The following is a 70,472-nucleotide window of genomic DNA, read 5'->3' on the forward strand; positions in this document are numbered from 1 at the left end:
TCCTCTCCCTCTCCCTCCCCCTTCATATCCCTCTCTCCCTCCCTCTCCCTCTCCTATCCTCCCCTCCCTCCCTCTCTCCCTCTCCCTCCCCTCCCCACCTCTCGACTCCCTGTTCTGCTGTCGGCAGCAGGCGGCCGGCGATGCCACTGATCGTGCCCGTCCTCTGTGAGATCGATCTCTTTGTCGCCGTGACACGGTACGATGGAAAACACCGCTATGGCCCGGCCGGACGCCCTCGGCCCCTCCCCGGCCGGCCGTGGGTCTCTGAGGTCCCGGCGCGGCCCGCCGGCTGAGGGCTCGGTGCGGTCTATTAGATGAACATCTGCTGTTTACACACAACCGGCTCATTTCGGGGCCGGTAGCGTTCGGCTCATGAATATGCGAGTAGCGCGTCGGACACCTGTGTAGTGTGTGTATCCGGAGGAGCCGATATTAGCGGAGGAGGATCGGCTGATTGGGATTTTGGCTGATTTAGTGGGGCCTATGGAATATAAATGGCTGGCATTCGCGGAAAATGAGAATCTGAACACTAACTGAGTGCCTTTTTCGGCAGTTATTTATGTTGTATCCGCATTTACATGTCGGAACTCATTCTGACGTCACCTAAGTAAGAAAATTTGTGAACTCGATTTGGTTCGTATATTTGATGCGTTGTTGTTATTGCGTTACGTAGCGAAAAGACAGTGATGCTTCTATACAGAACTAGGTAATAAAGGACCGCTCCTAATACTTCAATTTAGGAGAGGGGGATGGGGGGGGGGAATTTGCGGAACTGGCCAGTGCTTCACCCGTACAGTTGTATTGCTCCCATTGTCGTTTCGTTCAGTTCATGTGTCATATGCCTCAACGTGTTTGATAAATCTATCACCTTTTTCGCTCCGCATTGCGGCCACCCGCCCGGCTCCCAGCCCGTCTCACCCTCCCCCTCCTCTCGGCACAGAACGGTGAGCTGAAGCTGGCCGATTTCGGCCTGGCGCGCGCGTTCGGCATCCCGGTCAAGTGTTACTCGGCAGAGGTGGTGACGCTCTGGTACCGGCCGCCCGACGTGCTGTTCGGAGCCAAACTCTACTCGACCAGCATCGACATGTGGTCGGCTGGTTGCATATTCGCCGGTGAGCGGGAACGCTGGTCAGGGATGCTGTCTGGGGCGGGAGGGGTTGGTAGGGGATACTGCACCGGGCGGGGACCAAACTGTACTCCACTAGTATCGACATGTGGTCGGCCGGCTGCATATTCGCCGGTGAGCCCCGTCCCGCGCTGGTCAGGAGTCAGGATTCAGGAACGCCTTCTGGGGCGGTAGGGCTCGCTGCGTTCGGCGCTGGCTGGTCAGGACTGATTTCTGGGACAATGTGCTGGGTTTGGCGGATGGGAGGTGCGGGGATGTGACGGGGAATCCGTGAGAACGCGCATTAGCTCGGTTATGCTGACTAAGTATGTTACTTTTTTGTTATTACTGTTGACGTCATTATGACATCCCTGTGGTCCCATATACCTGGTGATCATAGGCTGGTCGCGTTTTTAGGCCTTAGTAATGACATTACCATGACATCACTGTCACCCCTCAGAGCTGGCGAACGCGGGCCGTCCGCTGTTCCCGGGCGCGGACGTGGACGACCAGCTGAAGCGGATCTTCAAGCTGCTGGGCACGCCTACCGAGGAAACGTGGCCGGGTCTGACGGCGCTGCCCGAGTACAAGCCGTTCCCGCTCTACCAGCCCACCATGCCGCTCTCGCAGGTGGTGCCCAAGCTGAACAGCAAGGCGCGCGACCTGCTCCAGGTACGGACCAGCGCCGGCGCCGGCGCGGTGGTGTAATCGGGTGACCTTACAACACTCATTGGTAATGGAAATGGTGATTGAATATGTGCAATATCCTGCCCCTCAGCTCAGCCGGAAAATCATGGGATTGCCCATGCTGATAATCTAGTGGACTCGAGATCCGGCATTCTATTTACGAGATTACTGTCGGAGATGGTTTACGTGAGCTAGTTCCGCAGCCAGTTGAAATCGGTGAATAATACGGAATGTCTCCATCAATATGGGCAATTTTAAGTTTGACTTATCAATTCTCCCGACGAAGCGGATTTCGATATCGGACGAAGGAGGCCGGGACTTGTGTAATAAGCTGTGTTAAGCTGGCATCAACTTCGTCGGTTCTTCCATTAAAAGGAAGTTAAGCTCGTAAGAAAATATAAGCGCCTTCCTTGATGAAAATCGCTCGTTCCAATCAAATGGGTGCGGCTCTTTCTCTGGGTGGTCGGCTACAGGCATATAGTTTTTTTTTTTTTTTAGGAAGGTTTGGCTCTTTTGTTGGAGGGATGGAACGAAGTGCATGCGCTAGTTGTATTGGTGCCTTTTGTCATATTAGTCAGCATTTTAAGGACTTAATAAAGCATGGCTAATTGCATTTGATACCTATCGACATAAAAGTAACAAGAACGTTGATTTATAATTGAAGATAATGCTAATAAATTCTAAAATAACCCTGGGCATTAAAATCACGCCAATCACTTATAGTCATTGCGTTTATTCGACGCATGCTTGCCCGTTCTCTACGTTCCGCTTATCAATATCGTAGTATTCTCAGGTAGCGTCTGTGGTCGTTAAATCTCCTTTCCTGGGCAGGTGACAGTGTTATTTTCCTGCTCCTCATAATTTCAAATAAATGCGCCCGATGCGTTAGCGCACCGCCTCATTTGTTTTTGACGCCGGACCATTTCACTGCGGTGGGCTAAAAGCGGTCTCTCGGAATCCCTGATGATGACTCGGGGGATTCCAGCACGCGACAACACGGCTGTAACGGGGTACCGGTTCAGCTCGTCAGTGGCTCTTCGCCCGTGGAGTGGCCGTCAGTGGGGAGGTGCGACCAGCCACCACCGTGTTACAGGAGATGGGGGACACATGAAAGGAGAGCGATGTGTATAACTGTTCCCTGAAGAGTTATCAACGTGTTGACGCTATAACGAACTAATTTCTATCGAAAATGCCGTAACTCTGCCATCGTTTTAGCTACTTTTGTTTTAACCCACTTTGTGGGGCGTTGTTGTCACGTTTTGGTAACGAGTTTTTGCAGCCGGTCCGACCGAAGTAATTGGAGTGTCGTATACTGTTAGTGCCGGCGTGTCTTAGCCCGTCTCGGGGGAGTGGTCGGCGCAAACTTTGCCTAGTTTCAGCAGCTGCTTGTACTCGGCCGCAGACTCGGTCCGCTCGAGTTGGGTTTCTTCTAGCGCGTGTGTCTGTGTCTGACCTTTGGGCGCGGCAGGGCCGCCGGCCGGTCTGTTTTCTGTCTCCCCGCTGGCCGCTGACCCAGTAATCGTTGGGGCTTTGACCCGCCCCTCGGCCATGTCTCAACTCCCGGGCAGAGTGAGCAGCGCTCAGACCAGTGCCTTCAACGCACAATATTGCCCTCCTGTGCCTGGAAAGACCCCTCTCATTGTCTGTAGTTTATGCTGCCTTTTATGGTGCCTGCCCTGAAATACTGCCTGTTTTTTAGCGACCGCTGTGGCCTGCTGTGCAACTCTTGACCTGCATGTGATCTGTGATTTACATTTTACCAGTGACCTTTCTGTATGTGACAGTGGCCTGATGTAGGTATATGACCCGTGACCTGCTGTGCGTTATCTGTTGTGTGGGACCCATGACTTGACCGCCGACCTCTGGCCCGTTTCAGCGGCTGCTGGTCTGTAACCCCTCGCTGCGAATCAGCGCCGATGACGCGCTGGCCCACGTCTTCTTCTCTGATCTCAGCCCGGCCCTGAAGGCGGCCTAAGTCCTGTACCGTCGGCGCCGCCCCCAGGTCAGGTCAGGTCGCCGACACCGCGCGCTAATTCTACATATATGACTGTATTCGCCCCCCGCGGGGCACCCATTTCCGATGTGATTGCGTTATTACGCTGGCTGTTTTATGTTCGTCTCCTGCCCTCGGTCGGCAGGCGTCCGGTGTCATGTCGCTCGCATATTTGTAGACATCCTGTACATGTAATACATACTCAGGCGTTTTGCCGGACACTGATATATTTCTCTCCGTGCGGCGCGGCGGGCGGTCGTCCGGCGCTCTGTGGCGTGTGGGCGGATGAGGTGTGCCGCTCAGCGGAGGGGAAGAGGGAGTCGTCCCACACTCACCGGGTATCTTACGGAGCAGCGCAGATCTCACTGAGTACCCGCGGCCACTGCCGGCTCGGCACCGATGGGGCTGACTCGAACGGGAGCGCTCCATGACGGGGGCCCAGTCCCGGCGGGCGCTCGTACGTAACACGTCGTGGCGATGCTCCTGTTGTCCCATTTCACGTCGCGGTACCCCGAGGGTCGCCGCTTTTACACTTTTTGACCGTCGTACACCAAAGACGCGCGTTGTGTGTCACCTGAAGAATGCGGCATGACCCATGAAACGGATGCGTGCCATGTAACCCGTCCCGTGAGTTCCTGACCACTCGTCGCTCGGTCCTGTCCCGATATCGCTGTCACGCTCCTGTCGTTCCTTTGGACTTTATTGTCGCACATAGCTACGTTCTTCACTTGTTCGCTGCGGTAGCATATTACGCGTGCCACTCACGGGCTTTTGGCTGACTCATGGGTCGACATTCATATATTCTTATGCCTTACATCATCGTTCTAATTTTAACGTCGATTTCAACACTGCGGGCCGCAGCATCGAGCGGTTGAACTCCAATCAATTGTGGCGAATGCTGCCGCGGAATGCGTTGTCGACAACAAACGAGATGTGCCCGGTAACCCTGACACCTGATGGAACGCGCGCTATGGGGATAAAACATAAAACATAAAACAGCCAGTACAATCCATGTCAGGTGCCGATCCGCCTGTAAATACCCTGTTTCCTCTCGGTCCACACATTGATGCGTACACTGAACAGTGTGACACGATGATGGAGACCGCGCGGCACTGACGCACGGGCGCCGCCGCAGCTCGCCAAACACAGACACTTAGCGCGATCGGCCGGCGCCGGACGCGGCCGCTGGCGTGACGGCCGATCGTGACGCCGGTACCGTCACGTCACGTCACGCACGGGTCCGGAGAGGCGGGCTGTTGACCTGTGGTGACTGCGCCGGACGCGGCCGTGTCCCGGGCCGCCGCGGGAGAGACGGGCTCTGGAACGGAGTTAGACGGTCAGAGGGGCGCGTCCCAACCGCTGAGGGAGTTAGACGAACAGAGGGGCGTCCCAACCACTGACTGAGGGAGACGGTCAGAGGGGCGTCCCTACCCTACCGCTGAGAGAGGGAGACGGACAGAGGGGCGTCCCAACCGCTGAGGGAGTTAGACGGTCAGAGGGGCGTCCCAACTGCTGAGGGAGTTAGACGGACAGAGAGACGTCCGAACCACTGAGGGAGTTAGACGGTCAGAGGGGCGTCCCAACCGCTGAGGGAGTTAGACGGACAGAGGGGCGTCCCAACTGCTGAGGGAGTTAGACGGACAGAGAGACGTCCGAACCACTGAGGGAGTTAGACGGTCAGAGAGGCGTCCATACCACTGAGGGAGTTAGACGGACAGAGGGGCGTCCCTACCGCTGAGGGAGATAGACGGACAGAGAGGCGTCCCTACCACTGAGGGAGTTAGACGGACAGAGGGGCGTCCCAACCGCTGAGGGAGTTAGACGGACAGAGGGACGTCCCTACCCTACCGCTGAGAGAGTTAGACGGACAGAGGGGCGTCCCAACTGCTGAGGGAGTTAGACGGACAGAGAGACGTCCGAACCACTGAGGGAGTTAGACGGTCAGAGAGGCGTCCATACCACTGAGGGAGTTAGACGGACAGAGGGGCGTCCCTACCGCTGAGGGAGTTAGACGGACAGAGGGGCGTCCCAACTGCTGAGGGAGTTAGACGGACAGAGAGGCGTCCCTACCGCTGAGGGAGTTAGACGGACAGAGGGGCGTCCCAACTGCTGAGGGAGTTAGACGGACAGAGAGGCGTCCCAACCGCTGAGGGAGTTAGACGGACAGAGAGGCGTCCCTACCACTGAGGGAGTTAGACGGACAGAGGGGCGTCCCAACCGCTGAGGGAGTTAGACGGACAGAGAGGCGTCCCAACCGCTGAGGGAGTTAGACGGACAGAGAGGCGTCCCAACCGCTGAGGGAGTTAGACTGTCAGAGGGGCGTCCCAACCGCTGAGAGAGGGAGATGGACAGAGGGGCGTCCCAACCGCTGAGGGAGTTAGACGGACAGAGAGGCGTCCCAACCGCTGAGAGAGGGAGATGGACAGAGGGGCGTCCTCACCCTACCGCTGAGAGAGGGAGACGGCCATAGAGGCGTCCATACCGAATTGACGGGAGGAAGGTAATCCCAAGAATGGAAGAAGAGCATTGTTATAAAGACGATTAAAGGGACCCTCCCACCTTCAAAAAAGTTTATGAATTGACATGAAAGTGATGTCGCTCGGTTCAGCAAGAGCAAAAACGAATATCTACCAAATTTCATCGAAAAATCTTCACCGGTTTTCAAGATATTAGACTTTTACTTTTGTTTACTTTTTGGGATCTCTGCTGTTCCTAGTGACTTTATTTGAAAGTGAGGCATATGTTGCGCGCTTAGCAGCATATACCACCGCGTGCTACAAAACGTTTTAGTCAAACATTTAAAAATCGTTAGATATCTGCGCTGACGTCACACATTCAGAGGGGTATTCCTATGCATTAGCCCCTCTGAATCAAAATGCTGCAATTTTGAAATTCAATATTTCCGATTTAAGGCATTTCTCGATGTTGTGAGTGCCGAAACCGGTAATTGTGAGCCAGGGACCCCATTTTGGCTATCTCAACTCAAATCTAATGTTAAGGTGGGAGGGTCCCTTTAAGGTGTGAACGTTTTGTGAATAAAATTCGAAAAAAGGACGATTAACCCGCGCCCTGGTGGGGTCTGTTTATAACGCGACCTGGTGGGGGGGGGGCTATTTTTTGCCCCCCCCCTCATATCTCCGAAACTACTGGACGGATCCACAAAATTCAAACGGCGTTCGAAAGGCCTGTCAAATTTGTCGAAGGAAACCAAATTTCATTGACCTCGGGGTCACCGATGACGTCACAGGTCAGGTCAAAGATGAAATGTTTCACCGTTCACGGGTCTTCTAGGGAATGCGCTATAACACCGAGGAAAACGCATTTTGTCGAGAATCAGCGATAGGGCGTCGGTTGCCTAGTAGATATGTTGCTATTAGAGGTCACTGACAATACCAGGTCAGGTCACAGGTCAGGTCACCAAGGGTCACAGGTCAGGTCACATGAGCCCAACTTTACTAGGGTTGTGTGATGCATGTTTTATGGCCAATTTTTCATTTCCAACTCAATGGTGTTCGTTATAAGACTATCAGGTACGGCTTAGGTCACTTTCTGGTGAAGTTCAGGTCAAGGTCAGGTCAAGGTCAGGCCAAAAAAGGTCAAATTTTAAAGTTGATAGTTTTGCATAACATGGGTATTGATTCGATGCAGCTCGTCACGGGGAGTCTAATGGTGGTCTTTGTTTTGCGCTACGGGGTCTAGAATTGCTAAAAATTGAGTTTGAAAATTTGACGTCATCAATTTTGAACAGTTTTTTCGCTATAACTTCGCCAAAAAAGAGGTATCAATCTCAAATTTGGTATGTGGATGGAAGGTGGTAAGGACTATCACATATATTCCGGTTTTTGCGAAATTCAAAAAACTTTTTGGATTTTTCGTTTATTTTATCCAAAAAAAATATTTTTTTGATTTTTGGGGGTCAAAATCCAAAAATTTAAAAAATCCGAGATAGCAGTTTTGTAGCCCTGTCAATTCTGCAGCTTTTATGTCTAATCATTTTTCTGTATTTGCAAAGCTATAGGCCTGACAGCTCTTCCCGGGAAACCCTTTTTTGGGTCGAAAACGGCAGAACATGACGTCACTCTGACGTCATTTCCGGCCAACCTATCATAGCCTTTGGAAAAAGTTTTGGTCACAATGTGTAAAATTGATGTCCGGGAGGGTACTGGAAGTTTGGTGACGATCGGCGCAGCGGTTCTGGAGATATATCGAAAAGTCTGGAGGGGGGGGGGCAAAAATAGCCCCCCCCCCCCACCAGGTCGCGGGTTAAGGTTTGCTGCGTGAAAATGCAGGCAGAATAGTGAGATACCATTCCTCTCAACAGTAAGAGGGAAATGCATAGATTAAATCATATATAGAAAGCACGAATCGGTTGGATTCGGATTTTGTTATCGGATTCATGTTATCTATGATTAAAGGGACCCTCCCACCTTCAAAAAAGTTAATGAATTGGCATAAAAGTGATGTAGCGTGAATCACAAAGAGCGAAAATGAACATCTACCAAATTTTACCGGAAAATATTCAACCGTTTTCGAGATATAAGACTTTTATTTTTGTTTACTTTTTGGGAACTCCGCTATTTCTATGACGTCACATAAAGGTTTTCTTTACGTCGGCATTTGGAAGCAATAATTTGGTATCAAAGTGCGACAAATATTGCGCGAATGATGCGTTTATCTTATCAAGGTCAATATATGATGGCCAACAAAGGATTCCAGGACAATTCTTCTTATGGCATTTTTTCGTATCGCAATTCTTCGTCTGCAAATCTTCGTCAGGGCATTTATTCGTATCGCATTACTTTGTCTCGCATCAGGGTATATGAAAATCGGCTCGCATTTCTTCTTCAACGCAAATATATGCAAGAGTAAGCATTGATGGACAAATAAATGCACCGACGAAGATTTGTAGACGAAGAAATGCGGACGAAGAAATGTCATGCGAGGATTCGTTCGGGTACCATGACATTTATGTGATTTCAAAGTCAAGGTTCACAGCTTATCTGCTAAATCAAGCCAAGAATCCAAACTATCAAAAAACTATAAATATTTGTTTGTCTGTCACAGATGTCTCAAGCAATATAAGGTTGACATATGTTGAATCAAAAATCTACTGCCACAACTCACATCTCCTGCCTTAGTTTATCATTGTTGTTTTAACTTGCTTTCAAGAGAAACAGAAGCCAGTATCTGATATCACTTCAGATGATTGTTTCAAGATCTGAGTTCGAATGGAATTAAAAGCAAGATCAAGATGAAACAGGGGTTATTGCTGTTAAAGTAGTTTGGCCATGATACAACAGGCACATAAATCATTAGCCAAATCAAATACCTACTGGTTGGTTTGTCAAGATGTTTGTTGTCTGTCGTCTGTCGAGCTGCTATGAACACTGAACGCTCTCACTCTTACTTTAAAGAGAGTAGTTTAAGTTGAATGGTAGTGAGCTGTAATTAGACAAAGCAGCTATTCAGTGCTCACATCAAGCCAGGCTAGGAAATGGCATCAACTGTGGTGGGAGGAAGCAGGTTCGGCAGGCCTATGTTGTAAACTTCTGTTGTGTCTTGTGTTTGATCAACTGATGTTTTCTGCTCTGTTTTGTGCAGTGATAGTAGCAGGTAACTGCATGCTTGTCAAATTATGTGAATAAACGAATTCATAACATTGCATTTTTCTCTCCATGCAAGGAACAAGTAAGATGTTGTAGAAAATGTAATAGAGGGCTGCATTGCTGATTTCATGCACTTTATCAGAGCTTTATTTAGAATTGCTTTCCTGAAAGCTACACACAGGCCACAGCACTGAAATTCACAATGTCATAGCTTTTGGCAGATAAAAAGAAAAGACTTGCCCAGGTAAAATTGGCTGAAAGTATGGCAGAGCAGGTCTTGATGCGTATGCCCATCCGTGTGCTTGCCGAAGCCGAACTGACTGCAACACATTAACTCTGACCCACCATGGTGGCTGGCATATCCTGAACTTTCACCACTCTAAACAAGACAACTTTCAGCCCTCAGCATTGTATTAAAACACTGTACATGGCAGTTGACACTCAAAATTTGTTTCAGTGCCATCCACGGACAACATCAGTCGCCATTCACCAGGCCAGTAAAAACAGAATAGATAATAGCTTCAAACCCATGTAGTCAGAGTTACTAGGTCTGCACCTCAAAACAAAATCCAGGTGACATTCACCACGCCAGTAAAAAAAAAAAAACAGGTAGGTACTTAGGTAACGTAACAGCTTCAAATCTGGTAACATGTTGGTCGGACTTAACACTACCATATGTACATGGAATAATATGATACCAAACAATAGTGCAACCATTCTGGACAACAAAAGTGTATGATAAAATTAATTTAGAATACTTTGGCAGCATGATTTACGAATTACGAGCACAGGCAGGTGTTACCTACCAGCCTTCTCAATGCTCGTAAAACCAACATTGTAGTTTTGATTTTACCTTACATGATAACACACTTGGCTGCAATGGCACATTTAATTTAACACTGTGAAAAGACCAGTTATAACCACTTCACAAGCACAATAGCACCTCATGCCGACATCCTTTTCCAAAGACAGTCAGCAGCGTCTTTCGTCAAAACTGGAAGATAAATCCCCTTTCAACTGTTAACATCAAAAATATTTCTTCATGGTGTGACTGTGATCTCCATATGGAAACCTTGCAGGAAAAGAATTAATGTCAATTGTCAGCTCTTCAAATTTCTTTGGACTTTAACTTGCAGTACCATATCCAGTTTGCTTTGATATTTTGTTTTTTATTCCATGTTGAAGTTGAACACCAAGCTCCAGATATAGCAGGCAGCTTGATCATCTTCGGCCTTGGTATAATATCAGTCCAAGTTCCAGTGGTGGGTATCTTCTAATATTCAAATTAAAATGAAAAGCAATAGGCTTTCTCAGCGCTGACGACGGATTTCACGTTGATAAGAAAGGGAGCTCAAGGTCAGCAAAACTCGGGTTCAAGGAATGGCGGGCGTTGAAATGACTGCTGACGTCATCAAAGAAACCGCTAATGGTTAAGAGATAGGGACTAAGCTGGTCCCACCCTGCAAGTAAAGGGAAGAAATTTCTTGAACACCATAAAGCTGCGGGGGTTGCGACCAGGATAAATGGTGGTTTCTGAGCCTGGCCGCAAACTTGGCTATCTCAACTCAAAACTAATGTTAAGGTGGGATGGTCCCTTTAAATATTTGAAAAAGGACGGTACTGCAGAAGTACGGGCAACAGACCAAACAAAACAAATATTTACAGCACAACCATTTAACAGCAACACGAAAACGAGCGAAATATAATCAGTTTTAGCAAGAGTTCAGTGTTCAGGAAGCGTCAGATTATTTTAGTTGACTGAATAGCAAATGGATGGTCCATTTAACCTTCCGAACTTCTGGAACATCTTCTCTTTACGAAGTCCGATGGGGGCCACTGAGTACCTATTCATAGATCAAAGAAACTAACTCTTCGTGCTCTCTTCAGCTCCATTTTTACGGCTCTGAACAAGTTCTTAACAACTTTCGCGATTTAGCTGCCGCACTCGCGAATTAAGCTAAGAGAAGCATGGAAGAAAATCCTCCCGTCCGACGCCATTCTCGTCACTCGTCATCTCGGCTCGGTGCTGGGCCGGTGGGGCCGCCGAGACCGGGTCGCACAGGGTCGTCCTGGGTCGCACAGGGTCGCACGGGGTCGCTCGAGGTCCCTCGTCGCTCGCGGTCACTCGTGGTCACCCATAGACACTGAGGGTCACTGGAGGAGATCGCTCGTGGTCACTCGCGCTGGTAGTCGCTCGGAGTTTCTTGGGGTCGTCTGAAATCTTTCAGGGTCGCTGGAGGTCACTTGCGGCCGCTGACGGTCGTTGGGGGGTCACTGAGGGCCAGTTGAGGCCTTTGGATTCACTGGCTGTCACTAAGGGGTCGCTCGCGGTCAGTCTAGGTCACTGAGGATCGCTCAGGGTGGCTCTTTCGCTCGGAAATCGCTCGAACAGTCCGGTACTCACAGCGGGAGGTGTCGGCAGCGGGCCGATGCAGCAGGTCGCGGCCATAGCGCGCCATCCAGCCCGAGCGGCGACCCGTGGGCATCATATAGGCGCGCACCAGCGAGCCCAGGTGCCGCTTCACTGTGGACAGGGGGTGGGGGTATACTACAGACAGGGCGGACAAAGGGCGTCACACGACAGACAAGGCAGACAGGGGCGTAACACCGCGGACAGGGAACGCAGGGGGGGCATTCCACGATAGATCGACCAAAAATAAATAAAATTTACACCCTCATATTTTATTTTTTGCTTAAAATTGGTCTAATGGGTTGTGATGGGCGGGGAACCCAGCTGTGGCAAGGATTTTTTTCTTCGAACAACGGTTTCCGAGATATAGCCTCGGGCAGTTCCTGGAGGTCACACTGCAACCCTATGTTTGGCGGCTTATAACTCAGAAACTATTGGTTTTCTATGGTAAAAACTTTATATGGTTCAACTCGCAATCAACCAACAAACGTTTTGGCTATCTCGGATTTTCGATTTTTGAAAATTTCGATCACGTGACATCTTGACCTTTTCTTCGAAGAGTGACCTTGATATTTTCCCAACTGAAAGTCGCAATTATGTCTGATGACGATTAAAGCCTTATTAATTGTCATTCATATGCGCAAATAAAAAAAGTGGCTTTCGGCCTGCGTTGACCTCAGGTCAGGTCATTTTTATGACCTTCCCATTATTACGAGCGGGAGCGACAGCGAGATCTCGAGAACAAAGCAAGAAAGCGACAAGTGGTAAACGGCACAAAGTACACATGGATAAGGTCTACAATTTTTACTCAGGTCATTTTCAGGTCAGGTCAAAGATGACGTCACAGGGGTAAAAAGAAAGTCTAAATGGCGGCACTACATATATATGAAGTTTTTCTCGAATAACTTTCAAAGTATCCCAGCTATGAACAAACTAATAGCACCATCGTGATCCTCTCGTCGATCCGCATCGAAACATGTGTATGTTGACCTCGAAAGGTCAAGGTCAAAAGTTGACCTTAGGTCACGTGACCTTAAGGTCATCATATATATCATTCGATGGGCCTTGACGAGCTGAACACAATGAGCCTATCCGCGCGGCTGTATCTCAAACCTGTAAGGAGTTATTAGCAAAAAACATTTGGTGACCTTTAATGACGTCACATGACCCAAGAGCAACGTCACAGCTGACCAAGGGCAAAAAAGGTCTCAAGGTAGTCAAAGTTAGTCGTTCGTATGTGAAGTCACTCATGGTATATTAGGCAATTCCGACGCGTTTTAGTGTAAAAACAAGGGAGCTGATTTTTCCCCAATTGACTTATAATGGGGTGGTCAAGAAATTGACCTGATCTTAGGTCATCGGTACCTATTGAAATTCAAAACGAACTGGTGCTAGGCGAAAGCAAACACAATGGTGCCTGTTCCACGTCTCTTTCTTTATTAGATCAAAAGGTACAGCCAAAACTATTTTGACTTCCTTTTTACCCCTGTGACGTCATCTTTGACCTGACCTGAAAATGACCTCCGTAAAAATTGTAGACCTTATCCGTGTAAATCCTGTACCGTTTACCGCTTGTCGCTATCTTGCTTTATTCTCGAGATCTCGCGTCGCTCCCGCTCGTAATAATGGACAGGTCATAAAAATGACCTGACCTGAGGTCAACGCAGGCCGAAAGCCACTTTTTTATTTGCGCATATGAATGGCAATTGATAAGGCTTTAATCGTCATCAGACATAATTGCGACTTTCAGTTGGGAAAATATCAAGGTCACTCTTCGAAAAAAGGTCAAGATGTCACGTGATCAAAATTTTCAAAAATCGAAAATCCGAGATAGCCAAAACGTTTGTTGGTTGATTGCGAGTTGAACCATATAAAGTTTTTACCATAGAAAACCAATAGTTTCTGAGTTATAAGCCGCCAAACATAGGGTTGCAGCGTGACCTCCAGGAATTGCCTGAGGCTATATCTCGGAAACCGTTGTTCGAAGAAAAAAATCCTTGGCACAGCTGGCTTCCCCGCCCATCACAACCCATTAGACCAATTTTAAGCAAAAAATAAAATATGAGGGTGTACGGCTTTGGTCGATCTATCGTGGAATGCCCCAGGGGCGTTATACTGTTGACGTCACACTTCGGACAGTACACGTAACGGGGCGTCACGGACGTCTCACAGTGCTGATGCTGATAGTGGGAGTGGGGAGGGGCCAGTCAGTACCGAAGTCCGGAGCCTTGCAGCTGTTAGACGCGCCGTGTCCCTTGGGCTTATAAGCCAGTAATTACGCCGCATGGGCTCCGGGCGGGAAACCGTGCCGGTTGGAAGTGTAATAATTCTGCATTAGCGACCTCTGCGTGAAGCCTGCCGACGAAGTGCCGTATCACGTATGTAAATTGTCAAAGCAGTTAGTGGTGGTATTGGTAAACAGTATACCTAAACACCCACTACGAATAAGCGGCGACCTGAAAGTTTCTGACCTGACCTGGAAGATAGACATGATAGTTATTAGTTGGCCTGTAGATACCGGCGGCTTTTCCTCGTCACGAGCAAAACGGCGCTCGATTTTTCCCCGCGAAGCCGTATACGCGGTCAGGGCCCGTACGGCTGGGTGGAAGGGGTATAACAGACACCCCCTCTACCTACGCTAGCCGATGCCTGAAAATGTCAATACGGCGGTCGGCGGGGGTTAAATTGTTGGAAACTGTACGACAGCAAAAATAATGTTTGCTAAAATCGTTACCTGATTGGGGCTGGGGGATCATCCTTGTACATCCCCCCAGCCCCAATCCCAGCCCCAATGTAGTGTCTGTAAGGCCGATTGAAGCTGACGCACCCGGGATAAGACCCGCCTGCTCCAAATGAGTTCTGGTTGGAAGTCGAGAGACAATTTGAGATTTAGTGCTTCAGAAGCAGATATTGATAATTACAAGAGCTATTTCCAAAACACAATCAACTTTACTGGAAGTTGCTACCGCAAAAATGACCCAAACCCTTTCGCCAATTCAATCACAGATATGGGCGGTGACCTGTGGGATTACAGTAATAGGTCAACCGACACGGTTCGTCGGAAGGTCAGCTCAGGCTCAAAAGAAACGATATACATATACCATTCGAAAGCTGACGGGGAGCTGAATCCAAAAATGTAATTTTTATTAAAATCGATCGATGGCCTTTTTTGAAAATTGCGTTTTTGTAAAAAAAAAACTTTATAGTGTTTTATTCAACGGGCTGTCCCCGACATTCTTGAAAACATAAACATGTATTTTTGAGTTCCAGTGAAAGCTGAACACCAAAAGAACAATATTTAGCGAAGCAATATTTCCAAACTTTAATGCGTCTTCCACAGCCGACAATAAGGCGCAATTACACAGCTCAGTGTCACGATGGACCAAAGTCGGCTTCACAGAAGCGTGAAATGACACTTATCGACTCGCAGACCCGGCGCTCTCGGCCCGCCTGACCGGCCTACGTGGGCAAAGTCAGATAGCCACGTCGGCATCTCGTTCACTACAATGGGGTATTTTCCCAATGCTGACCTGTGTACTTCCATGTTAGACGAGGGTCTGACCCGGATGACATCTATAGGGTTACCGATTCCTTATATATGCAATTTAGTTGTCCCAGAACCAAGTTGTCGCGGAATTAATGCTTGATTGGTCAGGTGCGTTACACTACTACGATGAAGTCAGATGCACAGTGCACACCATCTACTCATATTATAGCGCTGTGTCTGTGAGTCCGTCTCACCTGTTGATCCGACCTCCATGGGAATCCGGCGGGCGGGACTTTCGTCGTCGTAGTCCCAGGTCGGCTCCTCGGAGTCGACAAGCGCCTCTCGCTCCAGACTCCTCTTGTGCCTGACGCGGGGTTCCCCGGAGGGTTTTACCCTCTCTGTGGAGGACGTCTCGCCGGCCGCAGCGGGCGGAGGTCTGTCTGGTGAGGGCGGTTTGGTCGCGGCCGCCCCCGGCGCCTCTCCCGAGCTGCGGACGGCCCTGGCGCGGTCACCGAGCTCCCGGTCAGACCAGTACGAGCTGGAGGAGACCGGCCGGGGCGACAGCCGGGCCAGCGCCGACAGGTACCGCTTCCGACGGCCGTCGTCGTAGTCCCAGCCGACGCCGGGCGGCACCGGCAGACGCTCGAACTCATCGGAAATGTCGAGGTCGTCGAGGTACTGCGGAAACCTCGTCGGCCTGGGCATCACCGTTATTCCGTCGTCGAAGCCGCCCTGGCGCACCAACGACGCCAGGCTTCGTTTCACGCCTCTGCTCGTAAAGCCGCCTTGCCTGATGACGGAAGAGAGGCTGCGCTTATCCGCCGACTCGTTTCTTCCAAAGCCGCCTTGGCGAGCAATAGAGGATAGTCCTCGCTTTTCGAAGTCGTCGTCAACGCTTTGTCTGAAGTCAGATGAAGATATCGACTCTTCATCGTCTGGTTCTCTCTTGCCAAAACTACTGAAACGAGCAACAGATGCCAAATTTCGTTTTCCATCCCATCGGTTGCCGTACAGTCCTTGACTTGCCAGCGATCCGATGTTTCTTTTACTTTCGTAGGACATTCCGTATCCGCCTTGCCGGGCGAGCGACGACAGACCCCTCTTCTCTGGACCGTCCCAACCGAAGACGCTCCCCTGTCGAGCGAGAGACGACAGGGACCGTTTGATGCCATCGGATGTCATCTCTGAGCTCTGGTCTCCTATCAGTCCTCCTTGTCGCACGAGAGAGGCGAGGCTTCGCCTGTCGTAGTTGCGGAATCCTCCCTGACGTACAATGGATGCCAGCGGTCGTTTCTGTGGCGGCTGGCCGTAGCCTCCCTGTCTGGCGATGGATGGCAGGCCCCTTTTGTACTCCCCCAGTCCGTAGCCTCCCTGTCTAGCGATGGATGGCAGGCCCCTTTTGTGCTCCCCCAGTCCGTCACCGGGCTCGTCCGCGTGGCCCATCAGCGAGGCGAGCGTCCGCTTCGGCCCGTGGAAGCCGAACCCCGCCAGGCGGGCGAACGCGCCGATGTGCCTTTTGTCGCGGTCCTCGGGATGTTGGCCGAGAGTCTGGCTGCCGACGAGGCCTCCTCGAGCGAGGGACGCCAGGGACCGCTTGGAGTACCATCGCGAGCTACTGCCGCGCGCTACCGAGCCCAGAGATCGTTTCGACTCTGACGATGACAATGACGAGCTGAAGGCGTTCTGTCGGGCCAGGGATCCGATCGACTTCTTCTCGGGCGGTGGGCTGTCGGTGTCGCCGGGGAAGACGCTGCGCTTTTCGATGTTGTCGTGAGGTGATGTCCGCTCAGGGACGGTTGCCGGTAGCGCGGCGGGCTCAGCCCCCGGGTCGGCCGCAGTCACCGGGGCGGAATCAGACCACGGCTCGCTGATGCTGCCGGCCTGGAACATGGAGAGGATATTATCGATATGGACGACTATCTTCTCGTCTGATGCTACATACACAAGTTTTGATATTTATGGCATCGTGATTTCAGTCATATGGTGAATGAAGATATGCTAAAGAAGTGAGACATCGGGAACGTATTCTAGACCAGTAGTTTCTCACAGCCGAAATTGTCAAAAAGCTTTCATCGACCAGACTGGGATAGGCAACTACGCGTGTATTTCTATCCAGCAATTGTGCACGAGAATGTTGATGCTACCCAAGCGGGCCGCCCATCGGTCAGAGCAAGGCTATGGTCAGATCAGGGGACTACGCACTGCCGTCCGCGAGTTCTGCTCGTGCGTCCACCTCCCCTCATCTCGGACCGGTCCATACTGGTCAATATCGATCTGATTTGGTAATACGCAGATCGGCGTCTGGCTTCGCCTTAATATTCTGCCCGGGAGCTAATCAGCGTCCGCACTATGGCCCCTAATCATCACCAGCGTAATGTGCGGTAATACGGGGAACAGGACCGGTGCTTGCACTTTCATTTGAAGGTACGCAGCAAAATTAAACGGTTCAAGTTTTGCTAGCTTTTGAAAAGTTGACATTTTCCGTGCCAGAGTTTCAAGATTACCTACATGAGCGTGTGTGACAACTAACGATACGAACTAGGGGAAGCGGGGGTAGCACCGCCATGTGGGAAACACCGCCATCCTCTCTATCGGCAAAACTCTGAATTGTAAATGTAAACACCCGCCATTTCGGTGTCCGAACGGAAACGGGACGCCGCGTGAGGTAGGTTTCGCTAAGATTTATTTGATTTTGAGATCGCAATTGCCCATTTTGTGAATTTCAAACCATCGTTGTAATCATTTGGCATGTTTGAGCAGCAAGTAAGTGGTCATTTCAAGTCAAAATGCCTTGATTTTTACGTTAAATTTGAGGGCATGAAGTGCTCTTTGCTGAGAAAGGAATTACAGAAGAATCGCGTCCCGGCTTGTTTTGCTGTCGGGGCGTTGTCGGTCCATGACTGTGAGTGGGGTAACACCGCCATGCTCGGCGGTGCTACCCCAAGGGGTGGCAAAATGGATAAAGCCGCAATGATGATTCACTCAGCTCGGAGAAGAGCTTTAGTTAGGCCGCAAACGTCGTCTGTTTTTTAACCTCACGTTTGACTTCACTGGATGTTTCGAAATAAACGTGAATTTGTCATGCTTTGTATGCATATTGTCCGCAACAAACAGTCTGATCTGTGACAAACTAATAACCAATTCTTGTGTGTCTTATATGAGTTTGAGTTACTATTTCAGACAGCAGTAACGCTTCCAAGGGTGGCTGTCACCGTAAGGTCGATCTGTGGATAACATCGCCATCAGTGGCGGTGCTACCCGCACATTTTTTGGAGGACGAAAAATGCAGGACTTGTTTTCGACGTCTGTAAAGTAGCGAAATTTTATAATGGAGCGCTGGAAACTATGCCAACATGTAGGAAAACATTTCTACTTTCACATGAATGCAAAAGAGCTTCGTTTTTACTACGCATATCAGCTCGGTGAGCAGAAATGCTTAAGGTGGCGGTGCTCCCCCCGCTTCCCCTATGTACCTAAAAAGTTGCAAGTTAACGCCACTATTCATGCAAAAATCTACCCCTAAATCTCTTCATTATTATTTTGACCTGATCATATATGAAATTTCGAATAATTGCAAATCGACCAGCCGCTTGACTACTTACCTATAGAAAATTGCGACTGCCTTTAAATAATTGTTATCTTTATTTAATAATTGTTTTGCTATTTTATGTGACACCTATGCTGTAATACGTCGTCTACTCCAGAAGTTTTGAGACTGTCCTCGTAAAAGCCCTATTAATAGTGCTAGATTCTTGTCGCTTTCAAGTTTCGTACCTATGTCCTTGCCACAGTTGTCATAAACGTATTTGCATAATTTTGTTTTTCTACGTTGCAAAAAGCGGCTAGGGCATCACCCTGAACAGTGAACACGGCAAGTCGCACGCGACTTGTCACAGCGGCCAGTGCACAGCATGGTCAGGCTGTTAACCCTCGCATGTGTAGGGGGGAGGGGGTCGGACCCCCCCCCCCATGGTTTTTCGCGAATAACTCGCGTAAAAAGCGGCCGATCGCGACGAAACTTTCAGTACCCTCGCATTGATCAATTTTACACCTACCCTGAAAATTTCATGACCCTGACCCAAATGACCTTTGACCTGTGACCTCTTTTCCGAGACCATGTTTGGCCGGAATCGCGATTTCGCGTATGTCGGCTCGCACTAGCCGCGTGTTTGCAAGCTTTTCGTGGTTTCAAACGTTCAAACATGTGATTTGATGTTACTCCCGTGTGTGTCAAGGTCACCTGAAGGTCAGGTCAGGTCATTGACCTTTGGTGACCTCGGGTGACCTCGGTTCACTTTTTCGAGTTTTACATGTTTCTAGGCTAGTTTTTGGAGCTGAATTCGAATTTAGCAACCATTTGAACATTTACGAAGTAGTTTTGGTGACTTCGTAACATGTTACGAAGCTGTCAGAGGCGGTTGACACGTACTACGAATACCCGTCACGACGCCTACTGGTTGACCTGACCTGACCTGACCCGACCTGGTCTGAATGCTTCAAGACATCATCTGTGATCAAAACTAACACGATATTCGTGATCAGCACCCCGAAAAACCCCTTAGCAGCCACACTTTACGACTTTCTAACAGGTCCCGATTTTCCCGACTTTGGGTCATTGACCTGACCTGGAAGGTCAACCAATGACCTAGGACCTTAAAATTGGGTATCATCGGCTTCCTCTCGTCACGGGCAACACGCTCGTTTTTTCCGCGAAGCTCTAGCTCGATCAGGGGCCAAACGGCAAGGGGGGGGGGGTCCAACCGACCCCCCCTACACATTAGAAGCTGGCAAACGCCGCACACATGCGAGGGTTAATATGAGGACAACTTTGAGGGTCGCTAGGCAATACAATTTTTTGATTAGCTTGATAAAATACCTCAGAAACATTTAAAATTGACTCTTCAGTGACTTGAGACGAAAGCTGGATGTATTTTTACCGATCCAGACACCAAGAGACAAAGTGTTCAATGGAAGCACACTGACTCCCCCAGACCCAAGAAGGCCAGACAGAGCAGGTCCACTGGGAAGCTCATAATAATCCCGTATTTTGACAAAAAGGCATTATATTCATTAACTGGGTCCCGTGCACGGCCAGATGATTCACAAGGAATGTTTCCTGAAAGTTCTGGGGAGTTGAGGAAGGGAATTCGCCACAAGAGACCGGAACTCAATTCAAATTTGGCCAGGGGCACTTGCACCAGGACAACGCACCCACCCACAAGTCCATCATGGTGACGAGCTAACTAACACAGATGGCATCAAAACTGTCCCTCATCCTCCCCACAGTCCAGATCTGGCCATCTGTGGCTTCTGGGTATTCCCCAGACTGAGCGAGAAGTTCAGGGGACGCCAGTTGAAGGATGTGGAGGAGATGAATGAGGCTGTGACAGAGGCCCTGGGCACCTTCACTTTGAATTACTAGCAGCGGGTCTTCAGGAAGTGACTGGAGCGCTAAAACAAGTGTATTGAACTCGGGAGGTCTCATTTCGAGAGTCACTGAAGTTTCATGCTGTTCTGAAACAACAAACTGTCTCTACTGAAAAGTCTCAAAACTTCTGGAGTGCACCTCGTATTTTACCAGTGAAGACATGATCTGCGGTGCACGTCACGTCTCGGTGCCGTGGACTGCCACGGACGGCAGTGTGTCTAATTGACACCCGGTCCGGCGTCATGTAGGTATTGTGTGTGTAGGGTGGGAGGGGCGGAAAGGTCAGCGGCCGATCAGTGGCCGGCGCTAAAGACGCCCTCCATCACCCCGGTGCCAGTGAGCCGTCAGTGCCGGGTGTGCCGGGTCAGCGTGTGGCGGCCATCGGCTCCGTTTTCACACCGGTCACGTTTCGGCAGTTCCATTCTTCACCGTCGGGCAGTGTGTCGACGAAATGAACAGCCGCTGACCCGTCCACACTGTTCGACCCGCGGCTCACTACCGACAGCCACAGCTCACATCGAGGAGGTCACTGATACCTTGTCTGATGTGTCACCCTTCACTTATTATATTATATTACATGCATTACATTAACCCTCGCCCTGGCAGGGGGGTCGATGCGACCCCCCCTTTAAGGTTTTTCGAAGATAGCGTAAAAATGGCGGCGCGCAGCGCCGCCAAATTTGGCACAGCCTATGGGGCAACCTTTTTACATATGACCTGAAAATTTCAGGTCCGGTTGACCTTGGGTCAGGTCACCAGGTCAGAAACCCGGTACAAGGTCATGGTCAAATTTCAATTTTCTTTTTGCACCTGTCCAACTCACAGTTTTCGACTGATTTCCTTCAAAAGAATGTGCTAAGTTCATCGAGTTGTATAACATATAGTCCGGCTTTTTTGAGGTCACTGACCTGAGGTCAGTTAGAGGTCATTAAGTCGTAATGTTAACCCGCGCGGGGCTGGGGTCTCCAGCCGAACGCGAGGGGCTGGGGGGGGGGTAAATTTTACCCCCCTGTTATCTCCCGAACTAATGGTCCGATTTGGAAAATTCAAACGCCAATCGAAAGATCTCATCACGAACAACTAAAAACATGTACTTAATTTTAAGTTTGAGGTCAAGGTCAAGGTCAGGTCAAGGGTACAAATTGCAAGTTCCTACAGTATCGGCCTTGCACCGTAGTTGCCGAAGAATGGAGTCATGGACTGAGACTGATCGCCCAAAACGTGTTCTTAGGCTACCAAGACAATATTAGTTGCATACAATATCATTCAGAGGTCAAAGTCCAGGTCAGGTCAGGTCAGGTCACCAAAAACAAAATATAGAAAAGGGCATGTGCGACACATGTTTTATGGGTCATTTTACTCATAGAATTCAATAGGCACACTCAATAAGTGATATGGACCACCTCTGGATGAATTTCAGGTCGAGGTCAGGTCAAGGTCAGGTCAAGTGAGGTCAAATTTTGAAGTTGGTTGTTAACCCTATTCCTGGCGGGCTCCGCCGGGACAAGAAACTGGCGGGGGGGGGGCGATTCGGCCCCCCTTCAGATCTCAAAAACTACACATCGCAGCGACAAACGGTAAACGGCATCGAATACGCACGGTCAAGATCTACAATTTTTACTAAGGTCATTTTCAGGTCAGGTCAAAGATGACGTCACAGGGGTCGAAAAAGTCAAAATGGCGGCGCTAGATATGAAGAGTTTTTCTCGAATAACTTTCAATAACTTTCGAATTAGTCAAGATAGGAACAAACTAAGGGCATCATCGTGATCCTCTCGTCAATCCGCATCGAATGATATATATGTTGACCTCGAAAGGTCAAGGTCAAAGGTTGACCTCAGGTCACGTGACCTCGAGGTCATCATGTATATCATTCGATGCGTCTTGACGAGCTGAACACAATGAGACCATCCACGCGTCTGTATCTTGTTCCTGTACGGAGTTATTGGCCAAAAACCTTTGGTGACCTTTGATGACGTCACATGACCTCACAGCTGCCCAACAGCAAAACAGACCTCAAGGTAGTGAAGGTTGATCGTATATGAAGTCATGTAAGGTATATGGGGCCATTCCGACCCCAGGCGGTGCCGGGTTAAGTAACTCTACGACCATCAACATTAACCCGCGCTCCGTTGGGCTCTGCCGAGCAACGCGCCCTGTTGGGGGTAGGGGGGCAATTTCCCCCCCCCCCCTAAGATCTCGAGAACCACGCAACCTAGCGACAAGCGGCAAACGGCGTTGGATAGCCCTATCAGGGAACTACCTTGTGACCCAATTTTATTGACCTAAGTCAAACGGATGACGTCACAGGTCAGGTCTAAGGTCGAATTTTCACCTTTTACAGGCATTTCAAGAATTCCGTTGTAAAATCGAGTAAAATGCATTTCATTGACAATCATCGATGGGAAAATGTTCTTCAAACACATATTTTGCTATTTGAGGTCACTGATACCAGGTCAAGGTCACAGAGGTCAGGTCACTGAGGGTCACAATATGAAAATATCATGTGATGCATGTATTATGGTCCATTTTATATGTCAAATACAATTATGTGGGTTAGGCAGCCTTTGGGGTCAGTTAAGATTATATTCTGGTGAAGGTCAGGTCAAGGTCAGGTCAAGATCAGGTCAAATTAGGTCAAACTTCAAAGTTGATATTTTTGCATAACATGGGTATCGATTCGATGCAGCTCGTCACGGGGAGTTCAATGGTGGTCTTTGTTTTGCCCTACGTGGTCTAGAATCGCTAAAAAATTGAGTTAAAAAAAATTGACGTCATCATTTTTGAACAGTTTTTTCGCTATAGGCCAAAAAACAAGATGTCGATCTGAAATTTGGTATGCATATAGAAGAGCGCAGGGACTAACACATATATTCCGTTTTTTCGAAATTCGGAAATTTTTTGGATTTTTTTAGTTTTTCTAAAAAAAATTCAATTTGTTTGGGGTCAAAAACCCAAAATTTTGAAAATCCGAGATAGCAATTTTGTAGCGCCGCTTTTTGTCTACTAGACTATATAAAGAACTTTGAAATTGCTTGGTAACTGCAGATTTAGTGAACGTTTCAAGATTGCATGTTTTTGCTTATTTTTGCTCGAACATGACCTCAGTTTGACCTCAATAACTCCTGACCTAAGGTGACCTAAGACTTAAAATTTGGTGTGAAGGTGTCAAATTGATGCCCGGGAAGGTACTGAAAATTTGGCGGCGCTGCGGGCGCCGCCGTTTTCTTGCTATTCAGGAAAAACCACCGGGAGGGCTAAATTGGCCGCCCCCCCCCCCAACGGGGTGAAGGTTAACCCTCGCTGGCCGAGGGGGGGGCGCCCCCCATAGGGATTTTTTTCGCGATAGCTCCGAAGACGCCGGCGATAGAGAGCTGAAACTTGGCATATACCTGCCCTTTGATTCAAGCTAATTCTTTTGACACCAACCGCATTTTCGGGTCAGGTCAGGTCACTGACCTATGACGTCATAAGTGAACCTCTGCACGGTCTTCATATGTCGCAACTTCGCAACGCCCTCATTGCCAGAGGAGCTTTCACGGGGAAATGAAACTTTCAGGACGTTATGTCCATTAGGAGTTTCACAATTTGTATATCTCGGGTTTTTCCTAAAGGTTGGGTATATGAGGTCAGGTCATTTTCGTGACCTCACCATTGTAAGTCAATGGGGAAATGAAAACTGCTATTCTGGCGCTGGGAACGATCTGTAACTATCTCAAGCACACATAATCGTGATCATCATTTCGTGATTCAAAAACATGGCGCCACTGAAATTTCATCTCCCTTTTTAAAATCAGGCTAATTTTGCTGAAACTTTCATGGAAGATTTCAAATTGATCTATGAGAAGGTGATGAGTGTTTGACGCTGCTGGCTTGGTTAACACATTTAGAAGTTACTGAAGAAAATGGGAGAGGGCAGATTTCGCTTCCCTCCCCGGCGGGGCGCGGGTAAAGCCCTAATTTTTAGTCCATTCGATAATGTACCAAGATACACAAATTATACAATACCTATAATGCAAAAATACACTGATGAGAATTTTAGAACATATTTTATTTCAAACAATTTATAACCCTCGCACTTATAAGGGTGGTGTCGAATGAACCCCCGTGATTTCTCGCAAATAACTCGCGCAAAAAGCGGCCGATTGCGACATAACTTTCAGAACCCTCGAGCTAATCAATTTCACGCATACCCTAAAAATTTCATGACCCTGACCCAAGTGACCATTGACCTGTGATGTGACTTATTTCTCGAGGCCATGTTTGGTCGGAATCGCGATTAGGCAATTACGTTGGTTCACAGAATCCGTACGGTTGCAGTCTTTTTGTGTTTTTAAACGTTCTGACATGTGAAATGATGTTGGTTTCATGCATTATGGTGGGTGTCAAAGTCACGTGAAGGTCAGGTTAGGTCACTGACTTTTGATGATTTTGGTTCATCTGTTCTTGTTTTACATGATCCAAAGCTAGTTTTTGGAGCTGATTTCGAATTTAGCAACCGTTTGAACATTTACGAAGTAGTTTTGATGCCTTCGTAACATGTTACGAAACTATCAGTGGTTGTTGACACCTACTATGCCTACCCGGCAAGACGCCTACTGGTTGACTTGACTTGACCTGACCCGACGTGGCCTAAATGCATGAAGACATCATCTGTGATCAAAACTAATATGACATTCTTGATCAGCACCCCGAAAGACCCATAACACCCTCACTTTACGAAGTTCTGACAAGTCCCGATTTTCCCGACTTTTGAGTCGTTGACCTGACCTGGAAGGTCAACCAATAACCTAGGACCTTAAAATTCGATATCATCGGCTTTCTCTCGTCACGGGCAACACGCTCGTTTCTTCCTCGAAGCTAGCTTGATCAGGAGCCGAAGGGAACGGGTCTCCAGCGGACCTCCTATACGTCCGCGCGGCTGGCAAAACACCAATACGGGCGAGGGTTAAGTCTTTCACCAATGAATAGGCGACCAGTGTTCATATAAAACCGTACCCTTACTTCTGCTATAAACAAAGGGATCATCGCAAAATTACATTGTACATCGTATGCGGGAAAAGTGACAACTTTCATTGAGTTTTTTTTTTCGTGAACTAAATAAAAGATTTGATGCCCATTTGACTATAACCACTAACCAGCCGATTTCAACATGTGACTTTTTTTTTAGCTGACCTTGGTCTGACCTACACTACATAGACCTGTTATGGCTTAGGTCGACTTCATAGTCGACCACTTGCCTCACATCCTCGTCACGGTGAGCCCCACAATGACCATGAATACAATAATCCTATTCCTGACCTGACCTGACTTTAATTCATTGACCTTAGTCTTTTGGTAGCGACCAAGGTATGACTCCTCCATAAGGATTCCGGCTGAACTCGGTCTGAACTTGCGATTTTGACATGCGATCTGACTGGGCAGTGGGCACATAACATATAGACCTAAATTAGCACTTATCCAGGATACATATTACAAGGATTCGAAATATTGAGTTTTTATTGTGGCTTTCAACGACAAATGGATGTAGGGGTCCATTAGGAAAGGTGTGGCCGAAATAGCTGGAAGTATGTAGGTATAAATATGCTTTTGCAGTTCAACTAAAATGTAGATCGTTAATTGTTAACGTAACACTTAATGCCTAATCTACAAACTAACAGCAATAAATTATTCATCAACCCCTTTGTGACGTTTAGTTAGACGAATTATCATTTTCAAATGTAAAACTATATCATGTTTTGTACTGTTCAAGCATGGGCATGAAGAACTTTCAACAGCTGTACCGTACCTACCTACGTCCTACATACATTTTTTTTTTTATAAATTTTGTCCGAACCTTTTGATGGGAAGGATTCACAAGGACCGTACCTACCTACGTCCTACATACATTTTTTTTTATAAATTTTGTCCGAACCTTTTGATGGGAAGGATTCACAAGGACAGAGCCACAGCTAAGCGAAGCTTGTTGCGATGACCCTGTCCTCTACCCTCCGATCGCGCAATTCCGATTCTATGGCAGGATTTAGAGTCCAAAGTTTAACGTGCGCACAAAGCCGCGCACGGCCGGTCCCCTCGCTGACTTCGCCTAGCTACGGCCTGCACCAACCGCAACCATACCTGACAGGAGGACCATAAATGTCGAGCGCCCGTCGCGCTTCGAACCCGGACTGTTATAACCGGGAACGCGTGCTCTCACCACGCGGAGTCCAACGCTCTAACCAACTGAGCTACGGGACCGGCTAGGTAGGTAGAAGGTAAGTTGGTCGCAAGTGCTACTTCATTTGAATTTGTAAAAGGTTGTTCAAGAAATCAGGGGAAGCAGCATCTTTATCAATTTCTTTTCATTCGATAGGTATGACCGACTATTCCCATGGAGACCTATCCAAGACCCAGTCCTTCCCATAACCTGCTGAAATACATGTCAGCGAGCGCTACAAAAGAGGGGCCGCCCTGGCTGAATACCCTCGCCCCGGCACTGACCGTGAGTCGCGGCAGACCGGCCAGGACCGCCAGCGCGGCCGCCGCCACTAGCCCGCCGTGCACGACCATGGCTTCGGAGCGGCGGCGTGCGAGTGCGTCGACGGCCGCGGCCGGCGCTCCCGCGGGGCTGTCGGCGCCGACGGCCGGCCTCTGCCGGCGCGCCGACGGGACCTCCCAGACGCGGGTCAGGGACCTTCGCGGCATCGGTTCATGTATGCATGTACATACCGTGTACATGCATAGGTATGTAATAAAGGTATATCCATTCGAAGATACAGGCCTGAGCGGAAAAGGAACTATCTATATCTTTAGAATGTTCACACTTCACAGTCAGCGCGTGTAACTAGGAAAAAAAGTTGGCATTAACCTTGTGTGTGTCTTAGGAAATGACTGTGTGATCAGTTGTGGTAAATTATAAATGTATGCACCTACTGTACGTATGAAAACATTTACGTTTCAAATGCATAAATGTTCAAATGTAATGTCATTATCGTTTTCGCCGTGAAACCGATTTAGAAGCTGTAAGGAGTACCGCAGACGAGCATAAGCAGTGATATTTGCCACGTCTGGCTCAATTACGTCCGATGGTGATGGACCACCCCGCCACAGCGGTAATACGCGCCACTTACCGGCGCAGCTGGCATCGGACCCAGTGTCTGTATGCGCCCCGTGGCGATCTGCCTTGGCAATGAAAATATTTAGCGGCGCGAATTGGTGTGGTCGATAGCCGCCACAGACGGCGGCCGGTCCATGTGCGCGGCCGGTACCCTACGGGACGCTGTTCCTGAACGGACCGCGGACGCCTCAGGTGCCCACCGGCTGTCGGCGCCCAGTAATTACACCGATAGCCTCACTGCCCGCACCGTACCACTGATGTTATTCAACATCAGCGGACGGTACGTTTAAATTTTGTCTGACCTGTTGTGGCGTTCTGCTAGCTTTTTGCAGCTTCAATTCCCGAAACGGGTTTGTATACGATTATTGCACACAGGCGAAAAATTAGCTGGGGGAGAGCACCGGACGCTGGCTACATCAAAGTCATTAAGCCGATGGGAATCCGGAACGGAGAATGATCCAAATGACATGAAGATCATGACATACAATGACATACAATCATGCTCATGAAAAGCATGATTGAATATTATTCAACATATTTGCGACTTCAAGATTGGGAGGACTTAGTCTTAGACGAAGGATTGAATTGCTTTTGCTTCCTTTTCCTTAAATATCTCTGAGCTGCCCGACCGTTCTATTACAGGGCCGGTCTGTCTCTCAACAATCCGCAGTGCTCAAATGATTTGTTTCTCGTAAATCACCGGAAAACTAATATCGGAGCTCCACGTGTTACACGACCGTTTTCGCTGAGAGCTGTCCGAGTCGTTAACTATGTGTGACAGCTGGCGGCGAGAGGTGGCCCGGCCACTGTCTAACAGTCTGACAAATTACACCAACAGGCTCAGTGCCGTGCCCCCCGGAGAAGGTCACACCGCGACCTAAGACAGCCATTTATTTTTTAATGTGACGAACGTTTGCGTCGACGTCAAATTTGTGGCCTTTTAAGAATCGGCAAAGGACCCCCCCCCCGCCTCCCCGCCGCTACACCGGACGAGATGAACGAGCATTTTGTGAGCGTGGGACCACGTGTAGCCGCTAGCCTGGCTGGCCTCGGTCCGCCGCCTGATGTCCCGTGCCGTCTGCCCCGCGTGGGTGCGTGTGGGTTTCGGGTGGCGGGCACGACCCTTGCCGGCTTGCGGGAGGTTATGTTCTCCATGAGGCGCTCCGGTGCGTGTGGGTCTGATGGCATCTGCATCCGCATCCTACTCCTCTGTTTTGACGCCATAAGTCCCATCCTTCTCCACATTATCAACACATGCCTTACCTCCTGTGACTTCCCCCAAACCTGGAAACACTCCCTGGTGTTCCCTATTTTCAAATCCGGTGATCCTGCCATGACCTCCAATTACCGTCCTATTTCCATTGTACCTGTCATGGCCAAGATTGTTGAGCGTGTGGTGCAGAGCCAGCTGCTTGCCTACATGTCTCACAATCACCTCCTATCCTCATCCCAGCACGGCTTCCGTCCTCGTCATTCGACTGAAACCGCTCTACTATCTGTCACAAACCGTATCCTTTCCAACATGGATCATGGTCATATCTCACTCCTATGTCTCCTGGACCTTAGCAAATGTTTTGATGTCATCCCACATCATCTACTCCTTTCCAAGCTAGAACTGTACAACATAGATCCCACTTGGTTTTCCGCTTACCTTTCCGGTCATTCTCAGTCAGTCTCTATCTCCAGTCCTTCCGGTCGTAGAGTGGTTTCAAAGCCCCTTCCTAACACCATGGGAGTGTTCCAGGGATCCGTCCTCGGTCCTCTCCTGTTCACCATCTTCGCTAATGACCTCAGTCTGCACGCGCCGGACGCCCATGTGATCCAGTACGCTGACGATACCCAAATCCTAATATCCGACGTCAAATCCAATCTCCCATCCCTCATCCAACGCATGGAGACCATCCTTGCATCCCTGTCTTCATGGTTCCATGCTCATGGTCTGAAACTCAACGCTTCCAAAACTGAACTCCTTCTCCTTGGTACCAGACAGAACACCCGGCACCTCCCTCCTGTCAGCGTACGGATCGGTGGGGAGACCGTTCAGGAGAGCCGCACTGCTAAAAATCTCGGCGTTATTTTTGACAAACATCTGACTTGGGAAGCACACGTGACCGATATCGTTCACAAGTGCATCGGCATCCTGATCGGTCTCCGTCACCTGAGACATTTCCTCCCGCAGAGGGCTCTGCTCTCAATAGTTCAGAGTTTGGTGCTTTCGCGAGTATCTTACTGCATCTCAGTTTACGGGAACGGATCCGCGGCGAACGATGCTCGGATGCTCAAGGTTGTCAATTTTGCAGCGCGTGTAGTGACCGGTCTTAGGAAATTTGATCACATCTCTCGAGCGCGAAATCAGTTGTGTTTTATGGTGCCGCGGCAAATGCATGATTTGTATACCTTGACTGCAGCTCACAAGATACTTGTCAGTGGAGAGCCGTCCGAACTGGCCTCACTTTTCCAGTGCTTTTCCGACGCGCGCAATTGTGACCGGCCAACTAGACAGGACGGGCGTCTTCGGCCGCCGGCTTTCCGAACCGTGACCGGACAGCGATCTTTTAGTTACCGAGCTGTGACGCTTCTCAACCGCCTACCAATCGAGACCCGAGCTCTGGGCCCGTCTGCTTTTAAGCGCGCTGCCAAGTCGCTGGTACTGCAGTAGCTTTTACGACCGTGTGTGCATGAGCGGTGTGCGTGTATGTATGCTGTGTACATGTTGCGTGACATCCCTCCCACCTCATTGACACTTTGTTTTATCTATCTAACTTAAGGCACAGAATAGCCACAACCATGTGTGGAGTGTCTGTTGATGTAATACATACATACATACATACAAGGACCAAAACATTTAACACAAAATGAGCATAACAATGCTAATTGATATTTCCCTATTCCAAGCTACAAACCTGCTATATATTTCCGGAGGACATAACCAAATATTTGGGCTTAGTATAAACTGACTAACTAAGTAACAGTGAGTGGGTTGTTGCTGTGCTGTGCCTATCCCGTCCAACAGTAGGTAACTAGTACCTAGTTACTGCGTTGATTTAATAACTCTGGATTTCTGGAAGCTTTGGTACGCTAGGCGTGCTAGCAACACAGCTTATGAGATTTGAGAAAGCTGTCTGCCAAAGGCAGCAGACGAGTAAGTAACGTTCGCTTGATCGCAGCCTTTTACCTACTGATCACCGCTAAGCAACGCTACGCGATGGTCCTCTCCTCGGCTTTGGACTGCGTCTCAAAAGCTACCGTTTCGCCCATTGGTTCCGCTCGGGTGCATAACACTCATCCCAAGAGTCATGCTCATCACTGAAACGTTTTGACCTGGTTCCTAGCCTCCCCGATCCGGTGATTTTGTGCTCCGATAGCCACAACTCAGCATTTCTGTGTGTCTATTTGCGCCGACCCCGTCTCGGGTGTCACAGCCGTCTCCGGGCGCATGAGCAAACGTGTCAGCGAGTCCGTTAGTGCTCGGAGCACGTGCAAACTGGCACGGCGCTGCCGGCTGGGCGCTTTTTCGCGGCGCCGCCGAGACGCACGGCCGCGACGCTACCGGGCTGCGAGTCGCCGGGGCGCGCCGGACCGTGTCCTAGTACAAAGCCGGCGCGACGGCGAGCGCGGCCGCAGAGCGCGCTCCTCCACTGCCGGCGACACCGTTACCCAGTGGCGCTGGAGACCCTGCCGCCGCCGCCGCCGCAGTCGTTCGTGCGCCGGGGTCCGATGAGGGTGGCCTGCTCTAAGAGATCTGCGGCAGAAGGCGGCGCGATGCGGACGCACGGCGGCCCGGAGCGCTACCGGCTGGTGGTGGTGGTAGGTGTGCTGCTGGTGGTGATGACGGCCGCCATCGTGGGCGTCACCGTCTGGGTGGTGACGCAGCAGACGGCCGGCGACGCAGCGCCGCGCCGGCCCTCCGAGACCGTGGTCAACTACGTCGGCTGGGAGGAGGCGCCGCCGCCCGAGAGCGACTCCCACATCATCTCCGGCGACCAGCGGCAACAGGTGAGCGCGTCCACCGCCGAGCCGACCACCACCCGGAGCGGCCTGGACAGCGCGCAGATCCAGGCCAGCCTGGCACAGCTGGGGCCCAACCGGCAGCTGCAGCTGGACCAGCTCCAGCCGGGAGACTACTCCCAGAACGTGGCCGACGTGATGAAGCAGCTCCAGCAGCAGCAGGACCAGCTGGGACAGCAGACGACGCAGCGGCAGCAGCAGCCGATTCGCCAGGGCGGCACCATTCAGGGGTACGGCGTGCTGGAGACGTACCAGCACGACCTGCCGCCGGCGTGGCCGTCCGGTCCCGGCGCCAACCCCGACCGCATGGGCCAGTCCTTCGAGGGCGTGGCGCAGCCGTACGACCCCGCCTTTTCGGCGCCGGGCAGCGGCGGGGCTTGGAGCGGTCCCGGGCGGCAGCAGCTGGGTCACGAGGGCCAGCACCAGGAGGGGATGTACCGCCCGGGGGACCGCCCGGGAGACCGGTACGGGGAGCGGCCCGCAGACCCGGCGAACGCAGGCCGCGGCGGCCAGCCGATGGGGCTGCGGCCGTTCCGCGGCGACTCGGATCGGGCGGCGTTCGCGCGCCGCGGCGAGCAGGAGCGGCCGCGCCGTCCGCCGTTCCGCAGTCGCGACGCGGCCAACCGCACCTACGCGGCCGACGACCCGGCGACCAACGCCGGCCTGGACCTGGCCGTGTCCGGCTGGTCGGCCTTCTCGTTCGGCATGTTTCTGCTCAAGAAGCTGGTGCAGATCATGGGCTACGGCCGGCAGTCGCGCATGGTGCCCGACGAGTCGAGCATGTTCCTGCGCGCGCTCGACGTCGCCGGGAAGATCGTCGGTTTCGACGCGACGGAGGAGCTGTCGGTGCTGGGCGAGGGTCTCTCCGAGGCCCGGTCGTTTCCGGAGACGGGTCCCGAGGACACCGCCGAGCCGGAGATGTCGCGCGTGGACCTCGTCAACGGCCTGTTCCGCGTCGGTCTGAACATGGTGAACCTGTTTACGGCCGAGGGCGAGCTGAACATCTCCGAGTGTCTGTGGGGCGCCTACTGCGAGGACCTTCAGCGGCGCAGCGCCGACGGTACCGTCGACGGCATCGTCGCCAAAGTGAACAGCATCGGCCTGAAGCTGATCCGCGGCGACGTGCGCGACTACATCGGCGTCGGGCAAATGATGGACATGGTGCGCGACTTTGAGGGCAGTCAGTGCCAGAAGCTGTTCCCGGCGTGCCACGGACCGCAGGCGGTACGGTTCGTCGGGGACCTGTTCGGCGGCGCGTGAGCGGCCGCTGCCGAGACGCTGAGTACGGGAGGGTGTGACTTGGTGCCCATCAGCTCCACTCACGGGATTGTGAGCACATTGTGATTCGTGAATGCGTAGGTATTTGATGTTTCAGTTACAAGGCAGATTTGTGAATAAGCGGTATGGGCATGCCAACGGTTTGGCTACGTAGTCAGGTTTGTTGGTGATGGCGGTTAATTCTAATGATGATGTTAGGAAGCAGGATAATCCATACTAGGCCAGTTGCACTAATGCTTGAAAGGCGTATGTTCGTTCCGTTTTGTTTTTGTTTTGTTGTAGTGAACACCATACCGCATCGTGATCATTACCGTGTTGCACCGCATGTATTCCACATCTCAAGGAGCTGGCTTTCATCGGGTACCGATTCTGTGCCGTGCAATCACCACACTCGTACGTTCGCGTCTCGCCGCGGTCACCGGCACCGGTGCCCGCTCATCACGCGCCGGTCCGGCGTGGCGCGGCGCCTCTCCCGCCTGCGGGCCGGGGGCGGGCGTGCAGCGCGCTCCCGTGACCGTCGGGCTCCGGTGGGCGCCGAGCGGTCTGCCACGGCCGGCGCGCCCGACCCGGCCCGGCCCGCCGCCTGGTTTATGTGGCCCGTCGCGCCAGGTCGCGGCCGCTGCCGGTTTGGGTCACTGTGTCAGTGAGGGCGCCACAGCCGTAGGTACTGGTACCTAACCGGACCGGTGACACCGCGACACCGAGCGACCGGCATCACCTGATTTAGTGGCATTGTTTTATTGTGTCCGTCTGTGTGTGCAATGTGCATGATACACTGATGATATTCATGGTGGATAGCTTGTTTGAAATAAACCCTTGTATGATGTGGAACATATTTCATCAAGTGCTATTCGGAACTCGACTTGGAACTCGAGCGCGGAACTTGCGACGCGCTCCTTGCCGGGAATTAATCCTGATCGATCATTTAAAAGGCAAGAAACTTATGTGTCTGACAACCAGAAATGTCTCTGTGAAGGGAAGAACTTCATGGAGTCGAATAACGCTGCGCGGCTGCACCAAGGTGGCGGGGCGGCCCAGTTGACCGCATTGCATCCGCCGGTGGCGGGGGCGGGGGCAGGGGCGGGGGCGGCTCAGCGTCACGCCGTCCGACCCCGCCGGCCGCGCCGCCACGGACCTAATGGATGGCCATTAAGCGGTACACATGCAGAGCACCCACCCGACGTGGGTGTCGGGGGAGGGGGAGGGGGAAAGGCCACAGCGCGGCCCGCCACTGCCTGCCTATCGTGTGATAGGTGATACATTTGACCCCACACAAGTTTCAGCCGCGCCATTGTTGATGACGAAGCTTAGAAGGTGATTTTTGGCCAAGCAGCTCCGCTCCTGGGATAAAAAGGCGCATCAATCTTCGGTTCGGAAAGTATAGCGGCCGTTAATAACCGGGCGTGGGATGCTTCGCTATCGTAAATAAATGGCTCATCACTGGCAAAAAGGAGGATAAGGAGGGTGAACGATGGCCATGTAAATGCGAGGCAATCGACAATCCCTTGACATTGCTGCGGAGACGACTTCAATGTCGGCTGCCAAACCCTTTCATTTAGTGCTAACAGCATACATTTAGGGTGGTCCATTTTGCAAAAGTTTCTAGGATCTTTCGGGCCGGGTCGGAATTCTTGTCGATACCATGATACAAGGTTGTGTGCAAAATTTTATTCCGATCGGATAAATTTATCCCGTCCCGCAAAGCGACCAAAGTTTTCCCTATGTTAACAATAACGGGATGAGCGATAATACGAATTTTCTCACTCAGTCCACATTTTTCGCTCAATACGCACTGGCAGTCATTAAAAAAGAACAGCAAAGGAGAGAAACACATCAGAGTGGAATGGGCATCCGTGAAAATAGCATATCTGGTATAGATAAAAGAACAAAATCCACCGTGCATGCCATCATGTACTATTGGTCTCAATATAAGGGCCCAGGCGACCTTTAGTTTTAATGCGGTGAATACCCTTACCCTCCCCACAGGTCGGGCCGAGTGCATCCCTCCTCCCACCCAGCGCAACCCCCACTCGAATTGTGGCGAGGGTGAGGGTATTCACCGCATCCGAACTACAGGTCGCCTGGGCCCTTATCTTGAGACCAATAGCACCAATAATATCCCTCTCGGATGCAACGCCCGGTGCAGTGGTGCTCCTCGACCTGAGGGAAGTGCTTTCACTATTCCTTGCCGTGCGCGATGGCGCTAAAAATTTCCCACTGGTGAGGGCAACAGTGCAATACCCAGCTCTCGCAAAGTCGTTCACCACCCGTATATGTGCCGGTCGCCGATGAGCAGTGGTCAAGTCGTCATTGTCTGACCACTCGGCGGAGTCGACTTTGAGGAAATCGTGGCTGGCCCCGAGGGATGTACCGACCGACAGATGCAAACGACGCCAGCGAGCGCTGCCCCACTGCGTCGAGGGCGACTTTGGCGCGGCAGGGTTCTTCTCTCTCAGCCGCTGCTGATGGAGGTGGCGATCGCCTCTTTTCCTCGACCGTCGTCCCGTCGTTGAAGAAGGAGAGACCGATGGCCTTGCCCATCACCTTGCCCGGTTACCGTCCAATATCTGTGTGCTAAGCGGTGGGAGCCTTTGCGGAGGGCGATGTCAGTTCACGATGCTGAGGTCGATCAGTGGGCAGACAGTCACGGTGCTACTTACCTTGTGACGATGAAGGTGGTGAACCGGACCATCGTCCTCTTCTCGTGCTCGGTGAGCGCAAGCTGAGGCTGACAGAAGAGTGTTCTTGAGAGATCTTACGTGTTGATCAACTTTGCCATCCAACGAGCACGTTGTAGGGCAACCGGTTTCAGGATGCTCGCTTCCAAGTCACCGTCCATCACGGCGGTGGTGAAGTACACCACATTGCGGTAGTCATCACGGGGCCGCTGCTTCTTCAGCAATGCGCGTCAGGTGACTTTCATCTTGTCGGCGAAGTCAATGAAGTCATTGAGCGGTTTGAACGACACTCGGTCCGTGAGCTGCCACCACTTTACAAACCGCTTGAAGGACGGGATCTCGGGAGTCCCGGGCTGGAAGGCGGATGGTGTGAAAAGTGAAAAGATGCGTCATGCATTTCGTAAGAGGCGTTTCACCCAGCAAGGATTTGCTTCTGGCTGCCAAAACAAGCCACATTTCGGTGATTGGGCGTGTGCCTTTTGCATCTTCAGCGGCCATCCCAGACGCAGGCAAATTCATAACTAGCGTAATGCATTCGCACCTCCTGGCATACAGGGCCTTGCTCCTGGCACTGAGAACAGGAACTGCAACAGGAACTGTGGATTATCGTTCCTGCCTGTGGCTGATAGGAAGACTAGATCTATCATTGAGAAGGCTAGAGAGGGTTGGTGCGTTGAGCAGGCAAGCTCTTTGGTAGATAGCCGCTGGCGCGACTGGGCAATGTTGAAAGACAAATATTCGCCCTATACTGAAGGCTGGTACATATAATGGAAACTTTGACCGCTTTGCGGGACGGGATAAAATCATCCAATCTTAATGAAATTTTGCACAGAAGCTTGTGCTATAGTATCGACAAGAATTCCGACCCGGCCCGATTAATCTGACGAACTTTATTTTTTACCATGTAAATGTGGACCACCCTAATACATATACGTTAAAAGCCCCATCAGCCTTGGCTTTCCTTCCCACCAACACATCCGTATCCGCCGTCACGCTAGCTTTTCTGGGCTGACGGTCGCTCCCACGAGACAACCGGTGTGGTGAGGGCAAGTCCTCGTGTGGGCTACGCCCTCTTGAATGACCGTTTGAGCGGCAGGGCGGGCTCTGTCCCAACGGGACCCGTCCCACCTCCGGTCTCTGCCGCTGCGGAGCGCTTGCGGTGATCTGCTCAGTCCATTGTCCAATGTTTCCACCATATTCTATCATGACGTAGGCAGTTGTGCAAACTGCAAATTGTAACGAATGGTCTTTTTAGACTGATGGAGCTCCAACAGAACTTAGAACAAAACAAAAATAAAATCAACAATTTTTATATGATATGCCTATTGCCTACTGATGGCTGAGGTCCGAATCGAGGCTGCCGAGCTCACTTCTGCAGCTATATGTATTCGCCGGAAGAGTGCCAGTGCGGCGTAACTCCGCTGATTGGTACCGATTGCACTGAAAACAATTTCACCCAAAACTGGCGAGTAAACCGGTGTCTCGCGGGTACCCCTATCCGCAACCATTTTTAACCACCCTCCCAGGAGTCAATTTAGGACATAACACTTTCGCAATTCACTCTGGAGAGTAGTAACCCTCCACGACTATTCGCGCACCAGTGGCTCGCGACCCCTCCATCGAAAGGTATTCATCGACGCCTACCTGGCAGCAGCGCCCCACAAACCCCTAGGAGATGGGGTTACCCTCCACGCCTACCCTTCGCCGACCAAGTCACGAGGGCCAAAAAAACTCCCACGCTTGACCATATTTGCGGGAAATTATCTATATTATAGCAACCTCACACCTAGTAAACATCGGTGAGAAAGTTTCACATCGGTGGGAAAGGTCAGATCGAATTCCCATAGAAATTTCGACATGACTCATTCACCGGCAATCATGCAGACCGCCTGAAATCAAGAAGATGTGTCGCCGCTGCTTTCGTGACCTATATACGTGTAAGAATCTAAATGGTTTCACTAGGTAGTTTCGGAAGAAAAAGCGTTGCCAATCGTCCCATGATGAATATTGCAGAGGTTTTAAACGTGCACGGTGCACCCTATAACAATTGTACTTTCGCCCCCACTTGGAAACCGCCAAACATTGTGCCAATATATCATTGGTTAAAAAAAAGTTAAAAAATTGTTGTAATTCGAAACTGTATGAGACAACGCCATCTAGTTGTAACAGTAGATCCAACTCCTTCAGGGCAGGTTATGTAAAGGTTCGCCATCCACGGATACGCGTTTACGATGCCTCGAGTAGTTCTAACTCTTTCAGTGAGGGCTGTGTCAATGACTCGACACACGCGGGGACAATATCCGGTGCTGGGTAGCTACCTTACTGCAGACTGTGGGTGCAGTGCATATTTACGAGTAATAAGGCAGGCAAGTCTGCTTACCCTCTAGCTAGAATCTGGACATGGCGAGTTAAAGGGACTATCCCACCTTCTAAAATGTTGTTAAAACCAGTTAAATTGTGCCCGACTTTATAGATTGGATGACCAGGAACACCATTCTGCCATTTCACTAAACATCTTAGGCTTCCCATATTCCAAACACAAACTTTCAAATATGTGACGTCACAGCCCAAAATTACCTCCTTCCCCAGGCCACATTACTGTCATAAAGCTGATTCTTTTTACTCTGTAGGCACCACAACAAAGTTCAGACCAAGTTTTAAGTGATGTTTCAACGAACAAACCCATTTAAATCAGAATGACTAAACGAGGTGACGTCACACTAACGGTCGCTCCATGTTGAAGATAGGGCCTTGTACAAGGCCCATTTTCAAATGAAGGGAACGAATTTCTTCAACACCAAGAGGCCGCGGGGGTTGCAACCTAGATAGATAGTGGTTTCTGAACCTCGCCGCAAACTTGGCTATCTCAACTCAAACCCCATGTTAAAGGTGGGATAGTCCCTTTAATACACATATACCACCCGCAGAGCAACGCTTAATTCGCCAGCTTCGGGTGAAATTGTTTTCAGTGTGGAGCTGGCGCGGCGCAGTATACGAAACCCATCGCTCGATACGCGTTATGCGTTCCACCCGCGGCGGTGGCCGGTAAAGCCGCCCTCCGGGTGTGGGCCGCGCGGAGCCTCCCTCCGGGTCGTCCGCCCCCGGCGACGAGCAGTCCTGAGCCGCTGATCTGCGGCGAGGGCCGCGCTGCGGCGCTGATCTGAGGTGCCGAGCGGCCCCGCGCCGCAGTGCCACCGCGTGTGAAGTGACCCGTGACGATGCGCTCGTCTCCCGGCACGATGAATCAGTCGCGGCTGCGCCCGCTGATTAATTGCGCCACGGTTCAGAGCGTCATCCAATTCCCGGCGAGCGGCTGCCGAATTATCAATGGCGGGCTCCGCCGGCTGATCGGAGACGGCCACGGGTAACTGGCTGAGAACAGCCGCTGCCTGGCTGTCGGCTCCTCGGCCGCCCAGCCAACGCAGGCCTACATGGAATGCTGCCTGTATCAGGTGTATTTGGAGCATTCGCTTGAACATGATACTGACGATAAGAATGTAAAAAATGGAGAGGAGCAGCGCTGCAGCATGCCGTCGGCAGTCGGCTGCGTGCGAAGCCTCGCCGCGGGGAGTCGATGGCACCTGTAACATTTAACACCCGTTTCGAAACACTTGCAGTAAGTCAGAGTCTTTAGCTCCAGTCCAGCAGTGGTACATTACTGGAGAGCATCGCAGACATTACAAGCACCAAGTGGGCAGTATGGCTTCAAAAACGAGAGGATACCTATAGTTTTTTTTTAAGTTCGACCCTCACTCGTCTCTTAGAACACAGCAAGAGAATTGCTAGCTGGAGAAAACTGGCTGGCGCACATTGATTTCACAGACGATTAATTTCATTCAGAATTGTTTCTTCTTGGTTCCCAGACTCCCAGCTCGTATTTGTCTATACATACAATCCCACAGGGATAGACAACTTGTCAAAAATTATATAGCTGAGCTAATCAATGAATCGCACGGCGTTGAACAGAATGGTATATCATCGGTGTTAAAAACTTATTTGGAAAATATTATTCATGCCTCCAGCATAATGTGCGTTGACCAGTTTTCTACCTACCTAATTCCGTTAGCGATTCCCGTGCTATGTTCAAAAAGATGTTTATACAGTGAGAGTCGAACTTAAAAAAAAAACGAACTATAATAGGTGCATGAGATATGCGACTATAAAAATTATTTGCATTCGTTCCAGATAAAAACAGACTGACCATGTTTACACGACTTTCAGATAAAATTAAGATCTTGTTGCACTTGTCAACGAAGAACCTAATCTTGGTTACGCCAATGTAATAGTGCCTCGGCAGTTCAATCAGATACCTAATTTACACACATCAATTTGCAAGCATTTTTAATGAAATATGAAATCGATTTCTATGTATCTAAGCATATTTTAGTTTGGTATTTTAGTCAGGAAATTACCTTCGCCACAGATAACAGCAGTACTACTGTTATCTGTGCCTTCGCCTTCCTTGTGATTTGAAGATTTCACAAACGATGAACGGGACATATCGAGTCGTTCAACATGAATACCTATTAGTTAGTAACACAATCCTGCGATATTGGAATGTCGCTCAAGGGCTCCGGACGTGTCACATAGTCCGTAATTTAGCTGCGATTGGAACATTCTCAGTAATTCGCCGGTCGGTCTGCGCTGTCAAAGCTGACACCCAAACGCATGTTTTAACCCTCGCATGTGTAGGGGGGGGGGGTCGGATGGACCCCCCCCCCATGGTTTTTCGCGAATAACTCGCGTAAAAAGCGGCCGATCGCGACGAAACTTTCAGTACCCTCACATTGATCAATTTTACACCTACCCTGAAAATTTCATGACCCTGACCCAAATGACCTTTGACCTGTGACCTCTTTTCCGAGACCATGTTTGGACGGAATCGCGATTTCGCGTATGTCGGCTCGCACTAGCCGCGTGTTTGCAAGCTTCTCGTGGTTTCAAACGTTCAAACATGTGATTTGATGTTACTCCCGTGTGTGTCAAGGTCACCTGAAGGTCAGGTCAGGTCATTGACCTTTGGTGACCTCGGGTGACCTCGGGTCACTTTTTCGAGTTTTACATGTTTCTAGGCTAGTTTTTGGAGCTGAATTCGAATTTAGCAACCATTTGAACATTTACGAAGTAGTTTTGGTGACTTTGTAACATGTTACGAAGCTGTCAGAGGCGGTTGACACGTACTACGAATACCCGTCACGACGCCTACTGGTTGACCTGACCTGACCTGACCCGACCTGGTCTAAATGCTTCAAGACATCATCTGTGATCAAAACTAACACGATATTCGTGATCAGCGCCCCGAAAAACCCCATAGCAGCCACACTTTACGACGTTCTAACAGGTCCCGATTTTCCCGACTTTTGGGTCATTGACCTGACCTGGAAGGTCAACCAATGACCTAGGACCTTAAAATTGGGTATCATCGGCTTCCTCTCGTCACGGGCAACACGCTCGTTTTTTCCGCGAAGCTCTAGCTCGATCAGGGGCCAAACGGCAAGGGGGGGGGGTCCAACCGACCCCCCCCTACACATTAGAAGCTGGCAAACGCCGCACACATGCGAGGGTTAAGCTTGCATGCACACTTATACATGTGCAAGGGCGCAATAACCACCGGCCGTAGCCGGATCGGAAAGGCAATGGCCCTGCGACCCGGAGTAGGTACATGGGCAGTGGGCACACATTTTAGTTTGACCCTCGTTATGTGGCTAATGATTTTCAAATAAAAAAAACACACACTAAATATGAAGGGTGATTATAGCTCGCGTCATGCATGCACATTGCGCAGACTAGTGAACGTATTTTGGACAGTGACTAAGATTCACGCTGACCACCATATAAGAATAAACAGACTACCTATGTAGATGTATAGGTATATTGTAGGTCATTGACAACATGATTCATGTTATCTATGTGTAGGTACCTATATCAAAGTGGAGACGCTGTCTGGAAAGTGAGTCCGTGAAACCACTGCGTCCCAACGAAATGCAAGGAAACAACGAATAGCTATGCAACGAAACTGATGCAACGAAACGACCTGTAAACAGGTCAAAGCAGCTTTAGCAATGTTACCTTGCGTGCGGCGAGAACTAACACTGCGTAAGCCCATGACTAATAATAATAAATTCTTATTCTTCTAACTCACATTCCGTCTGAATGTGCAGTGTGCCCTTACCGCGCGATACCTAGACCCCAGCCCTCCAGAAGTGCCCATGCGGCCGCTGAGTTCGGCTACGAAACGGGCAGTTGGCACGATCATAACCCCGCAACACTCAACAGCTCCGGCGTGCTAAACTTCGTGAGTTCATGGCGGATTCAAGGCCAAAGAGGGACTGAGCTCCTTCACGTTCGCCCGGGAGGGTTTTTGGCCATAGGTACTGCCAGTTTTTTTTTTGCGTGTGTAAAGAAAACGGCGGCGCGCAGCGCCGTGATACTTAGTATAGCTTATGATGCATCAATTTCGCATCGTGTGTAAAGTTTTTGACCCCAGGTCACATAAGGTCAGGTCACCAGGTAAAGTTTAGTGACGACGTGTCTAAAAACTTTGTGATTCAGTCATTCCTACAGTTAAATTCCAGAAGTTTGAAACGCAGGCTATTGTATAAGGCAGTCAGCACCAACACTCTGTTCATCTCGGAATTTTGATATTGGTGACCTAAGGTCAGGTCAGTTTTGTGACCTCCATTGCAACCCTCGCCAGGTGAGGACCATTTTCATAACACGGATGGCGGGGGGAGGGGGGGGGGGTGTACGACCCCCTGGCGATTGGCTCCTATGGCACTTATAAACGCCAAATTTATTAGGTAGGTGGGCCCATAGGAGGTTGCGCCCTTGTGAAAATGTAGTGGACTTTTGTTGGCTTCAGGAGCAGTAGAAACCTTATTACAAGGCATATCGTTATATTCTTCATGTAAAATCAAACGTTTCGTCTCTGAACAAAGACATCATCAGTGAAGTTACACACAACAGTACATATTATGAGAAAATAAGCAATCAGGCGACATAACAAGAGCAACACAGTATCGCACATAAAATCATGCATATCATAAACGTTTCATGTTTCATCAAGGACCCCTAGGTAACGATATCTAATTTATACGCCGACAACTTATCATTGATGGAAGGCCTAGACTTGAATATGTGAAGCGATTCCAGAATTCTTAAATTAAAGTTTGAACGTTTTTTGTCAATGATCTTAAAATCGTTCAACGAAAATGGTACGTCGCATGCCAATGAATGGTCTCTAACAGAAGAGGCTACAGGAGAGGTAAGAAAATTTCCCGTTCTGTCCGACTTGCCCTGATGCTGGCACACTCTGCTATAAAGGCGCACATAGGTCGAGCCTATGTATGTCCCCTCACACGAGGGGCAACTGAACTGATAAACTATAGCAGAGCGGCATGCTTTCGGGATCACGTCTTTAAACGAGAAAAGAGAGCCTATGCTGCGGGTGTTGCGGAGAATGATCTTGGGGTTCAGGTAGGGATAAAACTTTTTTAGAGTGGACTCTACCTCAGATCTTAGTTTGTTTGATTGTTTTCCAAAAAAAGGTAGCACAAAGTACCTGTCTAGCTTGGGTACCTGGAACATAGTAGGACTTTTTGAAAACTCTTTCTTCAAAAACCTGTGAATGGCGGTCTCTACAAGTGTTTTTGGGAATCCATTGTCTCTAAAATATTTGTAAAGGAAGTTCAGCTCATTGTGGAAATAGTGGTAAGTTGAACTTAGGTTATAAGCACGATAAATAGCAGAGCTTACAATGGCCTTCTTGATTGAACTCGGTATGAAGCTAAAGAAGCTCAAACCAAGACCAGTGAAAGTTGGTTTCCGGTAAACTGAAGTTGTTAACTCAGTACCAGACCGTTCGACCTTGACATCCAGAAAAGGATGTCAAGGTCGACCTTGACATCCTTTTCTGGATGTCAAGGTCGAACGGTCTGGTACTGAGTTAACAACTTCAGTTTACCGGAAACCAACTTTCACTGGTCTTGGTTTGAGCTTCTTTAGCTTCATACCGAGTTCAATCAAGAAGGCCATTGTAAGCTCTGCTATTTATCGTGCTTATAACCTAAGTTCAACTTACCACTATTTCCACAATGAGCTGAACTTCCTTTACAAATATTTTAGAGACAATGGATTCCCAAAAACACTTGTAGAGACCGCCATTCACAGGTTTTTGAAGAAAGAGTTTTCAAAAAGTCCTACTATGTTCCAGGTACCCAAGCTAGACAGGTACTTTGTGCTACCTTTTTTTGGAAAACAATCAAACAAACTAAGATCTGAGGTAGAGTCCACTCTAAAAAAGTTTTATCCCTACCTGAACCCCAAGATCATTCTCCGCAACACCCGCAGCATAGGCTCTCTTTTCTCGTTTAACCCTCGCCCGCACATGGGGGGGGGGGGGGGTGGTTTCCACCCCCCCCCCAGGTAGTCTTTCTGCTCTGCACTCAACATTTTTAGAGCTAGAAGGCTGATTTTTCGTATAGCTGCTCCTCTATCCTTTCTTGATGTCCACTGAAAATTTCAAGTTTCTGTGATTTTTGGTTTCGGAGATATGAACTTGTTTTTCAGGTCATGTCATGACCCGAATGGCCAATTCTCAACATCTTGCGTTTGCCATTGGCCTTATGAGCTTTTGACACCCTGATTTCGGCCTTTTTTGCCAGTCTTACCTCCCACCTATCATGGAACATGTTGTTCGACGATGTACAGGGGTCAAGGTCAGGGTCAAGGTCAACCTAGGTCATCCAAGATAATTGCGTTTTAGGCAAGCTGAATTTACTTTTTTTGAAGTTTTTTGACTGCATTTTTGGTAAAAGCTTCTCAGATCATGATTTCATGCAATATGGACCCAAAAACAATCGGTGCACACATCAGTATACACACAGACACACACAGACATACAAACACATATAATTGACCTTGACCTAACTTGACCTGAAATGACCTCAGCAGCAAAATTCTGGTCGGGTAGTGTGACAAAGAGGTTCTAGCTGGCTTGGCACCAGAAAACAGCATCATCATCGGTATCTGATAAGCAGCACACTTGATATTCAACGGTGACCCAAAACAGCAACATTTTTTAGTTTGACCTGACCTGGAAGGTCAATGACTGACCTGAGAAGGTAAAACTGGGTATCATTGGATTCGTCTCTTCCCAAAGAATCTTTTTGGTCTTTACTGCTAAGCTCTATCTCCAACAGGAACGAAATGGCGCGGGGGGGGGGGGTGGCAACCACCCCCCCCCCATGTGCGTTCTAGGATGGGAAAATGGCATGTGCGGGCGAGGGTTAAAGACGTGATCCCGAAAGCATGCCGCTCTGCTATAGTTTATCAGTTCAGTTGCCCCTCGTGTGAGGGGACATACATAGGCTCGACCTATGTGCGCCTTTATAGCAGAGTGTGCCAGCATCAGGGCAAGTCGGACAGAACGGGAAATTTTCTTACCTCTCCTGTAGCCTCTTCTGTTAGAGACCATTCATTGGCATGCGACGTACCATTTTCGTTGAACGATTTTAAGATCATTGACAAAAAAACGTTCAAACTTTAATTTAAGAATTCTGGAATCGCTTCACATATTCAAGTCTAGGCCTTCCATCAATGATAAGTTGTCGGCGTATAAATTAGATATCGTTACCTAGAGGTCCTTGATGAAACATGAAACGTTTATGATATGCATGATTTTATGTGCGATACTGTGTTGCTCTTGTTATGTCGCCTGATTGCTTATTTTCTCATAATATGTACTGTTGTGTGTAACTTCACTGATGATGTCTTTGTTCAGAGACGAAACGTTTGATTTTACATGAAGAATATAACGATATGCCTTGTAAAAAGGTTTCTACTGCTCCTGAAGCCAACAAAAGTCAGACTTTTTGACGCAATTAAACGAGACCATGAAAATGTAGTGGCTCTAAGTCAATATTTAGGGGTTTTGGGTGGGGGGTATAAGTGCAAACATTTCGCTAAAACATGTCAAAAGTTTTTCGCTTATAACTTTTTATCTACTTTACATCAAAAATAAAAGCAACAGTGAACTCAGCACGTCCGTGCTCATCGAATAATACACGTTGTTACCAACGTAAGTGAACTTGAAATTTTGTCAAAAAGTGAACTTAAAGTAATTAATCAAATTTAAGTCAATCAAAATGCATCATAATGCATAGCATTTGAATCGCCTGATCACATGGAATGCCATGACACCATTTTTGAAACCCCAGCCTCATTGTGTGCCATGTTATTAGCAAAAACGTAGTTTAACCTTAGTTGACCTCAGTTGACCCGACCCAAGCGTTCTTGCAGCTTGCAAACACCAACTAAATGTAAATCAAGGTAAGTACAATACAAAAACGTTAAAACAGAGCACAAACCTCTCACATTTACACATTCGGGCATATTTCCTTAAAATTTGTGATGACCTCTAGATGACCTCAGGTCAACCGAACTTGAAAACTGGGTGCATAGGATGGCACTCGGTGAGCAAGCATATCCTGCAAGTGTGAATCAAATCAATGGGGAACTTTAGTTTTCATGAACAAAAGAGTGCATTTTTAGAGCTATTTGACAATGTACCGGTTTTTGTGACCTTGTGACCAGACCTCAGGTCACTGGAACCTAAAATTCCCAGGTCAAATGACAAATAGATGCTCCAAGTCGTGTCTGAAATTTGGTAGCGCTACATACCATAGCGCTTACGCTATCAACGAAAACTGTGGCATTTTTTTGCTGCTAAGCTAGTCCAATTTTCCCCTGATATTGTACCATTTTTTGTGACTTGGTGACCTGACCTGAAAAGACTGAGACTTGAAATTTTCAGGATAGGTTCCAAAAGGTTGCCCCAAAGGGTATGTCAAATTTGGCGGCGCGGGGGTTGCAACAATTCCCTCTCGCCGGGCGAGCTGGAATAAGTCAATATTGGAGAAAATTGAAATGCTCTTCTTTTGGCCGAAACACGCTAAAACAACTGGACACAGGTGACCATGATACACTTAACCGGAAAATTTCACATGTGACCCCTTTTATGCCCCTGAGGTCACTTCAGGTCATAAAACGTCCCAGGAGTTTTTTGACGATAACTTTATATAGGAACATGTTAGAGCACTGAAAACACCATGAATGTGTTCAGCTCAACAATATAAACCGAATGACATGCAACATGACCTGTTCTGTGACCTTGACCTGAGGTCAAAATTTTAGTTGATCTTTTTGGCAGATAAGCGACGCGCCTCGACGAGGTAAACGCGATGCCGGTAAGATCAATGTAGCACAAGCTTGGAATGAAAATTATTCTACGGAAACCTTTTCCGCAAAACGTCAAATTTTGCGAGTTCTTGCCCTCTGCAGGCTAAACCATTTAGGAACCTTATGTCAAATCTGAGAGCAATACTCAGAAAGACCTTGAAAAGAGCTGTCGAATGCGCTTTTCCGCAGTGCCGTAGCTCTATTGGTTCCGGACTTATGCGTCGATTTGTGAGAAGTCAAAATCGGGAACAACAATTCGTGAAAATTCTACCTTCGATGACCTCCAGTGACCTCAGCGATGACCTGAAAAAAATAACCTGTATAGTTCTGAAAGATCTTATAGCGAACTATTAAAAGGCACAGCATGGCGGAGTTGGCTTAGAGGCCCACCCGGACGTGGGTTACAAAAATCGTTCAAAAAGGTTTCAGGTGACCTATTTGTCGTTTACTCGCCGTCGCCCACCACAACTGAGAAAGTGATGCAGATAATATGGTGAGAGCCGAGAGGTGCCGACTGCCGAGCCCTCGGCCTACCACACACAGTAACTTTTGCAGTCAAGCTCAAGTCAGCAACTACCTATCAGCCATGAGTTTGCCATAATGCACGACTGGATCCGCCAGTACAAGTCAGCCACGCCGTAGTTTTTAATAGCTAGTTATATCATAGGTAGTATATTTTTGCAAATGCATGCGTATTGCATATTGCAGCTGGCGTGACTGCTGTTTTCAAAGGGCATCGTCAAAGATTTTTGCCTGTTGACCTGCAATTTGTATTATATATTTGGTAACTCAAATTGCTATTGGTACCTATATTGCCTACCTTGAAACTTATTTTATAATAAACCCTATAGCAAGTCGACGGAAAATGCAAATAATCAAGCCTTCTGAAAAGAGAATGTGCCGAAAAAATGTATATGTATGTACGCATAACCCTTCATGTATTTCACCACTTCTCCTTCGGTCTTCGTGCTACCCACTCAATCATCAGAATCAATGGTCTGAGCAAGTACTTTTGGTCCGAGCATGTCCGAGCAATCTTTCACGCTGTCCCTTGAGGCGGTGTGCGTTCCAGGCTGGCCCTGATTACTCAGTGACATGGCACGTTCGCTGGTCGGGTGCTACTAAACGCCAGGACAGGACACGCAGCGCCGTACACGTTACAAACGGCGACGGTAGAGGAATTTTGGCCTACATGTGTTCTGTCATGCACTGTTGCACACATATTTCCCGAGTTCGGCCCCGAAGGCTGCATGGAGTACGGAGGGTGGGAGTTTCGAATATAGCCTGCCTGAGGTCGGCGGCCGGCCCACTGTGGACCGCCGCGGCCGGACCGGTACCGAAAGCAACTCCCTGCCGGCATCTTTTTCTGCACCTTTCAAGCATAAGAGGGAAAATCATCTTGGTTATGGTTGATTTGCACAAACATTAATGTATTCACTTTCGATGCCAAACATGAATGTTTGTTTTCGAGGCCCGGCGAACAGTCAAGTGTTCAATAACATATGACGTCAAGAGCAGTGGCCAAAAGCATAAAACGCATTTTAAGAAAAGACCTTCACGACACAGACGAAAAGAAACATCGATTAGAAGGATTGCTCAGCTATCTAGCTAGAGTATTTTTACTAGTTCCTTCCAAACCGAGGATACCTATTATTCCTTATTCATCGATGGATGGTGGCACCTTACAAACACATATTGTATAATATAGAAACGTGTACCTAGTACCTACATACACCCGTGTCGGGCACGTTCGTTGAGCGTAAAGAACGATAGGTAGGTAATAAAAAAATCAGTTCCCTGACAAAATCACAAGTAACAAAAACTCACGAATATATTCACAAATAAATTCACAAAAATCAAATCCATGACAATCTGAGCTTAAAGTTACCGTCTTAGCATACACGAATGCACACACACGTCCAGAGACGAACAGCAAGAAAAAAACGACCATCGAAATAACTTGGAAATAACAATCGTAAGTATTGGTAAAACTTGCCGTAGGAAGGCGGTACAAAGGAAAGTTTTGGGGGTGAATGGCGCTAATAACGGGAGGCTTTGGGCTAGTGCCGCTAGGCTAGTGATACAGAAATCGGGGGAGATCATGGGGCACAAACTGTCGATCATATCAAGTGAGGTGCTGGGATAGGGGCTGACGATACGTAGGTGGGGTGTTGGAGCACATGCTAGTCACGCATGATACGTGCCATGTTCATCACTGCACTGCAATCACACCAGCCGAGGATATTGCTTGATGTCGTTACAGTTAACCACCTCTCCTGCAGTGCTAGACAATGGTCAAACATTGCGTGCAGTGCCACGGTATTGGCGTAACAACCATGGACAGGAACCATCGCATGGACTTGACTGGCTAAAGTGGACACTTACTGTCGCTTGTTCCTCATGCTGTTAATTATAACGCTAGATGTGGCCAGCAAGATGACACACTAGTGTGGCTCCTCGAGTTTCTCCTAGGGCGTAGGCGCGGGCTCGGGCTCGTCGCCGTTGCTGTAGCCGCGTCCCTCGGTCAGCCAGGTATCGGTTCTCCAGGCCGGGTCGTAGCGGGCGATACGGACAGTCTTGGCGCCGCAGCAGCCGCCGATGCCTATCATCGTGATCTGGGGCATGGCGTGCGGAGCCGTGGCCGCGTAGATGGGCAGCTTGCCGTCGTTGCGGTACACGGTGACCTTGCCGCTGCTGTAGTGCACCGTGAAGGTGTTGTACACTGTCTCGCTGAGCAGCGGTCCGATTCGGAACAGGTTGGTGTCCCCTTGGATTGGTTCTCCGTAGTAGTTCAGACCCATCTGGGTATCCTCCCAGCAGGCGATGCAGACGACGAGCACCTGCTGAGAGTTGCCGCGGAGGATGACGACGCAGTCCCTCTGCGCCATGCAGTCGTACTTCACGGTGACCTCGTTGGTGGGACTGATGCTGTGATAGGCGTAGCTGTCCGACGGCACGGTCATGACGGCGTCGGCGGCGGTGCCGGCCTCCTCGAACAGCCACCGGTCGGCCACGCCCGAGTCCACCGTCATCCACGAGTCGGCGTACGAGCTGTGGACCATGACAAAGTCGAGCGGCTGGCTGACGCTGGCGAAGGCCGTGACCAGCGTGGGGTTGCTGGCGGGTCCGATGGCCATGTTGCCACCGCACCAGGAGACCCTCAGAGAGCTGAAGGTGTCGGTGTTTACCATGCCGTTCGTGTTGACTCCCATTGCTAGCTCAAAGGTGGCTGATGCAGAGTCGTAATAAAATAGGTCTGTAGTTGTTGTCGTGAATCGGAACATTAACCGTGTGCCTGTGTGCTCATCGACCCACGAAGGAGCGATGTGGGCAACGGCTCCCACGCCGAGCTTTATCGAAACGTCGATAGAGCACAGCCCCGGCTTAAGTTTCTTCCAGGTCCAGACGTGCGAATCTATTCTCCAGGGCTGCCAGCGAGGCAGCGCCAGTCCAGGCCGCACCTCCCAGAAGCTAGACGACAGTTGGCAGGTACCATTCAGACACTGGAATCCTCCTGGGGGCTTCAGGTTCTCGCTGCAGTGAGCATCGGCTGTGCAAAATTCTCCCTTAGACTCTGCCGAACACTCTGCCGCGCAGTATCCGTCCTGGCCGCAGCCGGGGTCGTCCCAGAACGGCGTCTTGCTCTCGGCGGTGACGTTCTGACGGTCGTCGTACACGTCGTAGTAGTCGACGGCGGCGTCGGCGACCAGCGGCAGGCCGTCGCAGGCGCGCTGACCGAGCAGCTGGCAGTTGGCGGTGGCGGAGATGGTGCCGAAGTTGAGCGCCACACAGCCGGGGAGTCGGACGCAGTGGTTCAGACAGTGTCCCACCTCGGCCACCTGGTGCTGCTCCAGCGGCGAGAGCGCGTCTCCGGACAGCCGGTGGCCGGAGCGGCGCGCGCCGCTGGCGTACCTGGCCTCCGCGACCGCTCCCAGCAGGAGTGACACGGTCAGCAGACCGACAGCCAGGAGCCGGGCCATGGCGGCTCACGGCGGTCACCCACCCCGAAACCTGACGCTCGGCAGCAGCAGCCGCTGCCGGGTAGCGGCCGGGTGTCTGACTGTGTCCACGCGACCGGGCCGAACCCGGGACTGACCCGCGGAAACTCTGAGCCGCTGGACGCCTTCTCATTACCTACCCCTGATTGCCCACCAACACGAATGGCGACGGTAAGCGGCGGCTGGTTGCCACACACAGGTGAGATATTAACGTCCTAACGCCAGCGCCCAGCGCCGTAAAATATCAGGTTTGCGTGCACATTTACAGCAGGTACCTGAACCTCGGGTTGAATGCTTACATTCTTTAACGTCCTACAGGCTACAATAATTCATGTGACGCCTACATACAATGAAAATATGGTTTAACCCTCGCCCTGGCAGGACATTTTTCATAACACGGCCTGGCAGGGGGGGGGGGAGGGTCGATGCGACCCCCCTCACGATTGGCTCCTATGGCACCTTGAAACACCAAATTTGCTAGGTAGGTGGGCCCCCTGGAGCTCTCGCCCCTGTGCAAAGTTGGTTGCTCTAGGTCAATATTTAGGGGGGTTGGGGTGGGTGGGTAGGGGGGTTGTGAGTTATTGGGGTAGGAATGTACAAATTTCGCTAAAAACAGGTCAAAGGGGTTTCGCTTATAACTTTTGATCTAATTAAGATAGAGCAAAAGCAAAGTACCAGTGAACTCAGCACGTCAAGGCGCGTCGAATGATATGGTTTTTTGTTTGCTTAAGTGTACTTAAAAAGTTAAGCACATCTTAACTATGTACAACTTAAGTCTTAAGAATGGTCGAAGTGCTCAATGTTGCATATCATTCGACTTGGCTCTTGAAGAGGAACAGAATGATAGGTACCATTTTGAAAGCTGTATCTTTATTAACTATGTGACAAAGTATTGGCACAAACGTCATTTGACCTCAGTTGACCTCATTTGACCTGACCCATGGATAAGTACACCAAACAAAGAAGCACCAAGTGACATAATGTTAACCCGCGCACCGACGGGGGGGGGGCGGATATCCGCCCCCCCCTGAGGTTTTTCGCGAATAGCGGGAAAACCGCGGCGCGTAGCGCCGCGAAATTTGGTATGACTATTCCCTTATCAATTTTACACATGGTGTGCAAGTTTGAACTTCCTACCTTTCAAGGTCAGGTCACCAGGTCACTTTGAATGACCCAACCTCAAGTCACTTTTTTGCAACTTTGTCACCGTGCCAGAGCTACAGTAGATGTCGGAGGCCTTTGAAAGTCGCAGGATGTTATTAGGTCATTAGTAGCTACAATTTGTATATCTCGGAATTTTGATATCGGTGACCTAAGGTCAGGTCAATTTCGCGACCTCCCCATTATAAGTCAATGGGGGAAAAATCAACTCCCTGTTTTTACCACTAAAACGGGTCGGAATGGCCCCATATACCATACATGACTTCATATACGATCAACCTTCACTACCTTGAGGTCTGTTTTGCTGTTGGGCAGCTGTGAGGTCATGTGACGTCATCAAAGGTCACCAAAGGTTTTTGGCCAATAACTCCGTACAGGAACAAGATACAGACGCGTGGATGGTCTCATTGTGTTCAGCTCGTCAAGACGCATCGAATGATATACATGATGACCTCGAGGTCACGTGACCTGAGGTCAACCTTTGACCTTGACCTTTCGAGGTCAACATATATATCATTCGATGCGGATTGACGAGAGGATCACGATGATGCCCTTAGTTTGTTCCTACCTTGACTAATTCGAAAGTTATTCGAGAAAAACTCTCTTCATATTTAGCGCCGCCATTTTGACTTTTTCGACCCCTGTGACGTCATCTTTGACCTGACCTGAAAATGACCTGTGTAAAAATTGTAGATCTTGACCGTGCGTATCCGATGCCGTTTACCGCTTGTCGCTATCTTGCTTCGTTCTCGAGATCTCAGGGGGGGGCGGTCATCCGCCCCCCCCCGTCGGTACTAAGTTGGCGCAGACCCCCGTCGGTGCGCGGGTTAAGTACTGCGGTTTCAAAGCACAAAAGTGATAGAGCGAAGCGGACATCTCCAGTATTTTCCGAATTGAATATTTTCCCATAGGCTAAACCCGCGCAACACCGACGGGGGTCTGCGCCAACTTACAACCGACGGGGGTGGGGGGGGGGGGGGGGGCGGATGACCGCCCCCCCTGAGATATCGAAAACGAAGCAAGATAGTGACAAGCGGTAAACGGCATGGGGTACGCACTACGCACGGACAAGGTCTACAATTTTTACTAAGGCCATTTTCAGATCAGGTCAAAGATGACATCACAGGGGTCAAAAAAGTCAAAATAGCGGCGCTAGATTATGGCGATTTTGGCGCCGTCGTTTTTACGCTATCTTCGAAAAACCTTAGGGGAAGGGGGGTCGCATCGACCTCTTCCCCCTGCCAGGGCGAGGCTTAACCCGTCACGTTCCATCAAAGCCAGGATGTTGGACTTTAAGTGCACGCATTTTCATTATAGTTTTTGAAATATCCAGACTTGATACGAATGAACGAAATCAGTTTTTAGTTTGTAATAAGTTTGCCAGTTGTTCTGGAGGGGCGCGCCCTAGCCCTTGGTTGGAGGCTGCGATACTTTTAGAACAGGGCGCCATCGAGCTAGAATGGTCGTGGTCATCAACAATGTGCCGGCTGTCCTGGGGGGATGCCTCTAGGCTTGTCTGCGCCTGCGGCGGCTGGATATTTGGTAGGTCGTCAGTGGTTGAGAAGCCACAGGTGCTGTGCTTTATAGGAGCGCCCTTGGCCCTGGGGCGGCTGCGGTCTCTATCAATTAAGGCCTCAGTGTCTCTAGTGGAGCGCCCTTTTGCACTGAAAGGGCGGCTGTTGCGTTTTTTTTTTGCGGCTAGGGTTTCAGCCCACCACAGCCCCCTTATATGAATCCGCCCCTCATGCCTTGTCAGTTACAGATCAGTCTAGTCAAGAAAATAGAGTTCTCGGTCGACAAAGGACAGCCCACAGTGCTTCCAGGTAATGACATCAGGAGATCGACGCATTGAGCGCACTTACAATGTGCTCGCACACTGCATCGCTATACTCGTATACAGACTACCTGGACTATATAGATGAGCACGCTCAGCCAAAGCCTCGCTATACAGGCTGCACGTAATAGGCACAGGCCACCGCTGATGAGTACGCAGCCATATCGCTTCTCAGAGGAGCATTCTCTCTTCCAGTCGCGTCATGACAGCCTCGGGGCGAGCCGTGGGCCGTTATGGCATTGCCTTTCATACGTCACAGAGAACCTCTCCGGCTCTCCCGGCTCCCAGCCATTACGGCGGGAGGTGTCTGACTGACCGAGCTGCGGTCTAACGTCACGTCACGCCACATCATGCTGCGTCACGTCACCAGAGACCCAGTTTCTGAGCGGGGAACTGGCGGCGGCATTGACATGGGTCCGAGCGAAGACGTCTAATTGGCTGTCAGCAGATTGGTGGCAGCTATATAGCCATGGCAGTGATGCCATCCACATTTTTGCTCCATCCCAAGATCTCGACCAGAATTTCCCAAGACTCTCGTCTCGAATCCCAAGACTGCTTATCACATACCTAATACCTATGTGACGGGGTTTCGCGGCGTTGCGGGGCTAACTGGGGTATTCGGTTCTTTTGGGGAGGGAGCTCCGTCGGTGCGCTCCTAGAAGCCCTTCTCTGTGTCCAGCCCCTCGCGAACTCGTTTCGACTCTGACTCTATCTCCTTCCGGGGCGATCAATCATCGGAAACACATAGGCTAGGGTTAATGGATGGGATGAGTGATCAATGATAACCCGTGACCCGTGATCATACTGAAGTATGAATTCAACTCCTGTCTCTACTTAACAAAAAAAGTCCCACTCTTAAACAACAGCGCCCTTCCTAGCTTGAGGGTCATCTCCCACCAGATATATGTATCAATCATTCGTCCATTTATCCATCCCCTTCCAAACCTGTCATTCGTCCACTTATGCCTCGTAAATTACCAGAGTTGACCATCTCCGGTCCCTCCTCCTTTTCCTAACTTCCCCCAGTGGTGCTAGGACGCGCGCAAAGTTGTGATCGAGTCATTGGCCTTAAATTTCATTAACCGTTATCCCTTCATAACCACAATGCTTCGCACATCAGACAAACGCTTCATAATGCTCACGCTACACGGATATACGAACCACCACAGATTTCGGCACTCCGCCCTTGAATTACGCGACTTGTAGCGGGTCCAAGACTATGTCGAACTACCTACACACAAAATAATAAACATCCTCCGGTCCGCGGTTCCAAGACTACGGCTCGCAGGACACTGTGTAGTCCGGTTTCCGCGGGGGACTTAACCCTCGCCCATGTAGGGGGGGGGGGGTTGGTGCAACCCCCCCCCCCCTGAGGTTTTTCTTAGCTACACGCCGAGCCGTTTCAGATAGCCTGCTCAAATTTTCAGTACCCTTTGGGGCATCCTTTGCGCAGCTTTTGGTATTTTTTGTTGTCAAGGTCATGTCAGGTCACGGAGTTATGACGTCATAAAGGGAACAACCTCCGGCCAGATTTACGCTAAATTGGAGATTGCTTCACATTGGTATAAATGCCGACTGACCTGACACACTGATGGATTGTTTAGAATCACAACTGGCTGATTTGACATTGGCACAATGTCCGTTGACATTTTGAAGGTTACTAAAGGTCAAGGTAAGGTCAGTGACCTCGGTTGACCTGTAATGACTTCTTGCACTTGTATGCCTTTTCGGGGTATTCTGATGCCCTGAATTCGAATTTGCTATCCATTTCAGGCATCGTCGGTTGTTTCTTGTAGTTCATTTTGGGTCAGGGTCAGGTCAGTGACGTCACACGCCTGACGTGACCCAATGCACAAATGACCTTGCAGACTTCCGATGCTCCCAACGTATCATTTTTAGAGTTATGACATCGAAATATATACCAAACGATAGAGAATTGATCAAGGATCGCGACAGTGAAGGTTTCAAGTCGATATCTCTTACCGTTTTGCCGCAATCGGCGCGGAAATCTGAAAAAGTTAGATTTTTCCGAAAATTTGACCTTTGACCGGTCATAAGTAGGTCAAATGTTGACCTAGGACCAAAAAATATACCACCAATCGCGAGATCTCGTTAACCCTCGCCGGCCGAGGGCGGGGGGGGGGGCGGGTGCCGCCCCCCCATAGGGTTTTTTCGCGATAGCTCCGAACACGCTGGCGATAGAGAGCTGAAACTTGGCATACCTGACCTTTGATTCAAGCCGGATCTTTTGACACCAACTGCATTTTTGGGTCAGGTCAGGTCACTGACCTATGACGTCATAAGTGAACCTCTGCACGGTGTTCAGATGTCGCAACTTCGCAACGCCCTCACTGCCAGAGGAGATGTCACAGGGAAATGAAACTTGCAGGATCTAGTATCCATTATGAGTCTCACAATTTGTATATCTCGGATTTTTCCTAAAGGTCATATGAGGTCAGGTCATTTTCGTGACCTCACCATTATAAGTCAATGGGGAAAATGAAAACTGCTATTCTGGCGCCGGGAACGATCTCCAACTATCTCAAGCACACAGAATCATGATTTGATGCACTCCTTGCAAGGTTAGATGCGTCACTTTTGCAATGTTGACCTTGCGTGACGTCATTTATGACGTCATCAAGGTCAAATTAGTTTTTCGTCAATAACTCTTGATCAAATTGAGCTAGCGAGTCGCGGAAGCCACCAATGGACTCAGGAAGACCTGCCGAATCGAATGATATGCGACATGATCTCTTTCAACCAACTTCGTGACCTAGGGGTGCTGACCTGACCTTGACCTGAGGTCAACACCCCAAGTTGACCTGACCCGAACAAAAAGTATATCATTCGACGCGCCTGAGCAAGGCGAACACGATGCTGCCAAAATCGCGGCTCTGCGGCCGTTTTTGGCGAAGTTATTCAACAAAAACTGAACCGTACCTTGGGGCACTTGACCTCACCTCAGAGGTCACCGGTTGACCTAGGACCTTAAAATCGGTTACCAATCTCTGCGTCTCGTAACGGTGCACACGCTCGTTTTTTCCGCGACGCGCTAGCTCCACCAGGGGCGAAACGGCGAGGGGGGGGGTCGTACCCCCCCCCCCCCTCGGCCGGCGCGTATGTAGAAAACCAATAGGTCCGGCGAGGGTTAAAAGCAATCCGTTGGTCTTTTCCGCTAAGCTCAACGACGCTCCGTTTTCAAACACCAGGGGGGGTCGCACCAACCCCCCCCCCCTGCATGGGCGAAGGTCGCAAAACACCGTTTACGGGCGAGGGTTAATAGCCACGGCTTTTGGAACAGCACCCGGGCGACCGAACGGGTTAGCCTCCGTGTTGGCTTCACACTTATCCACGACTACCAGCGTTATAGATGCCCGAAGCCCTATCTATCCCTTGCTGGTAGTTAAGCTGTCGTCACAGACCTATCCGAAATGACCGCTGCACGGCCGGAGTAAATCGACTGACAGCGGGGTGGCCAGTACCGACTTACCGCGATCACCCGACTCGCATGCTTTGGTATGTTCACCCCCGTCCTGCAGCATCACACGTTTCTTCGCGGGACATTACTTAACCGGCGGCATACGTCTCCTCGCTGGGACGCCTGGGGTCCTAAGTCCTAACCATCTCCCAAACTACCTACGTCGCTTATCGAATGTCATCCTGCGCTGATAACTCAATGGACCGATAGCGGAACTAACCTATCGTTTTAAATCGGGCTGGGTCACTAGGTCCCTCCGGGCTGCCTGCGTCGTCTCCGTATAGCCGCGGTTTTGTGGGGCCCGCACCGGTTACCGAACAGATTAGCCTCGTTGGCTACGCACTCATCCTCAATGATCAACCCTCAACTCACACTCTTCCTTGCTCTTAATTTCGCGACTTCTTGCACGTATACTCCAGCGAGGCCTACTATTTAGTTTTTTTTTTTTCGGGCTGAGCGTCATTCAGGAAATCCGATTTATCTATTGCGCATTTCTCTGATCCTTCCGTTGGCTTCTCATCTACCTCCTAACCCGTAGCCGCGTCGGTGGACTTTCCACGCACAGGGGCGTGACGTGCATCATCTATCCCCTCTGAGTTCCTTAATCATCTTAGGTGTGGGTTGACTTTAGTGGGGACGATTTACTGAGACTCTAGCTCGAACTCATCTTTCTCGTTCTCGTCGTCCACTGACACCCACTTTTTCAAATTTGAGCTACCGACCAGTGCGGACCAGTCTACACCCAAATATACCCTGCTCGACTCTTTCCTTGGAATCGGCCTTGAAAACAGATTAAGTGTTTACCAACTGAAGGAAGCTTTTCCATAAGTATGCTGTGCGGTATGCAGTGCAGTTGAAGTCGCTCAGGCCGGTGGGCTCAGCGGCTCAGCGGTCTCAGCGGCTCGTCCTGCCCGCGGACCTCAGGACGGGCCACTTCAGGTCGCCAAAGCCGCAGCCATCCACTGTGTAATGCCGCTCCACATGCGTCTCAAAGCGTCCCGAGTGCCTCTCGACTCCGCGGGACTCCTGCGTCACTTTTGGCTGGATACGACGCCGGATACCGGTCGATGTAATGGCCAAGCACGTAACGATTTGCAGATTTCCATTGCTAAGATCGATGCTTATTTGCATTGCATATATGCTTTACGAACAACACTATCATTGCTCGAAGTTAGTACATTTTCTCGCTTTTGCAATGAGCGGAGACACTTTGAATCCGATCGCTTAACGTTGAACTTTCATGACCTTGTCTTCATTGATTGAATGGTGTGAAACGTTTTTTTGAGCATGATTATGATTATAATGGAAATCAGATGGATTAGTAAATAGATGGATGGATTTTTGTCATTCCACTGAAGAAGGTCCAGCACCGAAAATATATTTTGGATTTGTTTTTGGCTTACATTAGTTATGAGCAAAAGGTTACTAATCCATCTGATTTCCATTATACCTTGTCTTCAAGTATAGCATCTGTGCATTTTTCATTTAATTGTAAATAAATTCAAAAAAGTGTGTCATAGATGGCACCGACCACGTAATGCAGAATGAACGCTTTTCATTAGACACAAACGGCAACGGCGCCGTGCTGGGAGGGGGGGGGGGGGGAGGTTACGCCCCCCACCCCCAGGTTTTTCGCAAATATATCAAGAACGGCGGTGCGCAGCGTCTCGAGAGCAATAAATACAGTTTAAAAACTCTACTGCTGGATGGCAAGAGGTCTTAGCTGGCTCATGGCTGGGCGTCTCATCACGCTTTGCTCTACCTGTCTTTCTTTTGCGAATCACTTAAGTTTTTTTAGAACCTTTCAACAATAGATCAAACAGCAGACTCCAGTACCTATTCCGGAATGAACCTCGGCGGTCATCAAATCAGCTTCACACTTTCAGTGGTAATTCTTTGCGCTTCATTATTCCCTAGCGCTGGCCTTACCTACATAAAAGCATGCGTGTGGCGATGTGCATTTGTGTATATTGCCTGTTGGTGCCCCGATCTCAGCTGTACTAATGCTCTGGTATCTCTAACACCACTATACTTCAAGACATCGTCTGTCACCGGTTCCCCAGAAACATTTCAACACTTTACATAACCTTAGTGATCCTGAACTTTCACAGCTTCTCAAACACCGCCTCTGGCACCGAGGGCTGAGGGATACAAGCCCACCGAGCGATCTCGCGCGTGCCTCCACTGCTCTGACGCAGTCTTTGTGAACGCAAAGGACAGCGACGGAGTTCAGACGCTATTCGGCCATAATTTATTGTAACGAAGGAGGACTTCGGCCTCTCAAAGCACTGAAGGAACGCTCGGCGGTGGCCGGTGACAGAGCAGGAAGGAGGAAGCAAAAGGCAGGCAGACAAATCGCTCCACGTTTAGCGGCAGCTTTGTGAGATGCACTAAGATTCAGGAAGGTCCCCACGACTCTCGCTCGGCGACTTGGATGGCTTGTGGCATAATTCAGTTACCAGACTTTATGGGTAAATGTTAGACAGGTGGCCATTGCCTGATATTGCGCCGCACGAGTCGTGTGGAGTCTTGTGTACGACGCGTTCAGGAGACTTGAGATGTACAGTCTGTCTTAACCCGCGCACCGACGGGGGTCTGCGCCAACTTAGTACCGACGGGGGGGGGCGGATGACCGCCCCCCCCTGAGATCTCGAGAACGAAGCAAGATAGCGACAAGCGGTAAACGGCATCGGATACGCACGGTCAAGATCTACAATTTTTACACAGGTCATTTTCAGGTCAGGTCAAAGATGACGTCACAGGGGTCGAAAAAGTCAAAATGGCGGCGCTAAATATGAAGAGAGTTTTTCTCGAATAACTTTCGAATTAGTCAAGGTAGGAACAAACTAAGGGCATCATCGTGATCCTCTCGTCAATCCGCATCGAATGATATATATGTTGACCTCGAAAGGTCAAGGTCAAAGGTTGACCTCAGGTCACGTGACCTCGAGGTCATCATGTATATCATTCGATGCGTCTTGACGAGCTGAACACAATGAGACCATCCACGCGTCTGTATCTTGTTCCTGTACGGAGTTATTGGCCAAAAACCTTTGGTGACCTTTGATGACGTCACATGACCTCACAGCTGCCCAACAGCAAAACAGACCTCAAGGTAGTGAAGGTTGATCGTATATGAAGTCATGTATGGTATATGGGGCCATTCCGACCCGTTTTAGTGGTAAAAACAGGGAGTTGATTTTTCCCCCATTGACTTATAATGGGGAGGTCGCGAAATTGACCTGACCTTAGGTCACCGATATCAAAATTCCGAGATATACAAATTGTAGCTACTAATGACCTAATAACATCCTGCGACTTTCAAAGGCCTCCGACATCTACTGTAGCTCTGGCACGGTGACAAAGTTGCAAAAAAGTGACTTGAGGTTGGGTCATTCAAAGTGACCTGGTGACCTGACCTTGAAAGGTAGGAAGTTCAAACTTGCACACCATGTGTAAAATTGATAAGGGAATAGTCATACCAAATTTCGCGGCGCTACGCGCCGCGGTTTTCCCGCTATTCGCGAAAAACCTCAGGGGGGGCGGATATCCGCCCCCCCCGTCGGTGCGCGGGTTAAAAGTACCGCGCAAAGTGACGGTGGATCCATCAAGCCTGACCGAGAAAGGGCCTGTTTTATTTTGAAAGTCACCGACCAATTGACCTAGGGAATGGACGAGGATGTCAATTGCTTCGGTGACCCAAATTTAGCAGGCCCTTCCTCAGTCAGGCTTGATGGATCCACCTTCACTTTGCGCGGTACTTTTAAGACAGACTGTACATAGAGTTTCACGAATGCCATCTCCAGAGTATATAGAACAGCGCCAACCTCCATCGAGTCGTTCGTGGTGCTGCACAGCCGACACGCCAAGGAAACTCATTGCGTACCCCTTCCGCGTCCATTCTACACACAGAAAAATATTGACACCGTTAGCGGTGTAATTGCACAGTACATATCTGAGCACTTGAGGAAAGTTAATTTAGTCCCTTCCCCGCTTAAATTACTCGCGCTTCCAAATGAACACCAGGAAGAAGGTAATAGAACACTGTTAGGAGGGTTGGGTGTTTTGCTACATGTAGTAAAACACCCAACCCTCCTAACAGTGTTCTATTACGTTCTTCCTGGTGTTCATTTGGAAGCGCGAGTAATTTAAGCGGGGAAGGGACTAAATTAACTTTCCTCAAGTGCTCAGATATGTACTGTGCAATTACACCGCTAACGGTGTCAATATTTTTCTGTGTGTAGGATTGATGTGGGTGCCCCTTTCAGCAGCCCTTGGATGGGGCTACCATCAGCCTCGCGCAGCACCCGAGTGTGGGCTCCCAAACCAGTCACCGTCTTGACCCGCTCAGACTGTGCACGACGCACGTGGACCGTTACGCAGTTATGGCTCGATGTAGAGGCTGCAGCGTGCCAGTCGCAATGCTACTACGCATGTGGCTTCTTTAGCACACGTATCGCCCATACCCTGCGGGCTGGTGGCGGCATGTCCACCATTCTCTTCTAGTTCTCCAATGGCCTCTGAGATCTGACCATCGGATATTGCTCCGACTGCCTCTACAGCTTTCAGTCGAATGCTCCAGTTGGTATAGGGCAGATGAGTCAGTTCTCTTGGTGTCAACTTCTCTGATTGACAGGTGTTTTCGCATGATCATGGTGTCCTGGAAAAGCGCTCCCAGCTCATTGACGCTGTGCAGGGAGTTCCGCACAAGCTTGGATGCCTCACATCTGTCCTCAGCGACCAGTCTCAAGCAATGTGCATTACAATTTACTTATATCCAAAATATTTGGCTCCGCGGTAAGCATCCCCCTTTAAACGATCCACTCATGTTTGCTGGGGCGGGACTGTGGTTCCACATCTGACGTCACCGACATCTTTGGCCCCATCAACAATCAGCGCGAAAGGTGTAGGACCGTTTGCATTTGTCAAGTACGATTCCTCTGAGAATGCGATGAAAGGCAAGTTGAAGAAGCTCGCAGTTCTCGGACCGCTGAAGCCATGTTTATATTGCACCTGCATAATGGCATCCTCAACAACTCCGCAAGAGTTCCTCCAGCCCTCACAGTCGGTCGTTCACTGGATTCACTGTTCAGCGCATTACCCTGTTGGCTCAAGATCAGGGTACATTGTGATGATCGCACAGGGGAGCACTGCCGCTTCAACCCTATTGGCCGTAGTGTCTAACGGTGGCGGCCATATTGCGCAGACCAGGAACCGGCTGCCGCCTGTGTAGAGGAATAGGGAATTCGGGACCTCGATTTACGTTTGCGGCCGCCGCATCCATTACGTTCAAGCTACGTAGATACGGAAACCGGCATCTTACGCAGAATTGAGTGGGGAACACGATCGTATCCTCAGAATTCCTCAAATTCACTCGCCGGACCTACATTTGCCCCGGCCGAGGGGGTTGCTTGAACCCACCTCGCTAATGCGCCGCTAATTAAACTAGAATTAAGCGGTAAAGTGGTCGTTTGCGACAAAGTATAATGCAGAGTGACTGGTAGGAACCCACTGTAAAGGTCCCGGGTCAACCGGTGACCTCTGAGGTCAGGTTAACCCATTTATGCCCAGGAATATTGACCATCGTGAAAATCGATGAAATCAAGATATGTTACGCTTCTACCAGGGCCTTGCATGGAATCGAAAATAATTTTTGCCGGCAGCAATAATTTTTGTCGGCGTCTGAGGGCTTCACACCGGCCTCTGGTGGCCTCATTTCTGTCTCTGGGATCCCAAGACTAACCTTTAGGTGCCTCTGAAGGTCCTGCACTGAATTCTGATTTCTGAAGACCCGATGCCGGCCTCTAAGGTCCGCATCGGCCTCTGAGGGTCCATCTTGGCCTTAAAGGTCCAACGCCGGCCCATGCCGGTCTTTTAGGGCCCCACACTGACCTCTCATGGTGTGTCAAAAGTGGAAATAGCCGGTGCGCCGTCTGGCAACCCAGCAGCCCGCCGCCATAGGGAAATTCATGCTTTTTGTCGCCTTTTCGCTCCCTATGAGTCACTTGATCTAATTAGAGCTTAACTAGGAACGAGGCGGGTCACTTGGACGTATTCGGGAGTCGAATACGGTGTTTTGGAGCCAATACCTGGGAAACCCTACCCGCCCAATGCGAGTTTTTAAGAGTCTGCATGCCCAAATTAACGTTGAGCGCGGCCGTTTTCGGTCGGTTTTCCCCGACCTTGTGGTGAAATCGCCTTATTTATTCAACCAGGGTGGGCTAATTCGCTTAACTAGGAATGAGGCGTTGAAGAGAATTATTCAAGGAATAGAGCTGTGCAAAAATATTTTTTGTATTGTTAAAACTGTATCCGCCCTCGAATGATAAATATTGTTAACCCACCAGAAACAAATCACCTGGAATGCGGTTGGACTTGGCTGGATCTAATATTAGCGAGTATCTGCTAATGCAGTTTCTTGGCTTACATAGCACGCACACAAGCATACATACTTCCTGCCCTTGGTTATTCCTCACTTGAATGAAAATTTTGCTATAATAACTATTCCAAGCAGTTAACAGGTTTTAGTGCAGTGCCAATTCGGAACCGTTCCGCGCCGCCAGTCTCCCAGGCGGCGCGTAACGGCTGCCGCCGGCCGCCGCGCCGCCGCTCTGGCAGGGTGTTTGACTTAATATCTCTGTTGCTAGAAAAGTTGTGGACCGATTTATTTGATTCTTGCATGAGAAGATCCGCCATTCAATTCTTAGTACATAACGAAAATTTGACGTCAATTGCACGATCCGCTGCCAATATTGTGGTACTGCCATCTATTGACAAGGCTGGCGAACTAAAGCCGGGCGGCTATTTCCACTTTTGACACACCATGTAAGGGCCCATGCTGGCCTGTAAGGACCCGTCATTAGCCTATGAGGGCATTGTACGGGATTCTGAAGACCTGATGCCGGCCCCTGAGGCCCATCTTTGTTTTTGAGGGTCTTCTGCTGGTCTCTGGGGTTCAACACCGGCCCATGCTAGTATTTTAGGGTCCTCGATTGACCTCTAAGGGCCCCGCACTGGATTCTGAAGATCCTATGCCGGTCTCTAAGGGTCCGCATCGGCCTCTGAGGGCCCACCTTGGCCTATGAGGGCCTTCCGCTGGTCTCTAGGTTCCAGGTCCCGCCCATGCCGGTCTGTTACGGCCCCACACTGACCTCGAAGGGCCCATGCTGGCCTGTAAGGACCCGCATTAGCCTCTGAGGGCCTTGCACTGGATTCTGAAGACCCGACGCTGGCCTCTGAAGCCCATCTTGGTTTTTGAGGGCCTTCTGCTGGCCTCTGGGGTCCAACACCGGCCCATGCCGGCATTTTAGGGTCCCACACTGACCTCTGAGGGCCCATGCTGGCCTGTAAGGGCCCACGTTAGCCTCTGATGGCCCAAGTCGGCATCTAAATGTCTCATCCTGCCCTTTGCAGGCCCTGTACTGGTCTCTGAGGGCCTCAACCCTCACCGGCCGATGGGGGGGGGCGGGTGCCGCCCCTCCATAGTTTTTTCGCGATAGCTCCGAACACGCCGGTGATATAGAGCTGAAGCTTTGCATACCTGACCTTTGAATGAAGCCGGATCTTTTGACACCAACCGCATTTTCGGGTCAGATCAGGTCACTGACCCATGCGGTCATAAGTGAACCTCTGCACGGTCTTCAGATGTCGTAACTTCGCAACGCCCTCACTGCCAGAGGAGATTTCACAGGGAAATGAACCTTGGAGGACCTAGTATCCATTAGGAGTCTCGCAACTTGTACATCTCGGATTTTTCCTAAGGTCATTTTCGTGACCTCACCATTAGGTATAATGTCAATGGGGATAAACTGAAAACCTTTTCTGGCGCCGTAAACGATCTTCAACTATCTCAAGCACACTGAATCTTTCATGCACTCCTTGCAAGGTTCGATGCGTCACTTTTGCAATGTTGACCTTGCGCGACGTCATTTATGAAGTTATAAGGGTCATATAAGTTTGTCGTCAATAAATACCGATCAAATTGAGCTAGCGAGTCGGGGAAGCCATCAATGGACTCAGGAAGACCTGCCGAATCGAATGATATGCGACATGACCTCCTTCGACCAATTTCGTGACCTGGGGGCGCTGACCTGACCGTGACCCGTGGTCAACACCCTCAGTTTACCTCACTCAAACAAAAAGTATAGGTATCATTCGACGCGCCTGAGAGAGGCGAACACGATGCTGGCAAAATCGCGGCTCTGCGGCCGTTTTTTTCGAAGTTATTCACCAAAAACGGAACCATCCCTTGAGGCACTTGACCTGACCTCAGAGGTCACCGGTTGACCTAGAACCTTGAAATCGGGTATCGATCTCTGCGTCTTGTAACGGCGCACACGCTCGTTTTTCCGCGACGCGCCAGCTCAACCTGGGGCGCAACGGCGAGGGGGGTCGTACCCGCCCCCGCCCCCTCGGCCGGCGCGTATGTAGAAAACCTATAGGTCCGGTCCGGCGAGGGTTAAACTGGCCTCTGATGGCCCAGACCGACCTCTAAAAGTCCCACACCGGCCTCTGATAGTCAATCAGCCCAGTTGCGGTGGTCGCTGATATAAAACCTCTTAAAAACGTTATAGGTTTGGCTGAGCCTAGCTGGGCCGTTCATGCTGATTTTTATGGGTATATTGAAAAAACTCGCTTTGCACGTTTCACGCTTGCTCATAATGAAAAAGTTGCTGGATGCCTCTGGAATTTGCATGGGTGCCAACGGCTGCGGAGGACAGGGGAACGCGTCCATCAGCTTGAGTTTATGGACGGGAGTCTCCCTGAAATTTTAACCAATTTTGTTTTGTTTTTGTCTCGATTTTTTTTTTATCTCTGATCATGTTTGCAAAAACAAAGTGGCCGAAATCCGAGGAGAAATCGGATTTTGGGGGTAGGTTAGGTTTTGGACCTCTGGGACCTTGGCCCCCCCCCCACTTTCGAAAACGTTCCTACGCCTATGTGAGTGATGACCTGAACTTACATAACAGTGTGCCAAATCCGCGGCGACCTTAACCCTCGCCCATGTAGGGGGGGGTTGGTGCAACCCCTCCCCCCTGAGGTTTTTGGGAAATAGTGCAAAAACGGCGGCGCGTAGCGCCGCCAAATTTTGGGTACCTTATGGGGCAAACCTTGCGCATCTTTTGATAAAAAAAATTTGACCGGGTCATGTCAGGTCACGGAGTTATGACGTCACAAAGGGAACAGCCTCCGGCCGGATTTTCACAAACTGAGTGCCAACGCCCGAGGTTTCCTGCCGGTGGTACGGAGATCGGTTGATGGATCGTGATGAAACTTCCCATGCATGTTGGGGCAAGTATTTACTATCATATGGTATAAGAAACTTGACCGGGTCAGGTCAGGTCACGGAGCTATGACGTCACAAGGGGAACAGCGTCCGGTACTATTTTTGAAAAGCGCCCGAACCACTATTTTGCTAATTCTTGTCACCTCAATGGGAATATGCAGCAATATTAGCTTCTATAGGGAGCAAATGTACCTCCCAAATCCAAAAATACAATCAGATTTCAAAAATTTAAATTTTGATTTTTCGAATTTCTGCCGCCGACTGTGACCTTGCCGACTTCCGGCGCTCCCAACGCGCCATTTTTAGAGCTAGGGAAACGAACTACATACCAAACGATAGAGAATTGATCAAGGAACACGATAGTGAATGTTTCAAGTCGATATCTCCCACCGTTTTGCCGCAATCGCCGCCGAAAGTTGAAAAAAGTCTATTTTTCCGAAAATTTGACCTTTGACCGGTCAAAAGTAGGTCAAATGTTGACCTAGGACCAAAAAATATACCACCAATCGCGAGATCTCGGCGAGAGCAATCCGTTGGTCTTTTCCGCTAAGCTCTACGACGCTCCGTTTTCAAACGCCAAGGGGGGGGGGGGTCGCACCAACCCCCCCTGCATGGGCGAAGGTGGCAGATCGCCGTTTACGGGCGAGGGTTAAAGGGACCCTCCCACCTTAACATTAGATTTGAGTTGAGATAGCCAAGATGGGGTCCCTGGCTCACAATTACCGGTTTCCGCACTCACAGCATCGAGAAATGCCTTAAATCGGAAATATTGAATTTCAAAATTGCAGCATTTTGATTCAGAGGGGCTAATTCATAGGAATACCCCTCTGAATGTGTGACGTCAGCGCAGATATTTAAAGGTAGTGTGCCAGCTTTCCTGGACCGTATGGAGTTAATGGCCCAGATAAGGAGAGCCGGATTTTTAGAACTTATCCATACCTTCAAAACTCATGGAAACGTCTTAAATTCTTCAAATTTTGAGTACCCCAGTGCGAAATTCGCCCCGACGGGTTGTCGGTCGTACCCCAACCACATTTCACACCACTATGAACAATAAATGCACACACTGAAATCGCTATTACCGATAGGCTCATCCAATCAAGTTTCGATAAACCCGTTCATCATCATCTCCTGCGGTTTCGAACACGCCTGTTAGGTGGTGCGGTAGACCGCGCCCAAAGCCAGGGCCCCGGTAACGTGAGGTAGCCGAGTCGGGGCAGCGTGCGCTGACCCAAGCCGGGGCCGCGCGTCCTCCCGGTGTCATGTGATAGCCCGGGGCTGCCCGCAGGGATGCGGTAGACCGCGCCCAAAGCCGCGGCCCCGGCTTGGGTCAGCGCACGCTGCCCCGACTCGGCTACCTCACGTTACCGGGGCCCTGGCTTTGGGCGCGGCTTCTGCTCATACTTTGTGGTGCGGTGGTGGTGCGTCGGGCCGCGCGCTCTGACTTCGGCCAAGAAAAATGCGTCAGCTGATCATTGTCATTTCTGCCACTTTCATGTGGTGAGGTGCGGTCATAACTTTAGAGACGGCTGTTTCATATCAATTATTTTACATAAAATAATATTTCAAACCACAAATTAATGTTCGACAGCCAAATTAAAGGAAATAGTTCACTTTTTAACATGGGTTTTGAACTGGAATAGCAGTTCCGTAGCTTGGGCTGAGACGAGCATAAATCAGGAGCTTTTACAGCCCAACGATCACCCTAGGCAAAGATATTCTATTTCTCGTCCCGAAAAAGGTGTCTTGCGTTGAGGATGTGTGCCTTGCATATATTTCCATCCAGTATGAAAAGAGCATGGGTCCCGAAAATTCTTCAGAAACTAGAGCAATTATCTACCAGAACTCTAGAGAAATTCTCGTACTGATCAATTAGGATATTCAGGGGAACATTATCAGATCGAGCAGATCGCCCAAATGCCGGTGGCTGCGATAATTTCTCTGTTTCTGAAGAATTTTCGGGACCCATGCTCTTTTCATACTGGATCGCGTGTGCCTTACAGAAACTGAAAAGTTCTTCCTATATCAAAATATAGAAAATAATATTTTGTTATAAAAAGGTTTTATTTTCTTTGCTGATTATTTTGAACATAAAAAAATCATAAATCCGTTGCAAAAAAAAAAAAATTCGTGAAAGTGAACTATTTCCTTTAAAGAAACCATACCAATACAGACTTACAGTTTAAATTCGACATTGTGTTGTCTACGATTAGACAGCTGATAACTCATTCCCGTACGTCGTAACTCTATAATGACCTTTGTTTATTGTCACATGTGCGCCGCATTCGTAATTGTTGCCGACGCCTGTTTGCAGGTTAGCCCACTATAATTGTTATACACATCGAAAAACCGATTAACTTTTAGGCAAAAAAAAAAAGCACTATTTTAGGCCCATTTTTGATTTTTTTTTTGCGATATTAGGTAAAAACAGAAGCTTCTTATCCTAGGAAAAATAAAATGGGAAATCATTCGAAGGTGGCACACTACCTTTAAAGGGACTATCCCACCTTCTAAAATGTTGTTAAAACCAGTTAAATTGTGCCCGACTTTATAGATTGGATGACCAGGAACACGGTTCTGGCATTTATTTTTCATTAAACATCTTAGGCTTCCCATATTCCAAACACAAACTTTCAAATATGTGACGTCACAGCCCAAAATTACCTCCTTCCCCAGGCCACGTTACTGTCATAAAGCTGATTCTTTTTACTCTGTAGGCACCACAACAAACAGGGGCGGATCCAGCCGATCCGTTTGGGGAGGGCAAAACTTTCCGACCTATCCGACGACCCCTATCCGCCCCCGCACTTGGAGGAATGTAAGATGAATTTTGGATGGGGGTGCAAAATTTTCTCAAGAGGCCCCACTGAAGGTTTTGGGCCCCTTTACTTTTTCAAGCTGTCAATCATCGATTTATGAAAACCAAAAGTTAAGGAAACAATCCATACAGGAAGTTATCCAAAATGTTTGCATATTTCAGTGAACCTAACAAAATCACAGCCTACCTAAATAAGTGAAATGCAACAAGTTTTTTTTTTTTTTACTGGGTGATTTTTCTTATGCTAACCACCACCCGCTAGCCTCAAAACACTTTTCTGGATCCGCACTGGACCTTTGAGAGCCCTACGGGTCCGCTCTTACAAGACCGTTAAAAACCTCTGGAAACTGAATGACTCAATGGAGGCTCCTCCAGAAGCCTTCACGACTTCTCAGATTGAATGAGTCCCCGACGAGGGTCGGTTCCTCAGAAGGAGCTGAAGGGTTTCAAAAAGCAGCGTAGGCTCGAGAGTGTGGAAAGTTCTCAAAGACCGGCATCGGACCCAAAAAACCTGTATGGAGGCCCTCAAAAACCGGGATAGAGGCCAAAGGAGCTGATGTTTAGCCTAAAGAACCGGTGTGGAGGAAAGGGTAGGAGTCTGAGTGGGGCCTTCAGGGGCAAGCGTTAGGGCCCCAAAAGTATGTGTGAGGCTCTTGGAGGCAGGTAGGTCCCTGGAGCGTGCATGGGGTCCCAAGAGCTCGCGTGTGAGCCCAAAAATTCGGCTTCATGTCCGTGGAACATGCATGGGGATTCTTAGAAGCCGCTTGGACACATATTTGATGGGCCATGGGTACCAAGATCGATGTAATGGTCCTAAAAGCCAGTGTAGGGCCAAGAAGTTCCGGTGTTGAGACTCTCAGAGGCCGGCGAAGGGGCACCAGGA

At 49.7% G+C, this 70,472-nt stretch overlaps 3 protein-coding genes across 3 annotated transcripts; 2 read left to right on the top strand and 1 right to left on the bottom strand.

Moving 5' to 3' along the window:
• Positions 1-216: 216 nt before the first annotated feature.
• LOC122365850 (cyclin-dependent-like kinase 5) lies at positions 217-4,010 on the top strand. Its single transcript, XM_043337430.1, has 4 exons — positions 217-300; positions 899-1,112; positions 1,566-1,777; positions 3,669-4,010. Exons 1-4 carry the CDS (start codon positions 217-219, stop codon positions 3,765-3,767), a joined length of 609 nt encoding a protein of 202 aa, XP_043193365.1. The 3' UTR covers positions 3,768-4,010.
• A 463-nt stretch (positions 4,011-4,473) lies between these two features.
• On the bottom strand, positions 4,474-27,284 carry LOC122365856. The gene is made up of 4 exons (XM_043337436.1): positions 27,197-27,284; positions 15,543-17,169; positions 11,796-11,915; positions 4,474-5,103 (listed from the first exon to the last, which is right to left on the bottom strand). Coding segments are annotated over exons 1-4 (1,818 nt in total). The 5' UTR covers positions 27,266-27,284; the 3' UTR covers positions 4,474-5,101.
• Positions 27,285-31,530: 4,246 nt separating this feature from the next.
• Positions 31,531-33,520, top strand: LOC122365857. The gene has a single exon (XM_043337437.1). It carries the CDS (start codon positions 31,575-31,577, stop codon positions 33,078-33,080), a length of 1,506 nt encoding a protein of 501 aa, XP_043193372.1. The 5' UTR covers positions 31,531-31,574; the 3' UTR covers positions 33,081-33,520.
• The last annotated feature ends 36,952 nt before the right edge of the window (positions 33,521-70,472 follow it).

The sequence above is a fragment of the Amphibalanus amphitrite genome, unplaced genomic scaffold (genome assembly GCF_019059575.1).
Source record: "Amphibalanus amphitrite isolate SeventyFive unplaced genomic scaffold, NRLGWU_Aamphi_draft 000768F_arrow, whole genome shotgun sequence".
In the NCBI taxonomy this organism is placed as follows: Eukaryota; Metazoa; Arthropoda; class Thecostraca; order Balanomorpha; family Balanidae; genus Amphibalanus; species Amphibalanus amphitrite.

Excerpts from the sequence above, each read along its gene's own strand:
- LOC122365850 (XM_043337430.1), top strand. The coding sequence starts at position 217 with ATGGCCCGGCCGGACGCCCTCGGCCCCTCCCCGGCCGGCCGTGGGTCT. Across the intron at positions 1,113-1,565 it reads GGCTGGTTGCATATTCGCCG|AGCTGGCGAACGCGGGCCGT; the intron begins GTGAGCGGGAAC and ends GTCACCCCTCAG. Across the intron at positions 1,778-3,668 it reads AGGCGCGCGACCTGCTCCAG|CGGCTGCTGGTCTGTAACCC; the intron begins GTACGGACCAGC and ends GGCCCGTTTCAG.
- LOC122365857 (XM_043337437.1), top strand. The coding sequence starts at position 31,575 with ATGCGGACGCACGGCGGCCCGGAGCGCTACCGGCTGGTGGTGGTGGTA.
- LOC122365856 (XM_043337436.1), bottom strand. The coding sequence starts at position 27,265 with ATGGTCGTGCACGGCGGGCTAGTGGCGGCGGCCGCGCTGGCGGTCCTG. Across the intron at positions 17,170-27,196 it reads CCGGTCTGCCGCGACTCACG|GCCGGCAGCATCAGCGAGCC; the intron begins GTCAGTGCCGGG and ends TCCATGTTCCAG. Across the intron at positions 11,916-15,542 it reads CATGGAGGTCGGATCAACAG|TGAAGCGGCACCTGGGCTCG; the intron begins GTGAGACGGACT and ends CCCTGTCCACAG.